Here is a 72,089-nt window from a genome sequence, read left to right as displayed (position 1 = left end):
TTCCCAGTTCAGTACAAACATTTTCGTCATGTATTTTCAGGATCTGAATTGATAAGTGATACTGGAGCAAACGTCTATACTTCACGTCTCTTTATGCTGGGTATGAATACAGGTCTAGAACGACGGCGTTGGTCATGTCATTTAAAGTTCAAATTTGTGTACACGTAGCTGTTGATGTGTTACGAGAACAATGATATTACTGGTGATTCGCTGTTAATGTTGAGATTTCCGTAGAATGATTGTTGCCGTTAATCGCGTTTTTTACTGGTTCGTCCAATATCCAGTTTCCAGAGCCACTCGCCGTTGAGCGACGTTCAGCACGTGGATGGAAAACCTTTTCGAGAGCGAAATACTTTTTTCCAGTTGCCATACAGCTTTGTAACTCCACGTATTGTCTCAAGTATTAAATTTTGACTAAGGGTTACTGTACGATAAATGTAAAATAATCCGTTTTCTCAGAACTTTAGCATGTCACTTGTTGTAATTAAGGTTAGTTTTTGAGTGTTATGGGGTGTCTCATCGCGAAGGACGTGTTTTCTAGTATGTTTTGTATGACGATATTAGCTGACGCTTAGACTGACTGCCATAAAGACCTTTGGTCTCTAGTAGTGTCTTGCGGTATCCATTGTGTGTAGTCAAACGACTGTACCCAACGGGGTTTTGGTGTTTAGAGGACCTGCAACACAGCTATGTTATGTTGGTCGTATTCGGCAATGACACACTTTTCTTGCTGTCAAGTGTACACACGACCCGGGTTTCAGGATGAAAATCCCATCATCAGGTGCTACAAAAAAAAAAAAAAAAAAAAAGAACAAACAAAGAAAATAAGAGGGATTCTTCATGAAAAATTTTAGTAACTGTTGTGGATGTCCCGCAAATAACCCGATTATTTCCAAGATGCGTTGCTTATCGAAAATAAAGAATAAATTTTAAAATATAAAGTACATGACTAGACTATTATATATTCATAAGATGGAAATAAAATACCCCCTCCCCTCCTCCCCTCCTTATTGCATAGTGCAACTTCAGCAGAAGAAAATCGTGCCAAGTGTAAGCCTGCCGTCAGAGCTCCGGCATACCGAATGCATTACAGTGATTCCCAAAATTTTAATATCTGCAGATGAGAACGCGGATAAAAACTTACGATGTTTCGGGTAAGGGGCTTGTAGATCGTTGCATATGCGAACCTGGTATGTCTCATTCAGTTCTTGTGGAAGTTTGTTGGAAGCACACCGTAATATAAAAGTGTGGGATAGATAACGTAACATAACATGCTGGCTTATCGCTGAAAAAAATGAAACTGTGGGAGCACGTTGCCAGAGGTCTCTCATTCGTGCATAGAAAGTTGGACATCATATAACGTGAGATAAGCGTGACTATAGCCACCAACAAGGCTGGCTCCGCAACACGAGGAAGTGTAACGATCGAAAAAAAAGAAAAGAAACAGTGTGCGCCAATCAGGCAGCAGATTTATAGGGCACTCTAATGGTGTGCTTCATTACAACATGGACCAGAAAATACGTTTGGATGACTCTGCACGGGGAAAAATCTTCGGAAAATTGGAAGACAGATAGGCGTTTGGTATTGCTTACAGCATTTATGAAATTTATTCGCAATTTTCGAATACGATTGTACAACGCCTGTAGGATTTACTAGTTACAAATGGGAATTTGTGGCAGACCGGGACTCGAAACCGGATTGAGCCGTGCGTGGCTCGTGTTGGGGCCATACCTCGTTTCCATCGTGTTTTTAACGAACTACCACCTCGTTATGTTAATTTCAATTACTGGTGTCACTGACTTGCCCTCCTTGCCTGCCTGTTAGCGGCAGCAGCGGCGAATATCGATATAAGCCCTGCCGTATTATCTTTGCTGACTGCTATTACTTCAAATGGCTCTGAGCACTATGCGACTTCTGAGGTCATCAGTCGCCTAGAACTTAGAACTAATTAAACCTAACTAACCTAAGGACAACACACACATCCATGCCCGAGGCTGGATTCGAACCTGCGACCGTAGCAGTCGCTCGGTTCCAGACTGTAGCGTCTAGAACCGCACGGCCACCCCGTCCGGCTGCTATTACTTCCCACTTGTCGTGTGTTCGGGTTAGTTCGGATCTGCCAGTGAGTTGGGAGCCCCTAGCAGTGCAGTTTGGACCCGGCGGTGTTTGATTTAGGACGCGGCAGAAGTTCAGTCGTGGCGCGGCTGCAGTGAGGTCCGGACAGCCATGACTCGCCCGACGGTTAACGATACGTACCATTTGAGTGCGGACCACCTTGGTTGGTCGTCGCTCGTCTTGTCGGACGAGGTGTGTGTTGGCCGGCGATCGTTTATGGGTTGCCTGCGTGTGGTGACTCGTGATTCCTCCTTGTTATTGCACAGTCGCTGCCGTTAGTATTGTCTGGTCCTTCGTGCAAGTGTTCGTGAAACTGTGTGTAGCTTGTGGAGTCGACTGCTCAGTTATTTTATTGCTGTCTCCGTGCTGATGTGTGGCAATCGGTCGGTTGGTGTGGATCAGCCAGGAAATCTCTGCGCGGCGCAGTTGGCCGGGCCCGTTGGCGGTCTCTACGCATTGTCGGAGTGTGTGGGAGCTGTTCCGATTGCCACGGGGTTCGTGGCTCACCGACCCAGGAAATCAAAGATGAGTGGTGATTGCCGGCCGAAGTGGCCGTGCGGTTTAAGGCGCTGCAGTCTGGAACCGCAAGACCGCTACGGTCGCAGGTTCGAATCCTGCCTCGGGCATGGATGTTTGTGACGTCCTTAGGTTAGTTAGGTTTAACTAGTTCTAAGTTCTAGGGGACTAATGACCTCAGCAGTTGAGTCCCATAGTGCTCAGAGCCATTTGAACCATTTTGAACCATGAGTGGTGATTTAATTACCGAAGCCAGACTGTTCAAATTGTGCCGTTGGTTTTCATGGTTGGCTTTTGGGGATATTCCCGTGAGCAACAGCGAGTGTTAGAGTTTGGCCACCATCTGGTAGAGTTTAACTGTATTTGGTTATTCAAAGTCCAAGTGCAGCAGCGGAATCTTCTGCCTCGTAGCGTTCCGGTTACCTGCCCTGGCCACTGGCGTAAAATTCAGGCAGTGTCCTTTCCTCACCGTGTTGTCGCTGTCCAACACGTGTGTGTAGTTTTCACAGCTTATGCATATTTGGTTGTGGGCGGCTACGCCTTTAAAGTTTTGGTTTTGGAGTTCCTTGTGCACTGGCCAAGTGGGCAGCAAGTCGTCTTGTCAGTGGGAAAGTTCACTTTCTCTTAGTTGGGTTGCCGGCTGATCGGATATAGTTGGGGCGACTACCTGTCTTTCCTAAGCCACCGTTAATATTTCAAGTGCAGACCGGCCCCGGAAACTTCTGAGCGCCGCTGGCTCTACTGCCTTTTCTTGTTGGTGTTTGATTGTGTATTTTAATGGCTTATAGCCGATGGTTTGAATTTGTATGCTTTTAGTTGGGTTTTAAATAATGAGCCTTCAGCCGCTTTAAAACAGAAAGTTCCTTACTTGTCAAGTCTTGCATTGTTTGGGCCTTCAGCCTCATTTAAAATATTTTTTTGGATAAAGCTTTAGATCTTATTCCTTTGAAAATTTATTGTAATTGTGTTTTTCAATAATGGGCCTTGAGCTGCTTTAAAATTTAAGTTCTTTACTTGATAAATCTTAGATTGTTTGGGTTTTCAGCCTGTGTAAAATATTGTTTAAAGATAAAGCTTTGGGCCTTCTGCACACTAAAAATTATTTTAGTTGTTTTAAGTAATCGGGTTTCAGCCGTTCTTAAATTAATGTTCTTGTCTTTCAAGTATCAGACTGTGTGGGGCCTTCAGCCTAACTGAAGGTAAGGCCTTCTGCCTTTTTTTAAAATTAATTTTACCTGCAGTCTTAAACCATGGGCCTTCAGTCGTCTTTAAATCAAATTTGTTTGCCTTTCAAGTGTTACATTGGTTGGGCCTTCAGCCAAGTTATAGAACTTACTTACGGGAGGCTTTCTGCTTTCAAAATATTCTGTTTTGAGTCTGAATTTTAAATTAATGACTTTCAGCCGTTTTTAAATTTAGGCGGTTGTGCCCTTAAGGTATAAGGTATTGTAGCCTGTTCAGCCGATAACTAAGTTCAAAAATTTTTTGAACAACTAAATAAAGTTATATGTATTTAATTGCAACTGACAGCCCCCTTTTGGCACCTTTCCACAGTTCCAACGGCCTGTCTGTCCTGCGGACTTAAGTAGGGCGTTTCACGGACGTTCCACTTCACGCAAGCAATCGCGTTAACCAACATTATTTTTATTTTTACTGGGAACCAAGGCAGCATTCGCTTCACAGACGACCACGTCACCTCCTTTTTCTTTTTGAAGTGCCTTATCGAATTTTTTTCCCAGGGTGAAGAGTGATCAGCTTCAGGCCGATGGGTACAGATTGGGCACTATGCTTCCCCCTACCCGTCCCTAAACCGGCCCCCTCCGACTTTTTTTTTTTGAGGTACAGGAAACAGGTTAAGCAAAACATCTGTATTCGTGTTATCACAAATGCAAAGTAATGGCTTTCCTTCCGGTGGAGGTCTACTTGCGACAAGACGTCTACGGACCCTTCTACTGCCTTTCCCTCTCTCTCTTTTTCCTTTCTTTTTAACAAGACGTACAAAAGTCCTTATTAACAAGGTGAGGGAGCATTAAAAATATGTGCACCCGTAACCAAGTAAGCTGAGAGGTGTGATGCCGTAGATTAAGACGGAAGGAGGATCGGGGAATGGTAAGACTTCCAGGCGTCCCCCTGCTCGACAGATGTGGAGTGGGGGCAAAATAGTCAGCCTTCAATATGCGAGGCCTGGCCACAGTGTCCCCACCACCACCACCACCACCAAGCAAAAACGCAAAAAAGGAGGGCGGATGCCAAGGAGAAGGGCCCAGTAGTGTTGGGTAATGTCCAGCTTGGTCTGGCATAGAGCACGCCTGTCCGTGAATCTTACCCGCTGAGGCGTACTATACAGAAATACAGCACGTGGTATCTCCGACGTCAGAAGGGGTGGGATGGGGTGCTGGGGGGGGGGGGGGGGGGGGGGAGGGTAGGGGGGAATGCCGACTACGTGAGCCACCAGCCAGGTGAGCGGGGTTGACGTAATGATCAGGGATAGGTAACTGGTGAAGGACTTGCTGTAGCGTATTCAGTACTCAGTTTCATTGTGGGCGGTTCGTAAGTACTGCCAGAAGCAAAGGCATCATTTGTCGCCACCAGTATCCCGGTAAGTGATCGTCTGCCGTTTGAGGCATAAAATGGCGCGATTTTTGGTGGTAGGGAAATTAGTGTACTCAGGATGCCTAAAAACCCAGTGGTTAATCGAGTCCGTTTGAACACGGAGGTGGCAGGCAACAAACTGTCGACCCGGTTTCCAGACGCCACTGGTGGCAGCAGAAGTCAGGTGGTGCCATCGTCGTCACTGAAGTGGTAAACTGTACAAAGTGGAGCTTCTCACAATACGATTGCGTGAAGACGTTGATATGTGGCGAATTTTTAATATGTGACATGGAACCATATTGCACAGACGTTGGAGGGAGGGAAAGGCAGTAGATATGATTCCAAATCGTGGACTAGCGCGCCCATGGTTATTTCCAATTCAGCATCATTGCGAGACATACAGTAGTGGGATATAGAAATCTTTGGTTCGAGGATATCGAGTGGTCGGTGAGTGAGTGTGAGAATACATGAAGGTGACGACGATTTCAGAATGAGAATTTCACTCTACAGTGGAGTGTGCGCTGATATCGCGGGCAAGTGCTCTACCAACTGAGTTACCCAAGTACGACTCACACCCCGTCCTCACTGCTTTAATTCCGCCAGTACCTCATCTTCCGCCTTCAAAACTTCACAGAAGCTCTCCAGCGAACCTTGGAGAATTAGCACACCTGGATGAAAGGATATTGCGAAGACATGACTTGGCCACGGCCTGGGGGATATTTCCAGAATGAGATATCTGCAGCGGAGTGTGCGTTTACATGAAACTTCCCGGCAGATTAAAACTGTGTGTCGGACCGAGACTCGAACTCAGGAACCTTGCCTTTCGAGGGCAAGTTCTCTACCAAATGAACTACCCAAGTACGACTCACACCCCATCCTCTGCCAGGATGTTTCATATTGTAAGTAGGCTGTTTAGGTTTTTTTATTGGTAACGCGACCTCTGTATGAAAATCACTGACTGTGCTGTGTGCAGTCTGTGGGTGCTTTGCATTGTTGTAATACTCGCCATTGTAGTGTTAGGCAGCTGGCTGTGAACAGCGCGTAGCGTTGCGCAGTTGGAGGTGAGCCGCCAGCAGTGGTGGATGTGGGGAGAGAGATGGCGGAGTTTGGAAATTTGTAAGAATGGATGTTATGAACTCCTATATATATTATGACTTTTGATGACTATTAAGGTAAATACATTGCTTGTTCTCTGTCAAAATCTTTCATTTCCTAACTATGCCTATCAGTAGTTAGTGCCTTCCGTAGTTTGAATCTTTTATTTAGCTGGCAGTAGTGGCGCTCGCTGGTTTGCAGTAGTTCGAGTAACAAAGATTTTTGGTGAGGTAAGTGATTTGTGAAAGGTATAGGTTAATGTTAGTCAGGGCCATTCTTTTGTAGGGATTTTTGAAAGTCAGATTGCGTTGCGCTAAAAATATTGTGTGTCAAGTTAAGCACAGTCAGGTATAATTTTTCAAAGGGGACGTTTCATATGTCGACCCTTAGCCGAGGATACCTCACTGGAATCTTCTGATTTTTTCTTGTAGTTTGTGTAATTAGTGTAGCTTTTGTTTATTGCTAGCGTATAATTGTAGAGAAAATCTCCTTTGTAGTTGTAGTTTTTCATTCTTGTACAGCAAAACAGTTGTGGCATACATGTAGATTTGCACCAAGTATTTCGCAGCTGCGCTTGAAATTAACGAGATATTATTTTCAATGCTATGTTAATGTGTTTTCTTATTTTTGCTCTTCAAATTGTGCTTTTCTCTGTTATCGTGTGAAATATTGTGATTAAAATGGCGTGTGAAAAACGTAGCACTAGGCTCCAAAGTAAACTGAGAAATAATAGTGACGACGAACGTAGCTTATCAGCACCACTGTGTAATGAATTAACTAACGTTCAAAGTAGTAGTTTCGTAATTGTGCATAGGGAAATGGAGCGGGCTGCAAACAATGGTGTAGACAGTGAAACAATTACTGAACAGGGAAGCATTATCGATCGATCGGTCGGCAACAGCTTGCCTCAGGAATCCGAAACGACAGGACACAATTTTGCAAATACTATAGATTCAGGTTTTGCGTCTTCACCGTTTTCTCAAATAAGTCAAGACACATTTTCTGCTTTTCAAACTGCGAATATTGCCGGTTCAAATGCATTGCCGAATAGCACTGAGGAACATGTTTCAGACACCAGTGCATTGTTATTACAATTAATGCAACAAATGGGACAAAAGCTTCAAAAGTTAGACATAATGGAACAAAATCTTCAAAAGTTAGACACAATGGAACAAAATCAGAGACTGCCCCGCCACATGGCCACTTACATGAATCAGTGATCCGCCGCTGCCGTAGAGGCACCGGACGATAGCAATGAAGGGGAGCGGAAAACCCATTCGGCCCATGACGGAGAATAGGAAACGATGCCGTACCTTGACGAATGGACTGTCAAAATCAATGGCAACGAGCGGGGAGCAATATAATCGCACTGGCAGCAGCGTGCTACACGCCACCGCCAGTGCGACTACATCGCGACATTCCCCAGTGGCCATTCGGATTTGTCTGTCCCAGGGACAGAATACAAGGATGTATCTTGTAGTCGTCAGGAGTCGTGCAAAAATTTTATAGTCGGTGTTAAGCAGCGTTAGGGGCGGTGATATGAGGGCGTCACTCCCTGTATCAGTTTGTGGATGGGTATAATAATGCCCTGATAAAGACTGACGGTACAGCGTTGTCCGTCGACAACAGCTCGTAAAACATTGTCGTCCACTGCGAATAATTAGCGCAAGGAAGGCGCGATAAAATTCTGTTTTTAATTCGTCGTCGCCGGGTTACTCCTTCAAAGCACTTTCGTTGATTACATCGTGGACCTCCTCTTACGTAACCACCTCCGTCAGCTCCTTCGCTTCGTCCTCGGCGAAGTTGCATGTGATTTGTGGTAACACAACCACCACAGCACAGGTGTAAGCAGACTTCGCCAGGAGCACTGTACAGCTGTGGTCTACAAAGACACTGACGATTTAAGCCTGACAAGTGACACACTGGGCGAGACAGCTTTAGATTTCGGTGCTGAGTCGTTGTCGTCGTCGTTTCCAATCGAAAGCGATATGATACGTGATGGGTTGTTACTGTTCCGCCGAATCTTCACGTATCGACCTCAGCACCACCTCCTGCAGTCTACGTTGTGCCAGTGTAACGATTTGTGCTTTAATCATGCTGCGTTGTCTCTGTGTTTCAGGGATGGGCTACTGTGCATATAGGTCGAAGAGAACGGCACATAACTACTCGGTAGCCTGGCGGTGCGACGCAGCTACGTACTTCCTTGCCTTACTACAGCAACTTACTTCGAAAGGCAGGTTTGGCACGTCCCAGTCACAAAGTCAGTGTTGTACAGTACTTACGAAAGCAACGTTCACAGGTCTCGGTAATGTGTTGAACACATTCGGGATCGTGGAGGCGGGACGTATTTAACTTCCACTGTGCACGACTGTGCCAGACCACTTGTTGAATAACGAGAATATTGTAAATGTAGGCACAGTGGTCCGAAAAGGCCAAGAGCCAAAGTTTTGCACCTTGGAGAGCGGGTGTGAGCTCCCGAGAGACGTAAATCCTGTCAAGGCGTCTCGTGGATTGACTCGTCTGGTAAGTATGTTCAGGTGCTTCCCGTGCCGAACTTCCCAATTGTCACGGAACAGCAAATCATTGACGACAAGGCGCGTTCTTGTCAGGTGATCGGTAGCGTTCTCGCTTCCACGCCCGGGTTCCCGGGTTCGATTCCCGGCGGGGTCAGGGATTTTCTCTGCCTCGTGATGACTGGGTGTTGTGTGATGTCCTTAGGTTAGTTAGGTTTAAGTAGTTCTAAGTTCCAGGGGACTGATGACCATAGATGTTCAGTCCCATAGTGCTCAGAGCCATTTGAACCATTTTTTGTCAGGTGTTGTAGTGGGGCGTTTAATCCTTAGGTTGCAGAACACAATTAAAATCAACCCCAAGCAAATAACGGACACAGTGTCCAAGAACTAAAAGGACGATTTCTTCTGAGTAGAAGCGTTATCTTTCCTGTCCACGGCTGGCTGCTGTGACCGAGCGGTTCTAGGCGCTTCAGTCCGGAACCACGCTGCTGCTATGGTAGCAGGTTCCAATCCTGCCTCGGGCATGGATGTGTGTGATGTCCTTAGGTTAGTTAGGTTTAAGTAGTTCTAAGTCTAGGTGACTGAAGACCTCAGATGTTAAGTCCCACAGTGCTTAGAGCCGTTTGAAGCATCCTGTCTGCGAGTGTAGCCTGACGGCGAGCAAAATGTTAACGATATGCGTTCCCATGACTGATCGCCATCCTCAGGAGGATAGAAGGTACTTTACGTCAGCTAACGGGATGCCCTTATGGGCATCATAACAGAATGGTAAGTGGTACAGCCAGCGACGTCCGGAAGTATGTCCAAGTTTACTTCCTGTAATACTGCGATATGGACGTCCGATGCCCCTATCACCTCTCGCAGCTGTTGAATTTTTACTAGGAAGCGAGTGTTCTAAGTGTTAATCGGTGCCGCGTGGAGTGGCTGCGCAGTTTGAGGCGCCATGTTCTTGGCATAAGTTAGTTTAAGTAGTGTGTAAGCCTAGGGACCGATGACTTCAGCAGTTTTGTCCCTTAGAAATTCAGACACATTTGAACATTTTGTTGATCGGTGCTGTTCGGCACGTTTGCAGCCGAGCCCGCCGTGGAGGGGAATTCCGTCTGCGTGAGGAGAGGAGGGGCGAGGCAGTGGCGAGCTGTGGCGTACGCTACCTGACGGCGTTGGCGACGTTGTAAACAGGTCTCCGTCTGGGATAACTCCGTTTGCAGCGTTTGGTTCGCATCATCGTCGACGTCATATTTCACGCCGTCGAGGGCGCTGCAGTTGTGGCATCCATACGGTCCACCTGGTCTGTAGGAGCGCAGGGCGTCTCGTGGCATTCGTAACGGTACACCTGGGCGAACCGGTGGAGTAGGTACTGGCGCAGTCAGATCCGGCGTCACGTTATCGTCATTCTTGTCGTAGTGCAGGTTCTCCGAGCCGTCGTGGGGCCGGATGACATCTGAAGCTTCAAGTGGTGGTGATGGAGGTGGGTCGGGGGTCGTCTCCTTCCGAGACCGCACGACACCTCGTCCTACAACGTTTGGTGAACGTAGTTTACACGTCCGTCCCATCCCTCTGTGTTGGAAGGTAGGGAGGTGTTGCTGCGGTCAGGGATGAAGCTCATCGCCGTGACGATGAATGATGTAATGTCCATATTATCGGATGGGAGGAGATCGGCAATCGTCACTGTTGGTGGCGGCACCAGAGTCGTGCGGAGTTGTGAGATTGATGCGTAGACACCGGCGTTATCCGTGGTAGCTCGTAAGGACAATGGTACGTGATCCGGGCCCGCCCGGTTAGCCGTGCGGTCTAACGCAGGCTTTTCTGGATTGGGAAGGAGCGCCTGGTCCCCTGCACGAATCCGCCTGGCGCACTTGTGTCGAGGTCCCGTGAGCCGGCCAGTCTGTGGATGGTTTTTAGGCGGTTTTCCATCTGCCTCGGCGAATGCAGGTTGGTTCCCCTTATTCCGCGTCAGCTACACTATGTCGGCGATTGATGCACAGACAAGTTCTCCACGTACGCGTACACCACCATTATCCTACCAAGCAAACATAAGGGTTACACTCGTGTGGTGTGAGACGTTACGTGGGGGGGTGGGGGGAGGGGGGAGGGAGGGGGGGGGCGGGCCACCGGTGGCCGAACCGCACAATAACCCTGAATGAGTGGTTCTCTGTGGGGCGTCGGAGGGGTGAAGTGAAATGCGGCAGTCGTCGTTGAGCTGTAGACCACTGAGGCTGCAGCGGGGACGGAGCCTCTCCGTCGTTTCTAGGTCCCCGGTTAACATACAATACAATACGTCATCCGGCCGACAAGGACAGGCAGCAGGAGAAGAGAGCGCCGATGCGTAGGTGCTGGAGGTGCCACAGTAGCGGCAGGAATTGAATGGCGCGCCAATGAAGACGATCAGACATGAGGTGACCTTTCTTCTCCGCACCAGGGACGGGTCTTCGGTTGGCCGAACGACTGTGCGACACCCGATAACCGAAATATGTATGATGGCACGCGGCAACGGAGATAGATGGTGATGTGTCGTTCACCGTTAAGAACGGGGTACGCTTGGAACTGCGCCCAGCGTTCGGCAGTATGACTTTAAAAGGGCGACAGCGGCGGAAAGCCGCGATAATATCCTCCGCCGAGAGCTCTGATAGTAGTTCGAGAACATGGCCAGGCCTTCGTGGTGGAGAGTGATCGCGACGTCACTGCCGTCGGCGTGGCAAACGCTCAGTTCATGTATAGCGCCACGAAGTATTTGTCCGCACGCCGCGTCAGTTAATGACTTATCGTTTACTGTATTACTTAAGATACATGAATGGATGCCAAAAACCTGGAAAGCTGGCGTCTTAGCTTCGTCACGTAGGAAGCGTTCCACTTGCAAAGCCTTTGGTCTCGTATAAGCATTACGGAACGTAAATCGTATTGTGAATTTTAGAAAACAGTCGGCCATGGCTCTAGTACACGTAAGCGACGCATAAGTGACAGCCGCTGAATATAAACGACAGCGTGCGCGCGCGCTACGCAGTACGTCTGCACTGCACGGATGCGAAAGCGGTACTGCCTCGGCCATTCGAAAACGTCTCCTGGACCGACACAAAATTTTATACATCCTGGTGTTTACGTCTCATAGTGGCCGCATACAAATCGTACGACGAGAAGAGCCATCGTTTTGCTCGTCAGATCGCCTTGCATTGGCATGAAATACAGCAGGGAAGTGTCTTATTTTACAGTCTGCATAGCTCGATACAGTGTTCCTTCGGAAATGTATGCGTGTCCGAAGGAGCGTTGCATCGAATATACAGGCACTGCCTTACTGGCTTACGCTAAGTGAAAACTGAGACGTGTATAGCTCGTCTAGCGCAGCGCACGACGCATTTTTGTGGATCAACAGGTTCATGTGTGACCGCTCGGACAGGGACGCGACGATATGGCGACGCGACACGCGCCAGGTCCCGCGGCGTTGTGATTGTGGCACAGTTCTCGCGCCGCGGAGAGCTAGAAAACAGTCCTGCCATATGCGACCTCAAGAAACTTGCGTATGGGAAGTGGCAGTGTTGACCATCCGAAAAATATTGCCTTATTACTGAAATTTATGTGACTGAGTAGTGTTCCGTTTGTCACCATTTACGCTCTCGATCTGTTTTCATTAGTTCATTATATTTTTCAGTTATTTACTTGTATATAGTTCTGCTGTTTTATTTCGTTACTTTTCTTTATCATGGACAATGTGCAGTTCAGTGAGTGGTGAGCCATTAGCCACTGTGATTATATCTTCTGACTCCAAAATGTCTTTAAATCGTAACATGAGACAGACAAAAAAAATTATTCAAATGGCTCTAAGCACTATGGGACTTAACATCTAAGGTCATCAGTCCCCTAGACTTAGAACTACGTAAACCTAACTAACTTAAGGACATCACACACATCCATGCCCGAGGCAGGATTCGAACCTGCGACCGCAGCAGCAGCGCCGTTTCGGACTGAAGCGCCTAGAACCGCTCGGTCACAGCGGCCGGCTAGGAGATAGACGATACATCCTGAGGTTAGTGAAGATGACGCAATATTATAAAATTATGTGATCAAGAAGCAAGGCAGGAAATTTCATATATTACAGAGCGAAAGGCGGTGGTCTACGAGTTGCTTATGCTGATATTTTTATACTGTCTGTTACAACAATTCGAGAAGTTGGAATTTCCATATGTATATCTCCTTTGTGCTCCTGCTAAAAAGCGTCCAAGATCTGAAATATATGACATTCACTGTGAAAGACATGAATATGGAACGAACCTTCATATTGTATGCTTGCAAACATCACTGTATGCTAGAAACAGTCGAGAAACCTCCATAAATGACAATCTTTTAGTTCCTGCGTTGCGTAGAGAATAAGCATTTCAGTGTTTGCATACAAGGCATCAGCATCGATAAATTAATTACACAAGAGGTTACACAAATGAAGTAAGCGTTCGGTATTATTCCGAAAGTCTGACTATCCTGGAAGAGTCTGAAAATATGATGTATTTAATTTGCTGAAATGAATTCCTTACAAAGGTAGGCCCTACAATAATGACAATGTTTTTTCGAACGACATGAACTCATCCCCTCACAAGGCACACGTGGCTAGCTCCCGCAGTCCTGTCGCGCACATTATTCTCAGCTGCTGACAGTACACTGTTAACCATGTTGTGCGATTGATCAATTGTTTACGTTTTTCACTAACAACTGTTCTATTCGTGGATCACACACTGTCAGTTTGGCAACCCATATGTGAGTAACCACCGTCTGGCACGTGCCCGTCGCCCCTCCTGATGGGCACTGTCGTCATTACTTAAATACTGCTAAGATGAAGACGAGGAATGAAACCCTTTGGTAAATTTCCACTCCAGTCGTTCAGTGTTGAGAATATGATAAGTTACGGGAATTCAATCAAAATTACAACAGAATTGGCGATTTATTTGTGTGTGAATTTTAACCTTTTCTCATACGAAAAAGTATCAGTATTTACGAGTAACGGCTACGTTTTTCTTGTTGCCAGGTATAATTGTGCTTCTTTGACAAAACAGAGCACAATTTGCACAAACTCACCTTGCATCAGCTGCCGGCCGCGGTGGTCTCGCGGTTCTAGGCGCGCAGTCCGGAACCGCGCGACTGCTACGGTCGCAGGTTCGAATCCTGCCTCGGGCATGGATGTGTGTGATGTCCTTAGGTTAGTTAGGTTTAAGTAGTTCTAAGTTCTAGGGGACTGATGACCACAGCTGTTAAGTCACATAGTGCTCAGAGCGATTTGAACCATTTGAACCTTACATCAGCTATTGTAACCGAATTCTTAAACGTAGCGTCTCATTACACACGCAGTTGGTGACAAATAACTTACTGAAAATCTCATTCTGTCGGTTTCAAGTTACAGAAGAGAAGAAATTTCATGTTTATTTTCACATTAGGAAATTCTCATTGCAATATCTATCGATGACTCTTAAAAAAGTACATGCACTGGAGAAAAAAAAATAGATAAAAATAAAAGCTTCAGCTTCTGATATATCACCATAGATAAGAATGTTGCTATGGTAACAGTTTGACAAAATTCCCTCCTACTTGTGTGCTGTCATTCGCCAAAATCTTGTTTATATGTCTCTAGTGGTTTAGGAGATATGACGAATGTTATGAATATTTAAATCTGGCGGACGTGCGATCGGGCGTGAGCCCGCAACGTACGTCCTTTTTGTCGAGGTCGGAGGTAGATTGAAACCTCCTCTCAAGTCTAAAGAAAATTTCAACATGTTAGCTAAATTTCATACGCAGAAACATATGGTGAAATACGCAGCTAAAGCAAAATTATAGCGACCCATATTTTTCGTTGCAAACTTTTCGAGTTTTGGGTATATCACAATAAGTATGACCATTAGCGAGATGAGGGCACTTCACCACGAAACTAACATATAACGTTGTAAGTAATGCTAAAATAAAATACTTTTATTGGATGGTTTCGGTAAAATCGTTTGAGAAAGATTACAGGGTACGCACGCTTCGATTGTCAGCGCAGGGCGTTGGCAGCCGGCGCGTGCGAAGTATTTCTACGCGTCACAATATGCGCAGGACCAGCGACAAGTGCTGAACGTGCGCGTTGCACTGTTGTCGTGTGGCACGTCACACGTGCTACACAGGTCTCACTTTGCGCTTTTCCTTACGAGGGGCGTTTGAAAAGTCCTTGAAAAAACAAAAACTACGTACATGTTTGGGATAAACCTCTTTTATATTTCGACATGGTCTCCTTTTAGACTTATACATTTAGTCCAATGCTGTTCTAATTTGTTGATCCCTTCCGAATAATAGCAATTGTCCAAGTCTAAAAAATAGCTATTACCAGTTGCTACAACTACCTCCACGTTTGAATAAAATCTTTATCCCGCCAGTTATTTCTTCAAATTGAGGAACAAATAGTTGTCCGAGGGAGACAAGTCTGGGGTTCAAATGGCTCTGAGTACTATGGGACTTAACATCTGAGGTCATCAGTCCCCTAGAACTTAGAACTACTTAAACCTAACTAACCTAAGGACATCACAAACATCCATGCCCGAGGCAGGATTCGAACCTGCGACCGTAGCAGTCGAGCGGTTCCAGATTGAAGCGCCTAGAACCGCTTGGCCATTCCAGTCGGCCCAAGTCTGGGGAATAGGGGGGATATGAAACGAGTTGGAATCCTATATCCATTAATTTTGTGACCACAACTGCTCAGGTGTGTGCTGGTGCACTGGCGTGATGGAAAAGGACTTTTTTGCGGTCCAATCGCCGGTGTTTCTCTCGCAGCTCGGTTTTCAAACGGTCCAATAACGATGAATAAGATGCACCTGTAATAGTTTTACCGTTTTCCAGATAGTCGATCCCAGAAAATGGTCGCCATAGGCTTTCCGGCCGAAGGAATGGTCTTCGCCTTTTTTGGTGCAGATTCTCCCTTGGTAACCCATTGTTTAGACTATTGATTGGTTTCAGGAGTGTGTTTCACCCACAGTGACGAAACGACGCTTAAAGTCCTGCGGATTCTTCCCGAACAGCTGCAAACCATCCATGCAACTCTTCACACGATTCCGTTTTTGGTGAAGCGTGAGCAATCGTGGAACCCATCTTGCGGATAGCTTTCTCATGTCCAAATATTTATGCAAAATATTATGTATCTGTTCATTCGAGATGCCCACTGCACTAGGAATCTCACGCACCTTAACTCTTCCGTCATCGATCACCATATCATGGATTTTATCAATGATTTCTGGAGTCCTAAACTCCACAGGGCGTCCAGAACGTTCAGCATCACTTGTGCCCATATGGCCATTCAACATTTTGAAACAACTTATAAACTGTTCTAATCAAAGTTACAGAGTCACCGTAATGTTTATCAAGCTTCTCTTTAGTCTCCTGAGGCGTTTTGCCTTTCATAAAGAAATGTTGAATCACAACACGATATCCCTTTTCGTCCATTTTTTGACAATCTCTCGACTTCCTTGATTCACAAAAATGCCAATCACAAAGAAATAGACCAATATCGCTGAAACTTGGTGTGCCAGTAGTGCCATCTCTCGGACTTTGCACGGACTTTTCAAACGCCCCTCGTACAACACTGAAGTGCCTGGGGAGCGTTCCAAACCACATGCAATGCTCCCCGAAGAAGAGGAGGTGGTCGACCACGGCAACTATAGCAGCAGATAACTGCTACATTATGCAGTAGGCAAGAAGGGAGTAACGTCAAACATCGGGTGCAACTGAAACACTTGTAATAGGATTGCAACGCTCGCAATCTCACGTTCCGCAGTGGCTCAGCGACCAGTAAGTTGTGTCCTGTTGATATCCACATATCGGCTGCACTGTCTGTTATCGTGGCAAGAGCACAGGGACTGGAGGAGCAAGGAGTGGGGACGCGTGATCTCGGATGAGAGCAAATTCAGTCTGAGTAGTGATACTGAACGTACGCTCAAATCGTGAGACGTTGTAACGTGATGCACTAGGCAGCATTGTCGGAAAATGAGCGTTTTGGTGGTCCGTCTGTTATGCCGTGAAGAAGCATAATGTTTCAAGGGCGTACTGACTTCGAAGTTTTTGAATACAATACAGTTTTCGGGCAAAGTTTTTGTTACACAGTACTCCTTCTCAATGACCGCAATTCACCTTGACTTCGCTTTTATGAATGACAATGCTCTAGCGATTCGAACAGCGCAGGTGGAGGACTTAATTCTCATCGAGCACGTTTGGGATGCGGTGGGGAGAGGTTCTGCAGAACGTCCATACGAGTCGACTATTCACTCCGCAGCTCGTGGTCTAGTGGCTAGCGTTGCTGCCTGTGGATTACGGGGTCCCGGTTTCCATTACCGGCCGGATTGGGGATTTGTTCTGCACTGGGTTGGCGTGTTTGTGTTGTCCTTATCATTTAATCATCATCATTCATGACAATGTGGAATCGGAATGTGAATATATTGGAGTGTGTGAAATCTGGGACTTCGTACGAGCGCCCCACAAACCAAACATCATCATCATCATCATCATCATCATCATCATCATCAACACCTGTTCAGACGTTGCCAACCGAGTTTATGGAGGAATGGAACGCATTACCACATGAACTGCTTACCAACCATTTGGCTAGGGTGGAGGCATGCACTGCCGTCGGTGCTGATCACACATCTAGTTAAGAACCATGTCCTGCCTTTTTTAATATCCAAGAGAACATTATAAATCGCGGTGATTTCAGTGTAATTACTGTCCTTGAATGAAATGTTTTCGTTTGTGTCGATCGTAGTCGCTGAATTAATGCAGCGTTTCTACTGATGTAACTAAATTTTATCGTAAAGTTGTAACATGACGGACCGTGTACGCAAGTATCTGTACGCTGGTCTTTACGTCTCACCTGTCATGGCTGCTGCAGCCAGTGATATACCAGGAGACCAGCCAGTGCGAGCATTTATCATCTGTGCTTTGTTGAATGGTTTGAATCAGAGAACGGGGAACGCAATATAGTACAGATAAAACGTTGGCAAGAACATTTTTCTTCGAAGAGCGAGCATCCGGAATCGAAACCCAATGTGTAACACAGTCTAGTCTATCATTTTATTTCAGTTAGATCTACAATACCGAACATAGTAAGATATTTATTCTCGAAACATATTTAGACATTACAATCTGTCGTTACTTGTTTTCTGTTCCGGGCTTGATTGCCATAGTAACAGAACATGGACCGATATGAAGTGAAACGATCGTGTGGCATTGTTGGCCGGAAGGCCCCGTCAGGGGACGTTCGGCAGCCGAGTGCAAGTCTTATTTCAGTCGACGCCACATTGGGCGACTTGCGTGTCGGTGATGAGGATGAAATGATGATGAGGACAACACAGCATCCAGTCTGCGAGCGGAGAAATTCTAAAATCCCGCTGGGAATCGAACCCGGGCCCGCTGCATGACAGGGACCGAAAATCCTGTGATGTGGTGGGTCTTTCTTTCACTTTTAAGTCACTCGCATGTATTTCATATCAACATGTTTCAGTAAATAAAACAGTGGAATTTAGCTGTAAACATTTAACATTGCGTATTCAGTGTAATATTGAAAAGAACACAGAAATTATCGTAAGTAATACCTGCCTTAGCATCACAAGACAGAGGAGTACGTTGTAACAGCAATAAAAAAATATAAAAAAGCTCAGCTGCATGTCTGTCATATGTCCTTGCGATCACAATTTCTTTGCAATGCATTTTTGCAGATGTCTTCTCTACTCGTTTGCTTTATTGCGACTATACTATTTTCTTTATTTTCGATAAATATAAATAAATGTAAAAAATTGATTTCTCTGGCTGTTATTAGTGTGATCGTACCTTTGCAAAGAAGTTTTTGGATGCTTTATTTAACTCCTTTTCTTTGCGTGCCTTATAACATGTTTCTGGCTTTTGATATAGTTTTGATCTTCAGCCATTTACCCCACTGTGAAAATATACACAGAATATTGCGTGTTGAACATTTCTTTGCCTTATTTTGTTCATCATGTGGACAGCTTCTGTGACAAGACTTTCTATTTTCCTATCAGAAACATCTCTACTGAAGCCATAAATTCATTTTTCCTGATAGAGCTACTTTACCTGCATTTTGTATCGACGTTTCTATGAGGGAATACGCGCATGGGACGCACGAGGGATTTTTTTCATTCACAGTTGTATGACATGTAATTCTGTTAAGTTCTTTGGCGACCTCTCTTTCTGATACTTTATTAATGTATCTGTGTGCTCTTTAACCTTTTCTGTTAATTAATCAAAGGTCACATTTATTACATAATTATCGAACTGTGGATATGTTTTCAAGAGCGCAGCGCTGACAAGAATTTCTTTAAAAAATACGAGTGTTTCATATCTTTTTGAACGCACACCACTTAAAACATTCCTTTGTACGTCATCAGCAGTATGTGCCACGCTCATGAGAGAAATTTTTATATGATTTGAGATTACATTTTTTAGCGAATCGTGTTTTGATGTAGTTGTTTATTAAGAGTAGTAGCATCGGTCATGTCTTTATAGTCCATCTCTGTTCCCGCTGTCGGAATACTTTTTGATTCTTGAACCCAATACCCAGCGTAGCGTCCTGCAGGGCTTCTATTGTATTTTAAGTCCTCGCAAATTCCATCTATTGTTCTAATTATTCCTAAGTACACAGTTTTGAACTGATGAACGTCTGCAAGCGATATCTGCCTAGGACGACATGTGAACGTCGAATAATGTTCGGTGATGAACTGAATTGCTTCTCTATTATCTAGAGAAGTAACAAAACTGAAAACAGAGAAAGTGCCTTTCCGATACATGAAATAAATATAATGAATCGGAATTGCACAAACATTACTGTACTGTTTGCATGGGTACCTTGGCAACAACATAATTGCAGACGCGCATTCGGGAGGACGACGGTTCAAACCCGCGTCCGGCCATCCTGATATATGTTTTCTGTGATTTCCTTAAATCACTTCAGGCAAGTTCCCTGATGGTTCCTTTGACCTCGCTGTTTGGTCCCCTCCCCTCAAATCAACCAAACAACCAATTACAGACGATATGAATTTTTCAGTCACCGACATGACTGCAAAGCTGACCACATAACCGAAAAAGCACCGTTTCTATCTGGGCCAAACAGGCTGTCTTTACGTAACTCTCATCACGTGTATTTCTGAGTACTGAGTTCAGAAATAATGAGCTTTCATTGGCACCACCGTCCAATGTTTCCGACCAGTGTCTATAGTGTTAGCATATTCTGCTGTCTTTCAGTTAACCATTAGACGAAATATTCAGCTACGATTCCGCCTCTCCATTCGATGTGCAATTGCTACAGCGACAGATGAAATGTTCAACACTAACTACTCCATAACACAAAGCGAGGTCAGAATCGGTATAAGTAAGGTGCGCGTTTACTAGGTAGGCAGAAGAAATTTTTCGCACAAGCCAGTGTTTTACACATCTTGACTAGTTGCAAGTCAATTCAAATTACGTTGCCCTACAATTCAAAGCATCGGGTTATGGTGTTGTATCCGCTCGCGAAAAGAAGAGAGTTCTTCATAACAGTCTTGCCTTACCATCTAGTTTACATTACCGCTAAAAGATAAGAAGAGTTCACCTAGAAATTTTGCTTGTAAAATTTTGGAAACGTGCAATGAATGCCAATTGTGACTCCAAAACTAACCACAGACCTCCGACATAAGTTAACTATGGCACTTAAAAATTTTCAGATACATATAACAAAATTAGACCACTTAGAGGGACTTACTTTGATTTTAAACCTTACAGCGACCTACCCACCAGATTTTTTCCTAGGTTTAGCTCGTTCATGTGTACTCCAGAAGCTTTCCGGTGCTCTTACAGATGTACTACGCTCCGAAATAATTAGCCTATATCATGAAACATAATTCTAACAGCATTTCATACGTAAGTTTCGTTGTTGAAACCTTACATCATGCTGACAATGTACGTCTTCCAAGACATTAAATTAACAGTACCATTAGGATCTACTTGATATTTAGTGTCTGGAACTGTTTAACGACCTACTCACCGGATGTTTCACCAACAAAAAATATACTTCATTCTCTGTTTATACCAGTGTGTTCTGTGGTACATTATCTTCGTCCAGAGACTGAGTATATAACTTCCTTAAGACATTCTAACAGGTGACCACGTCCCATTAAACTTTCACATACGTACGTCCATTATGCGATGAGTAAGATGATTAAGACAGCATCGCATGTTGAAATTACGGTCACTTAAACACAACCAATTTTAGTAGCGAAATTTAAAGGCGCAAGAGCCTACCTAATTAGTCGACGATTCTCATATTTTACACAATTTTTAATTGTTTTTTTCTTGGGGTACTTTCATTGCAGTGTTGAAATCAAGTCTGTTTGTACTTCTCTTGTTGTAGATGGGGCCTCGCAAACACTGCACACGTGCAAACAGATGAGTTCAAATAATGTTAACAAATGAACTAATCAGTCACGTCTTCCACTTCATAGTTACAGTTTGGCACCTTCAGTGCAGACGATAAGGAAATGCTAAAATACGAAAGCATCAATAGTCGCACAAACATCATTTGAAACAATCTGTAGCGGACTTAACCACAATGGTCTCAAAAAAATATGTGCGCCTGCCTTTCCATTTCGTGCAAATTCTTCTATGCCATTTAAAGTTTCGTAAAAAGGAAGAATTTTAACAATAAAACGACTTCAAAATGGCCCAAAAATAATTATAAGAGGTTGTTTGTGTCCACATTGCTTGATTTACGGTACAAGAGTAAAAATAAATTGAATGTATCACCTAATACGCCTATCCGTAACCACACTGGTCTACACTCAAGTTAGAAAGAATGTGAATTATGTTCTTTGCAAGGTCGTGAGTGCTGAATATGAAAACGAAATTGTCATTATCGGGCCCATTTTGATGATGACATGTTAACTTTGATCAAAATCCTTGAAAAAATGGCATTCAGGCTGTTCAAATCGGGCCTAAATTAAGGGTTGGGTTGTTTGCGGGAAGAGACCAAACAGCTAGGTCATCGGTCTCATTGGATGAGGGAAGGACTGGGAAGGAAGTCGGCCATGCCCTTTCAAAGGAACCATCCGCTTAAATTAAGGATAGTGCAAATTTAATTGTTGAAAAAGAATAGAAATATGTCAAGATGTTAGCGCACATGACCCCATATTCATATAACTAACTACAAAAAAAAACCGGTTTGGTAACATTACCGATAAGGCATGTTTGAATTTTGTTGCCATTTGCACCTCAGCACTGAGACCTCTGACTGTTACTGGAAGTAACATCATGGTCTAAGTTCATGAGAATAAACGGTTTGTGTTTTGTCTTAATCCAGAAGAAGACATACTCGTGCCTGTGTAAATAGCGCAAGTGTTATTTCTTGTGTCAGTGGAGCGTTACCTCAGAAATCACAAAATCCGAAACGCCATACTTTTGTAAGCAAGTGTTTCGAGCACTGATTTGTCTTGCCAGTAACATTCACCTCATATCTACCTCGTTAGTAAATTTCATCTCCTTGGTTTCATACTCTACTAATGTTTCTTTCAAACGCTCAGCTGTACTGCTACCTCATCAGGAAATGACATCTCTTTCTTTGTAATAATATATTTCAAAGGGATTGAGGAAGAAATAATTCAAACAAAAATACTCTGCACACAATCTGTACTTTACAAAATTTAACATTCCAAAGAATGTTAGAAGCACACTTAGTTGACTACACATTTACAAACATTCTAGCTATAACAACGAATTTTCAGAGTTTAAAATTTACAATGATTTTACATTACCTGCTTTTAAATTTTTCACACATACACAATAAAATTACATTTAATGATTATACAGCTTTTAATGTTTTACATATAATATACTTTACATTTAACATTTTACGTTTCTCACTCATTTAATGTTTTTATATCCTTTGTAGTGTGGAAACATAGTAGATATAAAAAAATTACATTCTAAATAATAGTTACATACACACTTGACTGACTGCACATATTGGCATACATCGTTCAGCATAGCCAATTACATACAACCTTAGCTACAGTGAGAGATATTCAGAATGTAAACTGCAACGCAGTTGCTGTGTTAACTGTTTTTAAATTCTATACACATACATAATAAAGTTACATTTAATATTGTTACTTTTTTCACACATATAGTCTAGCTGTAAAAACATTACATTCCAAAGGAAGTTAAGTGCACACTTGGTTGACTGTGCACATTTAAACCTGTTTTCTGCATTACCAGATATTCACTACAATCGGTTTCATTTTATATTTTTCACATGCGCATCCACTAAAATCATCCTTGCCATATCAGGGCTTTCCGTTCACCAAGTTCTGAAAGTTTTGCGATGTTAAATGTAATCTTTGAACATCTAGCAGATATATATATATATATATATATATATATATATATATATATATATATATATATATATATATATATAGTTTTGCTCCCTTGCTCCCAGTTCTATGAATTCAATAATAATCTTTCTTGTCAATTCACCTTCCAGTAAAGTCATTTTCTTTTTGTTGTTACACTCATGTCTCGCAATGAGAGTTAAAAAGTTAAAGGTGTAACAACAACAACTCTGTGCTGTTGTACATATAAATAATATTTTTTTTCCATCTGATTTTTCGTTAAACTTGAGTAATTGATGTTCTGATTTCATTTGTTTTCTTGTTTCATGTCATTGTGTTAAGAAAACTGTAAACAAGTTTCAATGTTAATATTAATGTTTATGTCAAATGTCAAGCAGTATTGTAACAGAATTCAAATGCAACAAATGTTGAAACAGTTGCAAGATGTTTAAAATTGAAACTGTGCGTCTGGTCCATACGCAGGCAATGTGTTAGGATATGTATAATGCAAAACCTCGGGTGAATACCCGGCCGGTAAGGGAACGGTAAAAGGTGGATGGCAGGCGAGCGCGGGAAAATGCACGCGGGAACTGTACGGGACAACGGGCTCAGCAGTAGTAGTTGGAGTTTGGCATTGGTCTGAGCAACACGTTCTGGAGCGAGGAGGCTCTCCTGGAAGATGTAGTTTCATGGAGCCTCGGGTATGCCGTTCCAACGCCCATACAGCATGGCAAAATTCCATAGACACTAAATGGAAAAGTATTGCGACGCTATGAAGAAATAAAGTGCCGATACGTCAAGAGCCATAGCTGTGGTTGTATGTGTGCTTTGTGCCTCGCCATCTCGCCGCCTGCCAACCGCCGCATCGATACAAACAGGTTGAAAGTTTTAGTACTGTATTCGTATGGACCAGTGTTACTTTTGTTCCATACTGTACAATAACAACTTAAATTTTACCAGAACTTTCCTATCATTTAATTATCCTCACAACTAACCTAGACAGGGTCCTTTCCAAATGTTGTGCAATCCGAGTGTCCCGAAATGAAAAATTAAAATGTGTCTTAATAATAATAACTTGCAGACCTAACTATGTTAGAATGGTGTTTAAAGAACTGTTTTGTTAATGAACCAGTAAATGAATAACGAAGGTCTGATAAAGTTGGAAGATAACTTTAATATTGATTTAGTAATGAAGTTTAATTATTTCGAGACAGATATAAAGGTATTTAAATGAGCAGTAAATGCGATAAAAAGAGTAGTAACTCATATATTGGAAATCTTGAGCGCATAACGGTGTCAGTAATTAATTTTTTTTAATACAGTGATCACAACAGTTTCAGGTCCCCCCCCCCCCTTTTTTTTTTATTCATTTGAATTTTGAAGTGCTCTAAATTGGTTTGACTAGCAAAAGTTAGAGTCAATATATATATGTCAAAAGTTATCAGTGTTTTATCTTTATCAAAACTGACATTTTGTGTGTGGCCCCAAAGTGCTATTTCTAGGGTAACCTATGCCCGATTTTAATCAGATCAATAGACAGTACGAAGTTTGGAAGTATACATTATAGTGTAGTGTAATGTATTCATGGTTTTTCCATATCAGTACAGAAAGTGAAACTATCAGTTCAATAGATTTTCTGGTTCTAAAATTTACTATAGTATGCAGTGTTACTACGAGTTGTTTTACATGAATGTACATCAACTTGTACAGAGAAGAAACTCAGTTAATGCCTAATTAGGCTGGCGACCGTATTATTAACAAATTGGTAGCATCTTCTGTGTCGCTTGTTGTCCGTCCTGACGTGTAGTTGTATTTCGGACTTGTTTGACGTATCATTGTTATCACAGAGTGGGTGTAAGTCTGATTTGCCTCCATTCAGATACACGCGGTCAATGTCTATACAAAAATCCTGTCTCGTAAGGTAAACCCCACTCACTTACCATAGTACGGGCTTTAATGAGTATTGTGTGCCCCGCGCCCGCGTTACAAAGGTTTCTCAAACGTGAGACGGGAATTTAACTATTTTCAAATGGTGCAAATTGGTACAAAGGAACAGCCGAGACATGGAGGCAAACCACATTGAGGATGGATGACTTTACTAACATGTGCACAATGTGGTGCATAACAGGAAAGTTCCCTGCTTGTATACAACAATTCGCTTTACATACATCCGCCCTCGTCTAGTTCATTTACAGATCTGCATGGTATTAGGCCAGTGGGTAGCCTGTTAGACGTCATGTTCGGAAACGATAACCGATAAGACTTGAGTGGTTTTAACTGCATACGTCTGAGAAATGACTGGAATAAACACCTCAGAGGGGTTCGGGCACTTCACTGAAGAGTACTTAACGAGAGGACGCTACATATGTCCGACTGTTCGCTTGATTTTGCAGGAATATGTAGAAATCACAACATAAATGATTAGGAGACGAGGTGGTGGTTTCAATCAGTGATGGAGCCAACACCACAGATGGATTTAGTAACCCCTTATCGATCAAATATATTTACAATAAAAGAACTTACATCTGGTTAACTTGAGCTCCTCATTGCAAAAAGCGATATCGCAGGAAGAAGATAAAGGAGCACCACTCCTTCATTTATTCTCGGGGCTTTCCATTCACCAAGTTCTGGAAGGTTTGCGATGTTCAATGTAATCTTTGAACATCTAGCAGATACGTTTATCGCAAACTGGGTTTTTAAAAATGTGTAGTCTTTTTCTTATTACACATCACGACCTTATCAATTATAAGAGTAAAAATTAGAGCAAAAAAGAAATTATGATATGAAACAATTTTTTTATCAACCCCTTGAAAACTTGTAGTTATTGTGTCAACAGGATGGACTACTAGCATTCATCTGCAGTGAGGGTGGGAGAGTTAACCTTCAGAGTATCACATCTGATTAACAATTAGTAAGGAAATACAGATTGTAAGATAAGAAATTAATTAGCGTATCACATCTGTATAACAATTAGCATGGGAGTACAGATTGTAACGTAAGAAATAAATTGAAACCTTTAACTTACGATTTGTTAAGAAAACTTCACAAATGTGATAAATTATTGTAAGAAATTCAGGATGAATCCTTAGGTGATAATAGTAGAATTAATTTTTATGTTACAGCGTTTGAATAGTACCCAATAGTTAGCATGATGTTATTGGCTTATTTATTGTTTTGAGTTCTCTGTCGCTGAGAGCTGGGAGCGGCTCGTGGAGAAAAAGAACCAAGGATAAAAAAAACTTCCGAACCGGGGGACATTACCATGTATTCTACACATCTAATGCTCTGACTCAGTTGTATACTTAGTACAGTTACAGTCGTGCCTGTCGTATATAGAGAATCTCAGATTTTAAACACTTTTCACTATTTACACAAATAATGGGTCTGTGAATGGGGAGTTCAAAGTCATAATTCTTTTCTACACATAAAGTGATTAATGAGGTGATAAAATCCTTATGTTTGTTTAACGTTGAATTTCTTTGTGGAAGCTTAATTATCGAGACAAATGTTGCACATTGTAATAAAATGACTTTGAGCGAAGGTTGGTGCATCGTTGTGTGTCGGCGAGCGACTGAAACGGACGTCGAATATTGCCAGGCGACCGCAGGAGGGCGGTTCGGTGACAGCTGTGGTACGTGGCGTCACCAGGGACTGCGACTGCGGACAGCTGTCGGTGGCTGCTCAGAGCAGCTGGCTTTATGTTCTTCAAACCGCTCGTGAAGGGGACTCATGAAACAGGCGTAGGGGCAGTATCTGTTTTACGTTAACACTTGATTCGCCAAGCTGTCCTGTGACAAAATTGGTTACTATATCCAGTTTACAAAGAGACTATAAATTATGCACATACATTTACCTACACTTGTATGAACCGAATACGTTAGGGACTTACATTTTTCACTAGCCTTAAGTTGGTAAATCTGATTGCTGGATAGAACACACAACATATTTACGAACTAGACTTCTCTCCTCAGATATTTAACACACGGAACATCTCGCTGCCTAGAAGTCTCCTGTGTGTTCGTCACTGGCTACAAGCAAATGTTAGTGTAGCGTCATCGTGTGTGATTCGCATTAAACGCAGTTAGATATAACTTAGTTTACGAGATACACGTCGACAACAGTCTCTGAAGTGGCAGCAGTGACATACGTTGTCTGAGATGGAAGTTGGTTCATGACCGCAGCTTCCATCAGTCTTATGTCGTGAATCACAGTAGGAAGCTGCGATTTGCAGTGTAACACAACACCTTTTTTAACAGTCAAAGAACATACATACAACAAAAGTGTTTTTCAGCATGTTATGTCATACAAAAAGTATTATTAGTCAGAAACATAAATGTCCCGAGACTACAATTCCTCGCATCCTACTCACACTGGTCAACCAGCAGGTGTGTGACCAGCTGAACAGGACGTGCTATCTGTCCTTCTGTTGTGCGCAGTGTTATTCTGCTTATATTATTTTCTCTTCCCTGCACACAACTTCCTATTTTCGCTCTCTTCCACATGTGTCTTGGTCGACCATCCTCTTGAATCAAAGCCAGATCACCAGGCTGGAAGTCAATCATCTTGCAGATGTGCCAGTAACTTGGTGGAAGCTCCTAAGCTCCATAAGATACTCCATGGTCCATCTTTTCCGAAAGCCGTCTGGTAATTTTTGCTGTAATTTAAATTATTTGGTCAGATTGTGTGTGACGGTAAGTTCTGGTCTAGTGGGCACATTTAACAGGCCTTTACCAACCAGAAAGTGTGCTGGTATCGGAAGTTCTGCCTCAAAGCCATCAAAAATGTGTTGGTGTTCATATTGGAACAGACCCCTAAATGTACTGCACGTGTTTTTACTCATGTGGAGAGAGTGGCCTTTTACGTGGTCATGCCTGTCTCGACGTAAAGAGAGCCAGCAAGTCTATGCCGGTGACAGTAAAATGCTTAGATGATCTCACTCGATCTGTGGGACGGGGAGCTTCAATTTGTTGTACTCCTAAAGCCTTCATGAGCTTGCAAGCTAAACATGTATGCAGGACTTTTTTAATGGTTTGGCTATTCTTAAGTATCCAAAATTCTTGCCTAACACGAAGATCAATGCGTGTTTAAAATATGAGGAGTATCGTGAATCGATGTGAACCATCAGGAAGTAATGGATGTCGTTTCTCACTGGTGATGTCTGCAAACTGTAGTCTACCTTCCAGACGAATGAGTCCACCATCAATGAATGGATGAAAGCGTCCAATTTTAGGGTCTTAAGGGATCGGTTTACCGTTCTGGAGTGCGTGGAATTCCAAAGTGAAGCACTGACGTCGGATTATTTTGATCCAGTAAGCGCGTGCATTTGCGAGCTCGATTGCCGTCAACTCTACAGCAAGGTGATCTTTGTGACGAATGTTACGTATGCAGAGAAGGATCGAGCCGGTTGTACTTATTAGTCTCCAGTAAGAGCTGAATTTGGAAATGTCTACCATGCTGCCATGATGTGCTTTAATTCCTTCTTTCTTACGGGAGTCCATGAAACATTTGGAGTACCAGATGGCCAGCATTCTTCTGGATGTGCAAGCCATGGCGGTCCTTCCCAAACCGAGCAGATTGTATTTGATTGCCAAGACCTCCCCGTGTTAGGTGACCCCCTGGGATATCATTTCCAGGACAATGTCTCCACTGACTAGGGGACGTATATGTACGAATTTCTGTCACTCTATTACAGATGAAGGTCTTCATCAGTTGGCGTTACTGCGTATCCAGCCTATGATCACCGCAGCGTCTGTCCGCAACACTGCTTGAGCATTGTCGTACCCTGTAGCTGTGCAGAAATGTCTTACTGATCGTACTCCCACAAGTGCACCTAGAAACTCGAGATGTGGCAGTGTTGACCTTTTGACAAGTACAAGTATCTTCTTGCTAAGGACAAGCGAATCATTGTGTTGCCGTGCAAAACACTGCGGATATACAGAGTTGCGCCATACACTCGTTCGGAAGCATCGCAAAATCTGTAAATCTGAACGAAGCGATATTTTGAAGTTGATATCCATCGCGGGATACCACTGCAAGACAGTGGAGGTAAACTGGATACCCAACTATTTCACTGTGTCGCCATATTGTTGAGTAGCAATTCATTCCAGTGACTTCCCCTACAACACATTTCTTGGAGTAACAGTTTTGCCATGATTAACACGGGAGATAATAATCCTAGTGGATTGTGAAATTTAGCTGCGGTCTTTAACAGTTTCCTTTTTGTAGTAGGTTCATCAAATAATTTTTCTGTGACATCATCCGTGTTAATGTAGAAGCTGTCCGTTTCTGTGCTGCAGTACACGCCCAACACTTCAATAGATGTAGTAATCTCTCGTCCTTCAGTTCTCCACATCTCCTGTAACTGATCTGACTAGTGGCCCCTTTTGCTAATTGAAAGTTTAATAACTTCACAAAGGCTGTTAGTTCGTAATGCATAGCGATAGCTTCATTGTCGTCATCTGCAGCAGACGCGAAATCATACATAAAAACATTGTTGGCTAGCATCTGTATGGTGACGGGAAATCCAGTCTCATGTCTAGAGGCTTGTTCTTTCATCATTGCCGAAACCAGGAGTGGACTGCATGTGAGGTCGAATTGAACTCTAGTGAAAAGGTAAGTCGCTACTTCGTTCGTCGTTTGGAAGTTTCAGTGGCTATCTTAAAAAACTTTCTGCCATAGAAATCATGTTAAGTCCCTCTCATCTTCGCGAAAGATAAGTTGCAGAAACTCTTGACATAATCTATAATAACAGCCACGGCGCGTATTTCAAACCCTATCAGAACAGCAAGCACCTCTGCCAGAAGATGATTCCGTCTCTAAACTGCTGTTGACAGAGGGTACGTTGATCTCTTGAGAAGACAAATCAAAACCAGTCTTACACTTTGTTTTACCAAGTTTCTCTTTCCTAACTCGATGATGTGGAAGGTTAAGATATGGTGTTACTTGGGTCTTCAGAAGGAGTGAGTTCTACATGGTTCTTCGTAATGTACTCCAACATAATAGGATGGTAAGTGTCCTTTAAGGAATCGTTGCAAAGAGGTCTGTTTTGTAAAATTCGAAATCGACTTTCTGTGTTCAGTCGGTTAGTAGAATATAAAATAATGTATCCTAGGAAGACGAATGACTCTTCGATGTTCCTGCACAAAATAAGATGCCTGAAATTCTTAGAGAGTAGAATCTTTATTAGTCTTTACCGCATCATGATGCGCAGTTGTGCCAATAGTATCTAGATCCCAGAATCATCTCAGTTGGTCATCTGTTGGCATTTGAGTCTGAAATACAAAGTGAACAATAGCTAAATTCGCAGAGGCGGCAATTCTGCAGCCACTGAGGACCCAACCGAATATGATGGGAATCAGAAAAACGGATTCAGAAATACGGATCGGTATATCATCAATGACAATCTTCCAGTAATGATCACCACCAGTTAAAACCTCGATGGGCATATCTTCTTGGGAATCTGTATGTGGATCACCTAACTGTGGTGTGGAGACATGTGCTATATTCTTAATATTTTGAGGAACTCCGTGCTAAGGCGTGAAGCAGTGGTCACTTTCATATGCCTTTATGTACGTCGTAGAATTAGTTTACACAGCTCTAATTTCGAAACTTACAAGGCTACGTCATCACGAGGATCTAATATGAGATTCCAACGGTCAAACACTAAGTTGCCGCTGGTCCAAGGCAGGCAATTTCAAATCTTCTTTTAATGACTTTGCAATGAACGATGCTTTGCTTCGATTGTCTAGCACACATCGAGTGACTTTACTTAGTCCTGTTGGTCCTACAATGCGCACCTGAGCAGTTTGCAACAAGATAAAGCTGGGTGTAGTTGCAAATCTATTTTACTATCAGAAATGACGTTACTCTGTGCCGCTTTCTTACACGTTGTAGCTTCGACGCATATCGGCTTGTGATGTGGTTTTTCTACTGATAGCACAAAATTCCCTACCCTTATTCTCTTAATCTGACATTTTATGTCCTCTGTTTAGGCACAGAAAACATCGTTAGTACTTTTCCCTTTCTGTTTTCCTGCAGTGAGGTGAGTAACTTTATTACATTCTTGGGCCCAGTTGCCACGTTCTTCGCAAAAGACGCTAAACGGGCCGTAATTTTTATTATCCTTGGGTAATGTTTGTTTCTGATTAGCGCGGACATAAAGCTGTTCAGCTGTGTGAGTGTAAGCCAACGTTTTACTGTCACAGCGGATCTTCTACGAAGCAAGCGCTGCATCTGTTTCCGTACCTATAAATTCCATAAACTAAAAAATGTCCCCTTTTGAAAGACCGTTTTGGTTGACATGAATGAGCCAGCGAAGGCAGATATCACAAGGAAACGTTCTGAGAATATTTTGTGCTAGCATGCGACCATAAGCATTTACGTCTTCACCGAGCGCGCGCAAAGCTTGGATTCGGCGGTTGCACTCGATACATGTAGAATCACGGGACTCTAGATTCGGAAATTGAATGGGTTTAATAGACTCTAAATAATCCAGGTGAGCTTGTATAATCCTGTTTTTATCACCATAGTCTGTTGTGAGGATTCTCTTGGTTTTCTCATTGTGTCAGTGATCACAGCAATACCATCAGCCAAACACTTTTATTCACCTTCTGTCTGAGCAGTCACGCAGAAATATGTGTTTATGAATGCTGGATATCGTAGGATCTTCATCAATCGATGGCTTGAATTGTTCACAAAAACGAGCCCAGTTATCAAAATTTCCACAAAACGTCTCATGTTTTATAGTGAGCAATCAGATATTAGGTAGAGAACAACTGAAGTGACTATCGTAGCAGGTTGGTAGTGTGAGCCACGGAATTCGTAGATTTCCCCTCTGTTCCTCGTGACGTGCGTACTACAGCGGGCTTGGATGTGTCTATGTATTCATCACATTTGAACATATTAGCAGCGTTATCAGTGTCATAGAGAAGATCGTGTATTTTTTTTATCAAAATCTGTTAGTGTACACGATAGTTCCTGCAAACGATCTTCGGAATACTCATAATCTTCTATGGTGGTTTTGTCATTAAAGTCATGTGCTTCGTTCAAAATACGTGTAATGTTAGCTCTTCCTCTCACCCGTAGTCTTTTCAAGCATTGTAACTGGTGGTTGCTATTATGAGCATTTTCCGTGTCAGACATCGCGAAGTGATTGCAATCGTCTAAGCGGATCAAGACAGTACGCAGTTTTGTAAACAACTAACGGGTGGCAGCACCAGTCATAAACAATCTATAGACATAACTGATATCTGATAATCCGCTAACGCGCCAATTGAACAGTTACAGTAGCAGTATAGAGGAGCAGTAATGTAATCAGTTGCGTTTACAAATGGCACTACAAAATATGTGGCGCGGTAATTCTGTGTATGCAGGCGTTTGTTGTCGGAGAGTTTGTTTCGTGTTCTGACAGATCGCTGCAGTAAACCCCTCGTGGTCTTCCCGGGTAACGTGCGTCCAAAATTCGTAGTTCATAACAGAAATTGTGGAAATCAGTTCCCCGATTTCCGCACGATTTTCTTATATCGTGAATCACAGCAGTAAGCAGCGATTTTCAATGTAACACAACACTTTATTTAGCAGTCACAGAACATACATATAACAAAAGAGTATTAATATGTATGTGTTACAAAGAGTATTACTAATCAGAGATATAAATGTCGCGATGACTTTAGTTCCCAACAAACAGTATAATGTGTTCTTGCGAGTGAGAGCGTTTATCACCAAATGTAGGCTATACAGAAGACGAAGAGCGCCCTTGGATTCATAGCTCGTTACCAAGTGTCTTCCAGTGCATCAGAGGTGAGTACGTAGGCAGTGTGCACTTTCAAATGTCCTTTTAAATGTCTACCTGTGTGCACAGCGTAACTTCTTTGTTTGCATAAGCGTCCCGCAAGTTACTTTATCTGTTCAAACTTGAGTGAAAGAACACTAGGATAACACTCAAAAGTCCGACTCCAGTAACTTTATGTGAGAGCTCATGCAAAATCTCTTTCATTGGTAGTGCCCCGGATTGTAAATCTTTATTTATAGCACTGGGTCAAGAAATACTGACAATAGTTATTTACGTTACACATAATGCAGTATTTCTTTATACGACTGTTTTGTTTTGTTTAATCCGTTACGGCCATAATTCTCGTAACTCATCGGCCTGATACTTACAAGTAATTTAAACTTTTTTTATTTTTCTTTTATTACATGGAGCAATACAGGTATTAATTCCAATATTTTACTTGGGATATCCTTGTTATATCTTGGCAGGGGATAAATTCTCATGAACCCTACCTTGGATCGGATATGACAAAAAAAAACGCTATTGCGAAGGGGATCAAGGACTTGAAATTAGGGTAAAACACTCATTGAACTCGTACTACATCGAGTAATATGGCGTATATTAAAAAATTTAAAATTTTCGTATACAAGTGCAAATAAAAGTATCATTTTTTTGTCTTATTCTCTATGTAAGAGACTGTGTGGCATACTTCTTTCTTACAACATGTTACAATATTTCTTGCAAACGGGAGCTTGGCTTAAAACTAGCGTGAGTGGTTTCTTATTCTTTCTGTGTAACAAGTCGTTCAGACGAGTTGGTTTCTATGTATTTTTTAGTCCCTCTGTTCCAACATGTGCGGAAGATACGTAACCTGTACTATACATACACACCTAAAGCCTCGTGGTTTGCTACTAATAGTGTTTTGGATTTAAGGTAGTCATTACTGATCACGTCACTACACGATGCCAAATTGGCGTTCCTAGTTATCGCTAGTATCGAAGAAGCAGGAAAACTGTTTTCTTTAGGAGCTTAGAAACGAATGTCTCTTCCCATTTAGCATTTTTACAACTATTTACGAATGATCCCTTTCATGTTAAACAGGCTGTCCATCCTTCAGCCAAACGTCCGTAACTTTAAAGGTACGTGGTAAATTAGGATTTTATCTAGTCAATCATGAAATATTTACATTCTCTTTGGCTTGTTCTTGATCTCCTAGTACCATTCAATGCTATGTACAATAGAGTGGGATATCTTGAACATTTAGTGTTTATGTATTTGCAGCGAGCCATGTTTATCATATTTTAACACTAGAAAAATATTTTCACAAGTGCGTCTTGACCGCTTCTATGTGATCAAGACGGACTTGTGAAATTAAAAGTGCTAAAAACAAAATGATCGCGGACTCATATACAGACTTCATGTCTTCAGTTGCCTAGAAAAATATTTACAAATAACCGCTCTGTCTCAGTACAAAATCACTAATGAACATATTTCTTTAAATCTCAGTGATGGTATAATCTATTAATCTTGTTGGAATCCGGGTATGCTATGAGATAGGATCCCTCAAGTGGTATCCTTATAATGTCATAAGACCCTGTGTATAGCAACTGCCACTTCTTGCTTTTCTTTTGAAGAAGTGAGGGCTTGGGATGAGTTCTCACCAGTATTTTCCCTCCCATCTGAAACTTCTTAATTCTTAACAGTTTTGTTTTAAAATCCTAATTGAACTTCCTTAGATGCGCAGAGACTGTCAGGAAAATGAGGGCGTGGCGTATTATTTTCTTCTCTCGATATATCACACCCTGCTATATGTGGGAGAGGGTTTATCTACTCATTCTCCTTATCCTCTAACATTACTTCAGTTGGCCTGTGATGGGTGGATGCACGGGGTAAGGTGTTCACTATTTGTTCAAACATGGTTACGAACTCTACCCATCTAGTCTATTGGTGGGAAATGTGCGCCCTAATGAATCAGCTGAACTCTCTGATAACTCTTCTGTCGGACTGTATTCAGGATAAAATTTCAAAATTACAATTTGCCTGATTTGTTGCTCTTGAAGAAACCATTTCCATGTTTTACATGTAAGATTCTGGGCATTTCCAGACAGTAGGTCCTGTTGTTTGCCAAACCTCAGACATAGTCCCACCACATCTGACAACCGGAGTTCCTGTAGCAGTTTTTGTAACATATGATCTGAGATATTTAGATAACTAATCATATTCAGCTATAGGGTATATAGTACACCCACGAGCCTGAGGTAACAGTTCTGCGGTGGATAAAGACAGGATTTCCCCTGGTTTTGAAGTCAAGGTTGGATGCATGTACCATATAAGATGGTTGCGATATACATACCACGCATTTGAATCAGGTTTTTGTCTATGGAATAGAAGACTGTCACGTATCTTGTAACATTATACTACTTTGTGACGTGGTTTTTGTGCTATTAATTGTTTAACTTTGCTCCAGCGACGATTAATGTCTTGTAAAACGTTCACATCTCCACACATTTCCACATAATACTGCTGGTGCAATGGATTTTTTGGTAACAGATCTGTTCAGTCAGATCTGAATGTCCAGGTAATCCCTGCAGAAGTCTGGACAGAGTGTTTGCGATTAAATTGTCTTTACCTTGGATATGAACGATATCTTAAACATATTCCTGTAAATGGAGTGACCAACTAGCAAGTCTCAGTTAGGCAATTTACATGTGAAGAAAAACCTTAATGCTTGATGATCAGAATGGACATTAATGTGCTTGTCCTGTCTGTAGAAACTGAACTTCTTAAACGACCAAACCTTAGCCTAGATGTCAAATTTTGTTGCAGAATACGAACTTTCAAATTCAGTGAGAATTCAGCTAGCAAATCTAATGACCTTTACTCCAGATTTTCCATCTTTGTCTATTGTATGGAATAGACAAGCTCCCAATCCAAAGGGAGAGGCGTTATTGCCTACGTAGAAATCTCTCTGCATGTCAGGAACGTATAAAATTTTTGAGGTGACTAAAGCTTGCTTTACGTTGGCAAAACCTTCCTGGCACCTTTCGCCTGAACCAGTTCACGTTCTTACACAAGAGCTTTTCTACTGTTCAATAACTGATTGGGAATGAACCTTCTCAATTAGGCAGCAAGTCCTAGAAATTATTTCAATTGTTTTTTCACTGTCTGAGGAGGAACATTTTCAATAGCTTTGATCTTTCCAGAATCTGATAAAATTCCCTGGTGTGAGATAATGTGATCTAAGAATCTGACCTTGCCCTTTGCAAATTCTGACTTTTCAAAATTAGCAGTGTCTTCACGATTCGATAACTTCCTTAACACTTTCTCAAGCAGTTTGATGATTTCCTTCCAAGCAGCAGTTGCTACCAGCAGGTCATCTACATATAATGTGACTTTATATAATAGTTCAAGTGCTTCAACAATGCTCCATGCCATTAAAAAGAACCCATCGCTCACCATCCTGAAGACAATACTTTGAAATAAGATGACTTCCCTCTGAAAATAAAGGCACTGTACTTGCACGATACCTTTATTAAGCTCACCTACCAATATGAAGAGCACAGATCTATCGTGGATATGTACTACACTCTACAGAATTTTTGTGGTCTTCTAGTATGTCTGGCCTGATTCTTACCAGAACTATCATTTTACTAATGGATCTTGAATCCGAGATGAGGTGCACGCCTTCTCCAGACTTTGGTGCCGCAAACAATGGATTGCTGTAAGGAGACAAATATATTTCTACTACGCCCCACTGCAATATCTTCTGCGTTTCACAGTTTATGGCCTCCCTTCTAGCCAATGGATCAGAACAGCATGCGTGGCAATACATGTTGTGGAAACCACCTCCGTATGATTCTGATACTTTAGCATAACACGCCAATAAGTTTTGTAACTCGAGTCTCTGGAACTCTGAAAAACATTCATATTCTTCCACTTTCGTGTATATGTGAGTAGGGTCACAAATTTGACGAAATAAGTTCAGCATTAACATTTTCAGTGTGATTACGTACAACCTCTGGGATCGCATGATTCTTACCTTAACACTCTGACAAAATTTATCTTAACATGTATTCGCTTTAACTAAACTTAAGACTATCTTTCGACTGTTGACTATTAAATGCCTCTCACCGCTCGGAAGGTCGATCTTTGCGTTCCTTCCTAGTGAGAACTCCATGCCCAATACGAAATTGACTCTTAACCCCGTCACCACGAGAAACGTGCAACTAACGGCTCCGTTCTCGAATTTAACATCTGTTTGTATTTTCTTATCTGCCCTCTGGCATCTGACACCAATAGCACCCTATACAAAACCATTAAGTACTGGTAGAGGGGGTGTTTTAATAGTGTCGGTAATCCTTCGAAACAAATTATTAGCGACAACGTTCATACTGGCACCTGTGTCAAAGATAACGATGCCTCCCACAAACACATTAAACGCGACCGGACAAGTTCTTTTGCAGGTCCCCTACACGACTCAGGGTTGTCACACAGCTCTTTCCTAATTTCTGTGTCATCATTGTATCGCATCACATATAGCTGCCTGGTGGAGATATTGGCCACTTCCCATTCCACGACTTTCATCGGGAAGCTCGATAAAGTCGCATCCAGTTGACGCTTCATTCATTGTCGAGGCGTAGTCACCTGTCACCTCAAGAATACAAACAATATGATTCGCAGATCGCGGCCAATTCGAGAAGATTCCGTGTTGTTTGCGTGTGTGTTGTCAAAATTAGGGTTTTCGAGCGTTAGCAAATTTGGTGGAGGCCTTGCATTGTTCACTTGTCTGTTATCGTACCTAGAACTTAGAGGCGGATGTTAATTTCCGTTAATTTCGGTGCCACTGGTTACCGAAATTCTAATGCCACTACTTCTATGGGGTCTCAGTACGGTTAATATAGTATCTCACATTAAAACTGCTCTGGTTCCTCGGACACCAGTAAAAAGGCGTCAAGTTTTGTGTGTGTCCATGACTGTTTTGATACGGTGGGAAGGGCTGCGGCGCCGAATCTGTTACCGCGCCCGTGATTGTTGACATGCAAGCCGGATTTGACAGGCTGTGCGCCGCCATTGCCGTTTGCAGATTTAAATTCTTCATGGATTAAGTCGATCAAATCAGAGAAAGAGAGGAACAATTCTAGAGTATCATCTGCTATCGTGATTATCTTCTCAAATATGTCAATGGGCAATTTTGCCTATGAAATCCGCAGGACATCTTTGTGTTTGACAATATTGTCCCAGTATCTTGTCTTGTTAATGTAACACCTGAAGTGCCTTCTCAAGGTACCATGTTTTAGATAATAATCTTTGGGGCTAAAACCCTTCTTCCGATGACGTTCGTGAATAGCTCCAGACCAAAACTAAGCAAGGGAAGCCTTCTCAAACTCGTTACATGTGGTACATTTCTCGGCAGCATTAGTCGCCCACAGCACCCTTTTGCTCACAATGTATGCTATGAGAAACTGAATTTTCTGCCTTTCATGCTAAGATCGTAGCAGGACATTTTTAAAGGCCTTTATAAAGACAGACGAATATACACTGACAGAAAAAAATCGGAACACCAAAAAATAATTAATACTGAGTAACGAAACGAAATTTCGGGAGTAGATTTGTCTAGGTAACAATTTTAAGCGATTAACATTGCAAGATTACAGGTTAATACAAGCGTGAGACAAGCCATTGCAAATGTGAAACGCTGGTACATTAATAACCACTGTAAAAGCCAGAATGTTGAATGCAAGCATGAAAACGTGGATGCACTGTGTTGTGCAGGTGCCGGATGTCAGTTTGTGGAATAGAGTTCCGTGCCAGTTGTACTTGGGCAGTCAATACAGGGGTGGTTAATGCTGCTTCTGGATGATGCTGGAGTTGTCCGTTAATGTCCCATATGTGCTCGATTGGAGACAGATAGAGTAGACCAGGGCAACATAACACTCTGTAGACCATGTTGCGTTACAACAGCGGCACTTGGGCGAATGTTATCCTGTTGAAAATCACCACCTGGAATGTTGTTCATGTATAGCAGTAGGACAGGACGAATCACCAGACTGAAGTACAGATTTGCAGTCAGGGTACGTGGGATACCAAGGGAGTGCTCCTTGTGTGATACGAAATCGCACCCTACGCTATAGCTCCAGATGTAGGTGCAATATTTCTAGCAAACAGACAAATTGGTTGAAGGACAAATTGGTTGGAGGCCGTCAACTGGCCTCATAATTACACACGGCCATCACCACCACTGAGACTGAACCAGCGTTCATCAGAAAACACGACAAACCTCCACCCTGCCGTCCAGTGAAACCCCGCTTTGCATCTCTGAAGTAAATGCCAGTGGTTTGGGGTCAGCAGAACGCACGCTATAGGTGTCTAGCTTGGAGCTGTCCTTGAAGTAGCAATTTTTAACAGATCGCTGAGTCTCTGTGGTGCTGTTTCAGATGCAGTATGATGTGCCAGAGCCATAAACCGAACTCTTCCCTCTCGGTAGTCGCACGTGGCAGTCCGGAGACGGGTCTTCTTGCAGCTGTAAATTCTTGTGATCACCACTGCCATACGTTATGTACAGTAGCTACATTCCTGCTGAGTCTTCCTGCAGTAGCTCGGAAGGTACACCCATCTCCTCGTAGCCTTATTACGTGACCTTGTTCAAACTCTGTGAGGTGTTGGTAACGGCATCTTTGTCGCCTTAAAGGCCTTCTTGACTAACATCAACTCACCATGCCCAATCTCAAAGCTAATTAACACTCACGGCGGTCACAGCATGTGTTTAAACAAGTCTTATTTGTGCTTTCACAGTGGCGCTACTAGCGACACTCTTATGTGACTGGCGAGAAATCTAAATCGACGTCATCTTTCAGATGTAGAAACACGCCTACCAACTTTCGTTTATGTCGCAAAACTCTTTCTTGGTGCTGGAATTTTTTCTTCAATGCATCTGATTGTGGTGACGCTTCAGTTAAGCTATTTTCTAAGAGAGTCGCCGCTAAGGTGGGTGCTGCCTCCACCGATTCATTCATACACTGGGATAACTACTAACCGGACCTGCTTCATTATGGTAAGTTCGGTAATTAGGATTACCCGACTATGTATTTCATGAGAGCAAGCTGCTACTGGCACTTCGCCATGCGCTGGTGCCTTACTTGCTGTAATCTCGCTGTACAAGTTAGTGACTTCACGGGACAAGTGATCACGCCACTCGGGGACGTAATGATTCAGCTCGAGGTTTATATCTGCGAACTAATTCTAAACGGTTTCACCCACAGCACCCTATTGGAGTGTTGGTTTAGAGTTAAGTCGCTGAACTGTATCTCTCCAATCGGTTTTTAACATTCCATTAACATGTTTGTCCTTTTCTTTGGTCTTGTAGGTCTAAGAGCTCACATATAACTTACTAAGGGTTCAAAAATGGTTCAACTGGCTCTAAGCACTATGGGACTTAGCATCTGAGACCATCAGTCCCCTAGACTTAGAACTGCTTAGACCTGACTAACCTAAGGACGTCACACACATCCATGCCCGAGGCAGCATTCGAACCTGCGACCGTAGCAGCAGCGCGGTTCGGACTGAATCGCCTAGAACCGCTCGGCCACAGCGTCCGGCCCTCAGCATTAGTTACTAAATTCTCCGTTCTTTGAAACAGCTCTTGTATCGTGTTTTTTGTTGTTTACTGCGCTGTCTGCATTGTATGTAATCATTCGTTAACCTCTTTACTGCTTCCTGAATGCCTTCATAAGTTTTCTTTAGTTCTGAGATTTCGGTAGAAATACTTGACAAATCGGCATCAGTGTGGGCGGCTAACACCTTATCTCGCTCGACAACATTGGTATTAATTTGCACGGCAAACTGCTTGCACGCTCGTCCATTCGCGTGTCAATTTCCTGGTCATGTTCGGCAAGAGTGGTATTAATTTGCGCGCAAATTCGCGTGAGCGTTTCCTGGTCACGCTTACTCGTTATTACTGCAATTTTCTTAAATAACATTGTGACACTCATATCGGGAATTTCCTCACTATATTTCAGGAATTATGGAATTCAACTCCTCTGTTGCCGTTTCTGCATTACCATCAACATCGACATCAGAGTCAACCTTTATTTGATTTTTTTAGACCCACTGGTAATTCTTTTCCTGTGTTTCAATGTTATTTGAAACCAATTTATGTTGTGATACTATACACAAATGATATAACTACGCGCAACAAAACTTATCTCTAAGTGCTGTTAAACAAGATGGACACAACATTTTAAAACAGCAAAAACTCATCTACAGTCCATTTTATATGTAAGGTGCCCAAAAACTGCCGCCTTGGTCACGATATTTTACAACAATGCAGTTAACAGCATTTATTGTATTTTAAAATAGAAGTTACAATAATTCAATTTGAGTTATGAATTGCTCAATGAGATATCTGGAAAAGAAATAAATAGTGATGCGCGAAATGCAAGTAGTGGACGAGGGTGTCCATTACTTTAGTTTTTCTTTTTTTTCCCTTGATTTATTATAGCTTTCTTATACCACAGAATAAAATTTCTTCTTTAAATACTTTCATCTCATTTTCTTAATGCAGGTTTCATTCTACATCTCTCCCTTCGGATGTTGGAGGTAATTGGTCCAGAGTAAATTTTCAAACATGAAACAGAAAAGATGCAAGATGTCATGACAAACAGTAACAGAAATTTGCAGACAATGTTTGTGGCACAACGTTTTGGGCACCAGACGAGGTGTTGGATTCCTTTCTCACAATGAGTTAGAGGTTTCTCAAACGTGCGGCGAGAATTTAATAATTTGTAAATGATGCAGCTTGGTACAACAGAACAACCGTGCAATGGAGGCCACCCATCTACATCTATGTAGATACTCTGCAAATCACACGTAAATGCCTGGCTGAGGGATGGATAACTTTACGAGATGTGCACATTGTGGTGCGTCACAGGAAAGTTCCCCGCTTTTATATAACAATTTACCTACTAAAAATCTACCTTTCTCTAGTTCATTTCTAGATCTGCATGGTATTAGATCAGTGTGTAGACTGGCAATTGTCATTGTTCGGAAATGTAAACCGATCAGACTCGCGTAATTTTAATTTCGGAATATTATACACAGCCGAGAAACATTCGGAATAAATGTTTCGGGGAGGGGGGGGGGGGAGGGGGAGGGAGCGGGGGTGAGCACTTGATTGAAAAATAATTAACAATTAATGAAAGGGCACTACTTATGTCCGATCATTCGTGTCCGAGCAATCCGCTGCCATCCTCGCTTATTATGTGACAAGGTACTGGATTGAATAAATGACGGAGCCAACACAATAGACAAATCCTAGCAACCTTTATCGGTCAGATATATTCCAATGAATAAACTTGTATGCTCTCAGCTTGAGCTCCTCATGACAAAAAGCGAGATCAAAGGACGAAGATAAAAGTACAATGCTCCTTCATTTATTCTCAGTGGATTTTCACTCACTACCTCTACAACTTCTGGAAGTTTTGCTATGTTAAATGCAATCTTTGAACCTTTAGCGAATCGATTATCACAAATCGGGTTTTTACAAATGAGTCACCTTTTTCTTACATCTACATAGATACTCTGAAAATCAAACTTAAGTGTTCAGGAGAGGGTTCTTCGAACCACCTTCACAATAATTCCCTATTATTCCACTTTCGAACAGCTCGCAGAAAATACGAACGCCTTTATCTTTACGTGCGAGCTCTGATTTCCCTTAAATTATTGTAATTGGTCGTTTCTCGCTATGTACATCGAAGTCAACAAAATATTTTCGCATTCAGAGGAGAAAGTTGGAAATTGATATTTCGTGAGAAGATTCCACTGCAACGAAAAACGTTTTAATGGTGTCCTTGCGCAATTTCGGCATATACAATACTACACATCACCAACTTATCAGTTATGAGAGCCTCGGACATGGATGTGTGTGATGTCTTTAGGTTACTTAGGTTTAACTAGTTCCAAGTTCTAGGAGACTGATGACTTCAGATGTTAAGTCCCATAGAGCTCAGAACCATTTGAACTATTTTGAAAAATTGGAACAAAAAGAGAAATAATAATATGAACCACTTTAACACGTTATGTTTGTATTAATGGCTTTTGTTACTAATATCTTCTGCAGCAATCATTCGTTGTTTGCGTAAGTGACAAACGGTAACTTTATTTGTTTGTGTAAGACCTGCATTTTGTGAACTCTTTCTTCGCTTTCCGCATGACACTGTTAATTGGTTTAAACTGCGTTCAGTAAGTCATGTGTGCATCTAACTTCTCTTTGAAATGCAAGTAACATAGACAATACTTACAAACTGTGATGAACTTATAATGAGCAGTTATGCTATAAAGACCTTATCTTGAAAGGTTTATATTTAGTGCAGGTGGTATATATTGTAACAGCAGTCTGCAACATCAATAGTTTTACGTGTTTCTTACGGTGTTACTTTATGACATATAGCGACACAACTCGAAATTCTATCGTATCCTGCTTGTCTTCCACGGTTATCTGCAGGATGCCACTGACGTTTACAAAGATGTCTTTACTCTGTTTTTTGAATATCAGTATATGCTACAGCTATGCAGAAAATGTTATGTGGCCAAAGATTCTTTTTTTTTTTTTTTTTTTGATGTAGAATATATATAATGCAATTTCTGCATTCTGGTTTACAATCCGGATAGTATTGGACGCTCGAAACAGGCACTGGATGTTTACTGGTGCACATTTATTTGTTAAGACTTAGGTGAAATGCGTACAGTCTCGCAGAAAACTTTTATTTTCATTAATATTAACAAGCAGTTAAACTGTTACGTTTAAAGGTTGACCGGTACCATTCTCCTTAAAAGTCTCTAATTTCCTCAATATCGTATCAATAACATTAGTCGAGTATCTTTTGTCAGTAATTTCAGATTGATAGGCATTTTTTTTCTTCACCTGATGTTAATAGAGAAAGCTGCAGAACAGCGAAAAATTTGTTTTAATAGGTTGGTTAGTTAACGAACTCAGTTCTCAGTAACATGAAAACAGGCGTTCAAGAAATGTCTGGGGTCCTTAAACCCAACATTATTAGCCATCACATCTGTAAATATTCGACTTCGCAAGTCCAGAGTCAACAACAATATATTCACGATCACTGCTTGCACCTAATTCAATTTTCTTTGTTGTTGGTTCAACCATTATTGCCAACTGAACTCTAATATAATAATATTACTGGGTAATACTCAAAGACGGCGATGACGTTATCCACAAATGTGCAGCTTACTGAGAGACTTGCCCATTACCGTTCTTCTTCTTCTTCGTGTATTGGGTACTAGCGGCTAAGTCAGATTACTGGACACTTGGACGGTTTTATTTCCCTGAGAGGTCACAGTCACTGCTCTGTCAAGAGACAGCAAAATCTACAACAAGAAATGAGAAAAAAGTTTATTAGAAAAGATAATTTAGCTGCATTTATACTTAAGGCAGGGCCTTAAAAGCCTAAAACTGTCAGAAAGAAAGAGTAACATTTATAACTTGCAAGGAACGGTGTAAAAATTGAGATGTCAGTTGTATTAAGTTGGTTCATAAATTCGTAGCGTTTTTCCATAACTTTAATAAACACAAGAGTTGCACATAACAGAGACTTAAGTCATCAATATTACGCCCTCCTCCACTATCTACAACAGTCTCTCAACGTTGCGGATAACTCTTCGATTCCGTGACTGTAGAAATCAACGTGGTTTCGAGGCGAAGAACTCCTAAAGCCATGTTCGGAGCCCATTTTGGCTCAAATAGTTCAAATGGCTCTGAGCACTATGCGACTTAACTGCTGAGGTCATCAGACCCCTAGAACTTAGAACTACTTTAACCTAACTAACCTGAGGACATCACACACATCCATGCCCGAGGTAGGATTCGAACCTGCGACCATAGCGGTCGCGCGGTTCCAGACTGTAGCGCCTAGAACCGCTCCGCCACTCCGGCCGGCGGAGCCCATTTTGATCCGTAAAGCAGTTCATTGAAGGTTGTTCGATAGATATCGGGAAAGGTGAAAATCTGAGGGCACAAGATCAAGTGAATAAGGTGTGTTCGGAATGACTTCGCAACCTAACTCCTATACAGTATTTTTTGTCACTGTAGCAGAATGCCGCCGGTCGTTATCGTGGAACAGCATCATATCACGCAGTCTTCCTATCCGTTGATCTTGGATTACGTCTACAAGACGTCTCAGCAATACTTTTTACACTTCGGTGAAGCAATTGCTACCGCACAACACCGTCGCTGTTTCACCAGATGCAAAACATTACCTTTTGTGGATGCAGGCAGGTCTTTGTACTGGTAGTTGCTTTTTTGCGTTCAGCCATTCCTTTCTTCTTCTCATGATAGAATAAAGACACCATATCTCGTCACTAGTAACGATATAGGATAGGAATTGTCGGTGTTGTTCAAGTGCCAATTGATGATGAGTAAGAAGACATGCACATGTGGCCGCCAGCTAAATTTTGTGATTTTCGCATTGAGCATGACGTACCAATACAGCCGAATTTTGAACCTTCTCCATTGCATGCAAATGTCACACGATGGTGGAGTGATCACAAGTCATCACATTTGGCAGTTGTCGAGTACACTGACGCGCATTATTGTGGGTTAATGCGTTTCAACTATCTTCATCAAACTTAGCATGCCTTCCTGAATAATCATCCTCAAAAGGAGAAAACTGCTTTTTTGGTGCTCTGTCCAATGGCCTTATCCTCTTATACTGCGGAAATACTTCTGGCTCCCTCCGCTGCTTATCACCTCTCTACTGAACTCAAACAGAAGAATGTTTTGGAAATGTTCCTATTTCTCCACTTGATACTCCATTTTCTAGCGTCCTCGGCTACATTCACTATCTCCAAATGACAAAATGCCAATATGTAAGCTCAGATTGCAACAGTGAACTACAAATAAAAATTGGCACTCGATAAATAAACCCATAACAACTGGACTAACAACATGCGAAACAAAAACGCTACGAACTTATGCACCAACATAATACCAGCAGGACAAAAGAGACAATGCGCGGAGGCATTGTAAACGACCTGCACAGGCAGCAACATTGCAGGAAGAATCAGTTGGCAGATAACGTAAGATTTCTGATATTAATATCCACGTCAGAATTAAGTTTCTTTGCAGACTGCTGCACATATCGCATTTTATTCACAACTGGGTTTAGGACAGCAATAGCTGCAATTCTCCAACCATGGTTCCGGTCAGGTACGGTACCAGATTTTTCTCCGAAATTTCATAGCCAAACGATCAGAGGGAAATGAACAAATGGGGTATCAAACCGAACAATCTGAGGTCTAGTTTCATAATACAATAACTGGTTGAAAGAAATCAGGGTAATTGAGACAAAAATTAGAGAACTGTGGAAAAGTTCTGTTCAAATTTACGTAGACAAAGGGAAAGCGGAAATTGGACAAATACGGTATCAAATCAACCACCGCAAAACATAATCTTTTCCAAAAATAAATGTCAACTGCTTGAACATCAAGAGGATACTTAGGAAAAATTTAATTAGTGATTTGAGTGAAAATTTCACAATGTAATTTTGTCTTCATTTTCATAGCCATGCGAAGAATGGGAAATGGACAGACAGAGATTGAAATTGATGAGCGTGAGCTCTAGTTTTCCAAAATCATATGAAATTGCTTGAAAGTGATAAGCGCAATTAACAAAAAATTATTTATGATAAGGTAAATTGAAATATTTTACGAGCAACTGATGTTACGTATGTAAATGAAGTATGAAAAAGTTCCTCTCTTCAGGATCTAGCAATTTTGTGCCTAAAAAGTAGCTTCAGTGTGACAGTTAACTGGAAAAAATGATATACTTCAGAACAAGTACTAAATGTATGACATATCCAGATCAAAAGACGCTGTTGCAAGTCTAGCTGATTAACGCATGAAGAGTTACGTTGGTATAATATATAATTATCAGGACGGTTTCCTTCTAATCAAGTACTAAATTCAGGGCATTTCGGGAAGACACTAGATAAATCAATGAAGTACCAAAAAGATCATCCTTTCTGAACAAAACTTTAAATTAAATAAATTGAAAGGAACTATTAAATTTTTCGTGAAATGATTTGGCTAAAAGTAAGAAATAAAGTAAATTAGAGAATCATTTGACGAGCCTTTGAATGACTCTGTAAATTATATACAGCAAGTGAAGTGTTGGTTCAGAATTTTAAACTGAATGTTTAACTTAGAATTTTAGAGAGGACTTCCTGCGAAAGGAAAGCATATGCTGCTTACAAACACTTCCTGTTCATATTAAATTCTAAATTAATTCAATGCATAACTCAACGCGTAGCTTCATCAACACATGCGTATACACATCTTATACTTACACGGACAAATAGCGTCACAGGTTTGTGGGACATGAAAGTAAGGTAATGATTTAACGTCGCATTGACGACGAGGTTGGAGCAGCAGCTACTGTTCATGTAGCGTATGAAAGGCAGTGGTTGCCTTAATCGACTTATGAAACCTAGAATAGTATCCAGAAAATTATAACCACTTTCTTAATTACGTGTGGTCCACATTTCGAATCCAATACACTTCGAGTTTGGGTGCCATGGATACGACAGGTCTTTGATATGTTTCCGGAATTATGTGACACCAGTTACGGAGATGCAGGTGACACAATTCTCGTAAATCACGGGCCGATGGTTTGTGGTTACGTAGCAAGCCTCTGTTAGCATACCAGACCCGTTCCATACGGTTCAGATTAAGCAAATTTGGTAGCCAAAACGTAAGCAGAAATTCGCTTTCATACTCCTATAATCTCTGTCGCATGACTATGACCCTGGCTTGTAGAGAGTTATCCTGCCGGAATCATCCATCGTTGTCGGGGAAGACATCAAGCATGAAGGGGTGCAGTTGCTAAGTTACAATACTCACGTAGCTACGCCTGTCGTGGTGCCAATGATTACTGTGAGATCCCCATGGAGGCCCAGATGAATGTTCCCAATAGTCTAATACTGCACCCACCGATCTGCGTCACAGCACGCTTGTTTCGTGCACTTGGTCTAATAAGAAGTGATCCATTCCACCAGGCAACACGTTTCCATTTATCCGCTGTTCAGTCTCGATAATGCTGTTCCTACTGTATTATTAAGTGTCGATGTCTTTGGGTCAACATGGCAACACAGAGGGATCGTGTGCTGCAGGACCCCACGTTGAATAATGTGCGCTGAATGGTGTACTGTAAAATACTTGTGCCTACGCTAGTATTGTACACTCTCGGCAGATCTGTCACAGCGAGTAGCCTAGTACGTTTGACAGAGCGCGCAAACCTCCGATCTCCACTTGCTGTGATAAGGCATGGAATCCCAACAGCTCGTCGCCTACTCGAGGTTCCTCCGTCTTTCAACAAGACCAACATGCGAACAGCGGATCAGCTTCCTTGGTTCGTAGATACCCTTTCACAGGTGGCAGACCATAACAGATCGTAATTTGTCAAAGTCGCTTAGGTCAGCAGATATCGCCATTTGCAGGCCGTACAGTTGTTAGAATAAGTCTCTGTTCAAGTAGTAAAGGATACACGAATCAGTCGCTAGTAAAAATTTAAAATTTTGATTTCGGTCATTGTGCGGCCAACTCCAGTGCTAAAAGACTTGTAAGAAACAAATTAAAATAAGATAATATGCATAGTTTATTATATATACACTTCTATAAACTTTAAATGTGAGTCAGTGGTAAAATACATACCACTAAATGCAAATTAAAACATTAAAACCAGTTATATGTACACAGAGCTGTAACTGCACTATTCATGTCGAAGATTGGATTTACACTCACAGACCGCTGTTTACAGTTAACAACACAGTTGGCATCAGTGCACGTCTTACCACTCTGCAGCGCCGCCTTTGCACATGTTGGCCAATGAAAGCCTGTAATAGCTTTATTTTACAAATTGGCTGTTTTATCAATTTATTATTGTTATTATTATTATTATTATTATTATTATTATTATTATTATTATCATCATCATCGTTAATTCCCCATTTAGTAGAGCGTTAAAACACAATCAATTTTCATGGTACTTTTTTTCTCTCTTTCTTTTCTCTTCCGAGAAAACTTTCATATATTCACTGTGTTTTTTCTTCCTTTCTTCTGTCCACTTCTTTCCTGGTTTCTTCTCCTTTGATATTTCCTCGAATTTCTGTTTCCTGATTTTCTCTATGTATTTTTTCCTGTTATTTCTTCCGTGGAGTTTTTTGAGGTCTTCCATGATTTCCTTTGCTCGGTTAGTTTTCATCGTATTACTCATCAATTTAATCAGCCTATTTTCGTTTGTCTTATTAATGTGCCCATAGAATTTAGCCCTTCTTTTTCTGATGGTGTCTGTAGTAGTCACTGCCTGTTTGTAAAGTTCTTTTGTCGGTCTTTTTATCGGGATCCACTGACTCTGAACTGGCCCATAGAGCTTTCTCAGAATTTTCCTGTCTTGCTTTTCCATTTCTTTGATTTTCGTCCTTCCCCTGATTATTGTCGTTTCTGAGGCATACAAGGCTTCTGGTAAGACTATTGTTTTGTAATGTCTTAATTTAGCATTAATGGTAATACTTCTTTTACTGTAATGGTTCCATGTAAGTTTGTAAGCTTTTTGCAGCTTTGCAACTCTTTCTTCATAGGCCGTCGAATTTAGTCCTGTTTTCTGTATAATCTTTCCCAGGTATATGAAACTTTCGACTTGTGCTACCTTTCCATTCTTTGTTACCAATGGGTTTCTGTCTGGGATTTTGTGTCCATGTACTGATTTATTTATTTATTTTTGTTCATACGAAATTTATAGTCCTGTTCTGGCTGCGACTTCATGTAGTGTCTTTAGGGCATCTTTGGCTTCTTTTCTGTTATTTGTTATGATGCCTATATCATCGGCAAAGGCCAGACATTTTATGTTGATGGTTCTATTTTTGTGTCTCCCCATCTTTACCCCACTAACTCCTTTGTCTCATGTCCTGATTATTTTCTCTAAAACTGCGTTAAATAAAAAAAGGTGGCAAACCATCTCAATGTCTCACTCTTGTCTCGAAGGTTTCACAGATCTCTCCCATAAACTTCACTTGATATTTTGTATTTGTGAATGTTTCCTGGATTAGTTTTCTGGTCTTGTTGTCTACCTTCATTTCTTCTTGTGTATTGAAAGGTATTTGTCTATGGAATCGTAGGCTTCCTTGAAATTAACAAATGTTACTGTGGTGTTTATGGACTTTCTAGTTGTTAATATTGTTCTCAGGCACCAGATTTGTTCACTGTACGATCTTCCCTTCCTGAACCCTGCTTGGTTCTCTCCGATATGTGGATCTCTCTGAGGATCTAGGTGATTTAAGAAAGCTTTGAATAGAATTTTTTGTCATAGATACTAACGAAATTCCTCTATAGTTATTAGGGTCTGTTTCGTCTCCTTTCTTGTGGAGGGGGTGTATTAGGGCTAACTTCCATTCCTCTGGCACCATATTTCTTCGTTTGTTGGGGGTTCGGAGTCCAGGTTAGGTTCTGGTTTTGTAAACTGTAATCTCCGTTTTGGTTCATCGCAGTTGAGTAATATGTCAAAGTATTGAGGTAATATTTCACAGTCTTTCATCTATTCGTCTACAGTGTTCCATCATGTCTTTTGAAGCATAAGCTTGGAGGATGATATCCTGTCATATTTTCTCCGAATATTCTGTGAAAATTCATTGTGTTGTTTCTAGTGAAGTCCTCTTCTATTTCCTTCAAGCTGCTGTTTTCGTAACCTCTTTTTTCTCCGACGATTATTTTTTAAGTGTTTTTGCTGTATACTGTTTAATTCATCCCATTTTTCTTGTATTCTATGGCTGTTAAATTTTTTTTCCAGGCTTGTATTCTGTCTTCTATGGCTCTGTCGCATGTCATGTTCCACCATCGATGTTTCCTTTTTCTTGGTGGTTGCCTAATTTTATCAGTTCTCTCATTTTTTCTGACAGTTCTGTCCAGTTGTTGCTGTTGATTTTCGTAATTTCTTCTTGTATTTCTTTCTTGTTTAGTTGCAGGTGCTCTGGATCTCTTCATAATGGTCTGTTGGTTCTTCTGATTTGTCTGTTATGTATAAATTTTGCTTTGATTTCGAGAAGGTGATGATCAGACTCAAAAACTCCTTTCCTAGTTCTTACGTTCATTATTTCCTTAGGGTTTTTCACGGATATTGCTACGTGGGCTATCTGAAATTCTCCTGGAGCGTTGTTGGGGTATTTCCAGATTACTAGTTTTCTGTGTGGTTTCTGGAATTGTGTTGACATGATTTTCAACTCAAAATTCCTGCAGAAATTTATCAAGTTGTCTCCATTTTTGTTTGTTCTCTTGTGGGCCGTGTGTTTCCCTGTCCTGTCTCGGAATTTTCTTTCCTTGCCTAACTGGATATTGAACTTCCTTAGTAAAACTTTTACGTGATTCTTGGGAATTTTGCTGGTAGTCTCTTCCAGATCTTTCCTCTATCATCTCTGGGTTCCTCTTGTTATAATTATTTGTGGGGGCATGTGCACTAATTAGTGTATACGCTTTGTTTCCATGTCGTATCGTGAGTGTTGAAATTTTTTTCTGATTTTGAGGTGAAATCTAGCACAGAGCCCAGTATCGATTTACGTACTACAAATACTGTTCCGAAGAGTTTGAGGTTACTTCCTGGAATGGTTATGGCTGGTTTCCCCTTGTATACTCTGTAATTTTCGAATCAAAGTGGTTCTCATCTGCGAATCGTGTTCCTGTATTGCCATAATTATGATGTTAAATTTATTCATGGTGTTCGTTAATTGTTTCAATTTACCTGGCTTCAGTAGCGTGTTTGTGTTGAGTGTTCCCATGTAAAATATTGTCTTTGTCTTGCGGGTTTTTGAGAAGCTTCTCTTCATGACATACCTGATCCCCTGGAACCCGATGACCAGCTCTATTACCCGGTCTTACTGACTGGGGCCCAGGGTAGTGGAGTCTTTCCCATTGTTCCGTCATGATTATTGGTTTCTGTTGAGGTTTTAGTGGTGAAATCACGAAGGATCTCACATAATTTCGACTGCAGCTTTGAGTTGCAAAAGATTCAATCACAACCGAGCTCACAGAGTCAACAGACGCTAACCAGAGTACCGGTGGCTGCCACGCAGAAGCGTCTGGATTTTGGGGCTTCACCTGCAAACCTAGGCTTTTGCCCTCCCAGGGTGCTACCACCTGGAGCCATATGGACCCAGACTTTTTACGAGGTGTTACTCCTCCCCCTCCTCCTTCGTCATCACTTGCGATATGAGGCCCCGGGCTTGGGACAGGTAGTGGTGTTTTTTATCATTTTATATATTATTTCATATTTTTAAACCCCTTGGGCGCAAAAAATAATGTCTTTATAACTACAAACACTGACTAATATTTTATATGTATATATACATGATAATAACTGTTAACTAACCAGTAGCATTGGTTACTGGTGCACACTTTACATTTGAACGAATTGTAAACAATACAAAATATATTGTACGAGAGACCTAAACAATTTTTTCATTAATACAGTACCACATTGCAAGTAATGATGAAGGAATTGAAATGACAAAAATGATGTCATAAGTTATCGTTCCATCAGCAGTATGTCAAAAGGATACAAAATCTTTCAGCTTTATAATGTTATCTCTCATAGGGTCACAAAAGGATGCATTATATTTTACACGGTTTTGTGTTAAAACTAATAATCTTTCAACTATATCATGTAATAATCTGAGAAATACATTATATTTGTCCCCATAAACGTGTAGTATCATGTGATCTAGAAGGAGTGTAATGATAAACAAAAAATTGTTACTGTCAGATCAGTGCTTTACTGAATCCTCCTCCACCATAGGCCTTCTCTTTAAAAGAGGAGCCCTGATATGTCACTACTGCCACAGTGCCGAACCTTCAAAACCCCATCCTCACTCCTACCACTGTCAAATGTGTCTTTACTACAATGATGACCTAACTGAAGATTGTAAAATCTCAACCACTTATCCACACAGCAAAGACTCAAATTTCCTTCAGTAGTGTCCTAACATTCCTTCCCCTTCTACCTGAAAGTCATGACTCCTACCTAATCTATTCCGCAAATTACAAAGCCAAGCCTCAACCAAGCTAACTTGAACTTATTATCTCAAACCGACCAACTGATACCCCCACTGATCCCAATAGTTCCCTCCACCAAACCATTACTGCTGAAGACTTCATCAAATTCATGACAATCGTCCTCTAAAACATTCATCCATTCCAACATCCATGCACTCTTCAAAAAATCTCGCTTGCTCCATCTAGTCCTCACCCACACACTCCAATTTTATTCCTTATAATGGCACAACAGGACTAAAAACTCCTTTACCATAAAATCTGCTACCTATACATCAACAAACACATTTTAATGCTCACCCTGTCCCAACACAATGTCTACACCTTCATCCTTAATGAAACATTCCTCTAATCCTGTCACATCTCCCCCTATATCCTCCACCACATGGACAATCCACTTCCTTTGTTGCAGTTGACCATCACAAGAACATCCCTACTCAGCCTCAAAACCTTAAACAGTATTCCCACTGAGCACCTTATCCTTAGCCTTTTCTTCAAAATCTAAACTATTACCCACATCAACATCTACATCCGACCTAATCACCTCACCTCAATAACTTCTTCACTCACATTGACTATACCTTTCCACCTATGTTATTGCCACTGACCTCAATATCCATAGAAGGTCATCTGCAGAACTCCAGCAGTGGCGTCAGTTTACTCCTTGTACAGTGTCATTGCTGCCTTCCCATACCTGTCCTGAAAGCAACATAACTGCAGATGTCGTTCTAGTATCCTGCAAGCTCCTTAGACATCTCATTGCAGAAGTCTTCAATCTGATTAGAGCCAACAACCTACCTGTGCCCCTCACCATCTTCTACACACAACCTCGTTACAGTGCGCCCCATCCCAGTTTCCATCCAAGAGTCATTCAAAACTACTCCTGCACCAACTGGAATATCCACTGGGGAACCATAGAAACACAGACTGGGAGCCAACCTTTGATCTTCCAGCTACCTGAAGATATCTGTAATGCCACACTCTTCTTGCAGCAGGCCTTGTCAGATGCTACATCCACACATATTCCTATCAAGACGATATTTCCTCGCTGTCCTACCTTTGCCCCACAAACTCTGCGCCTTCTCCAAGAATACCATCTCTTTTACCATTATTTCTTGCAGACTAATGACTTGGATACACTCACACACCACCATCAAATACAGAGGCGCATCAGTAATATACTCAGTGTTATACGTCAGTATTGGAACCAGACAGCCACCAGACTCAACACTACTTCTCCATTAACTCTTTCAAGTTCTGAAAAGCATTCCACCGATTCACTGGCATTAACCCTATACGTAAATATCCGCTCCTCCACATCAACCATTCCTTACCTGACAATCAGAGCAAAGCTGGCCACTTTGCATGCTAGCATTCTGACATCTTCTCTATCCCCAATGACCACCATTTTGCTTACTCCTTGTTCCATACCATCCATGAACGCAAGGAAATACCACTCTCCGACATCTGGCTTCCAGCATACAGTACTTGCAAAACACATCACAAACAGAATTAAATGCACCAATCGCAGCACATGACATGAAATAAGTACTCCACAAAAAACGCATAACTTCCATTGGTCATGACTGCATCACGTAACGACGCCTCAAATAATGACGCATCGTCTTTCTATTCCCCTTTGCAAACCTTTACACCACCATCCTCTCCACAGGTTACTGCAGTCAACTGCGAAGAACCTCCAAAATTCTACTTTACCTCAAACCACACAAAACTCCTGCTCACACCTCCCCCTACATCCCCACCTGCCTGACATCAATGTTTAGCAAGGTCCTCAAATAGATCCTCTCTTGCCACATTCATAAACACCTGACCAAACACCACCTTCTGCCTGTTAACCTGTGTGGCTTCTGTTACAGTTTCTGATGACAGCACCTGCACTTTATCCATCTCCTATATCAGCAGCCTAACTCGCATAAATCAGATATTTGTGTCTCTCTCGATCTCAAGAAAGCATACTACCATGTCTGCCATTCCAGGGAATTGCAGTCATATGCACTTCCGATCAACTATATTATCTCATTGCCTCCTTCCTCCCTAATCGGGAATCCTTTGACATTATCAGCAATACTAATTCGCGTACCTACCATCCTACTGCAGGAGTCCACTCCAGGTTCCATCCTGTCTCTTCTCCTTTATATCTGTTACACTGCTGATATGCCCAAACCATCCCCACAAGTCCATCTCCTCCATTTTCTGATGACTCTACTTTCCTCGACCTCTGCCCTGCATTCCAGCAATACCAACGCTTCCTCCAAATTCACCTCAGTCATTTCATTTCCTGGTGTATCAAATCTAGATTAACCCCTCCAAAAGCCAGTCAATAGTTATAGCACAAACCTATCATACCTTCCGTCTCCATGACTTTTACCTTACCATTTACATCAGTTGCATCCAGTTAACTAACACACTAAAATTACTTGGACTAGCCCTCAACAGGTAACTAACATGCAAACCTCATGTACTAACAACCCAACAGAAAGCCCACAATAGACTAAAGCTACCAAAACTAATAATAGGCCGAATGGGAAGATTACACTTTTCAACAATTCTCCTCACCTAGGGGCCTGATATGACCCATACTCTTCTATGCAACTGTTGCACGGATAGCCACCCCCACTGTAGTTCTATACGTCTCTTCAAATCTCTGAGCGCCATGCGCTTCGTCTCGTTTTCCACATCTGTTTACTTTCCATTCACATGGATCCTCTACCATCTCATCAAATTCCCACCACTCTCGCCCACATCGAACGTCTCCACATCTTCTATAATACCCGCAAACTAGATTAAAGGAGCTCCATTGTATCCCCTCTGACCAACAACTCTGGTATGCTGTTGTGCCTTTACAAACACATCCCACCGTCCCTGCTCCTATACACACTCCATACCCTATCGCAACGAAACTTTAGCCAACTCCCTCTCCTAGAGAATGGCATCTGCCCCAATATATCACCCTCCTACCAACTTCAGCTCTTCCTATCTATCCCAATTCATATCATGGTCCCTCTATCCTTTCCCCTTCTCTCCTTTTCCCCTTCTCTCCTTCTCCCTCTATATGCATCCCCATCCCTTTTCCACTGTTAGCACAACCCTTTGCACACAACACACCACTCCTCCCCCTCTGTCTTTCTCATTGTCTGTATTTCCACCATCCACCAAAACTCATATCTATCATCGCCATAGTTTTCTACCTAACAGACTATCTTTTTACCCCTCCTCCCCCCCCCCCCCGCCCTTCAGCCCAATGGAACATATTCTCTCTTCCCACAGTACTTCGAACCCACTGCACGTCCTTCAGAATTTAAGTGAAAGTGCAGCGCTTCATAGCTTCTTCATACAACAACCTAACAAGGCTGTAACTGTCTTTCTAAATTGTATGTAATTTTCGTCCTTTTAGCTGGCTATCCTTAATCTGTTTAATTTAAAACCGAAAAACAATCCTCATGTATTTTGTCATGTTTATTATATTTTTTTGAATCCTCTTTGCTGACAGCACACCTCCCCCACCTATTTGCGGCGAGGGAGTCGGCCGGTGTGGCCGAGTGGTTTTAGGCCCTACAGTCTGGAACCGCGTGACCGCTACGGTCTCCGGTTCGAATCCTGCCTCGGGCTCGGATGTGTGTGATGTCCTTAAGTTAGTTACGTTTAAGTAGTTCTAAGTTCTAGGGGACTGATCACCCCATAGTGCTCAGAGCCATTTGAACCATTTTTTTGCGGCGAGAGTATAAAATAACAATAAAGGAAGAAACAGAAAATCAGATCAATGAGTCTGTTGGAACAGTTCCATGCCAGCCGAATCCCAATGGTTTTTAAACAATTCCCAAAACTGGAAGCTTCTCATGGCCACCTGCTCAGTAACCAATGTCCTGTGAGACGCAGCCACATGATAAAAAAATTTCATTTCTCTCAGGCACGTCCTTCTCGCATTTATGGAGCACCCTTACATGATAGAAGAAACTGCTGCACTAAGACCACTTTCGAGAAGGTGGGAGGCGAACTTACATTTTTCTGACATGTTCGCTAAACCTGACTTCAACCCATCTGCCAGACAGTTGCAGCCGGTATATTCATCTGTATAGGCACCTGACCCATGGATTTTTTGCGTGCTATCTTTTAAAATTCTACCCAAGTTCCCCATGGCAGAAAACGCCAGATTTCCTCTCTTGTTTTCTAAAATCTGATGCCACCATGTCACTAATTTAGTATAATATGATAAACAAACATATTTATTGCTGTTATTATCAACTACTTTGAAATTATTTTTCTGCATTTTGTTCACTATGTTGTTATGCATGTTGCCGCCGAAATTAAGCGAGCAGTTATTAATCTTGGCAATATACGTTGAAAGGTGGCTACATTGAGCCACAGCGCCAGAGAGTTTTGTTTCGCCGCCTCCACTGGCAGTGATTATTGAGAAGTAGCGGAGGGCAGTGCTTGTTGAGAACTCGTAGTAGTCAGTGCTTGCCGAGATGTGGCAGTAGTCAGTTCTTGTTGAGATGTGGTACTAGCGAGTCGGTGTGGAGATATATTGTAATGATTAGAGTGCTTTTCGTCAATATATGAAGGTAAAAGAAAAAAATGTTTCCTTTTCTTTTTATTATCTCAATGTCTTAAATAATGCATCATTACAGGTTCAGTCAACAAAGCATCTGGCTTGTGTTCTTGTATTAGAGTGTAATTCTGCTTTCCTTACGCAATTATAGTATTTCTATTTTTTAATTACTTCAGTATAGATGATATTTAAAATTTCTTGTCTTAGTGAAGAAGAACCGTTCCAGATGTGTACGTTGAATCACACTTTCACACACAGAACAGCTACACTTGTGCTTTGTTGGCTTCGTAGGTTTTATAGTTGCTGGGGACTTAATTAATTAATTGTATTAACGAAAATTTTCATTTCATTCTTTGTTGTTGTTCCATGCAGTCAGATTGCGGACAAAAACTAGTCAGGGCCAACCGTTTACGAGACTTCGTAATCGGACATACAGCTACTAAAAGTATTTGGATTATATTTAATTAAGCCCCCATGCACGTGGCGACCGCTGCTTCGGATCGTCGCTTGGAAATCTTCTGATTGTAAAAATAGTAGACAGTAGTATTGTTGTAGTACTTTGTAGTTTAGTAATTGTAGTCTATTTTGCATGTGTAGATTTGGTAATTGGCATTCTTCTAATGGCATTTTTCAAAATTTAAATTTGTTGTCTTGTCTACGGGTTTGACAATTTAGTGCAATTATTTCAATTGTTCGTTAATCGTGTTTGAGGGAAACATTTCGTGTGAATGGTATTGTTGGAGATAAGGAGGCATTGTGTGTAATTTTCGTACAGTGGCGAGTTATGTATGTTTTGTAAATGATTACGCAATCGATGAAAAAGGCAAAAATGATGGATAGTCAGAATGACGAAATTGTTGACATGGCGAACTCGCCAACACAGGGGAACAGTATGATGAATAATGAAGTGGAAAACAATTTAATAAGTCGGGAAAATAGTCCGGAACCATTTCAAAATTTTTCTCAATCAGAAAATTCACAGAATACGAGATTAACGATAGAAGATTCTGAAATAGTATCGAACACAGATAGCTTTATGGCTATGCAGAAGGAAGTTAGTTTTGCGGGAAATGTTAGGGGCGAAAAGAATTTCGAACCGGCTAATATGGAGCAGTTGATGGGTGCTAAATTACATTTGGGATCACAGATGGGAACTTTACGATCTGAATTAAAAACAGATAGGGGAACAATGGAAACACGGTTAGACTCACTGGGATCACAAATAGGAACAATTAAAACAGAGATAGGAACAATTAAAACAGAGATGGGAACTTTGGGATCTGAATTAAAAACTGATATGGGAACAATGGAAACACGGTTGGACTCACGAATAGGAACAATCAGAGCTGAGATGGGAACACTGGAATCACGGTTAGACTCACGAATAGGGACATGTTTCAAAAATATGAAAGATGAGTTAAAGAAAGAAATCAGAGAAGAAGTACAACCGATTTGGAATTCTCACAATAATAGATTAATTGCAGTAGAGATTAGACAAAGGGAACAGGATAGAGAACAGGAAGAAAGATATCGCGTGATAGTACAAAAATTTTCAGAGTTGAATTTACAACGTGCACACGATAAGGAAGAAATATTTGAGAGAATCGAGGAATCCGTACCAAATGACAGAATAAATAATCTAACACAACAATATGAACAGTTAACTACCAAATGTGTCAATACTGAAACCCGAGTCGCGACACTTACGGAAGACGTAAATAAACAGAAAGAAAAAATAGGTGACTTATCGGAAAGAGTTGAGGAGATTTCTGATAAATTGATAAATCTTAGTTTACATGGGGACAGAGATTCGGATGATACAGCTCCATTACCATTTGCAGAAACCGAAGAGTACCAGAACATAGATAAGCATGTTGAAAATCAGGGAAAATTTAATGAACGCGTGAAAAGGGAATTTGAGGCATTAAAAAAGCAAGTCAAACAAACTGAAGGCGAAGTCGTAGGAAAAGACAGCAAAAGAAATTTAGAATCACAGATACCAGAGGGGTTTGAAGAAAATAATTTGTTTCATTTACGGGATGCAACAAGAGAGCGCCAGGCGCGCGAACTTGACAATAATCAACATTGGGACTGGGACAGACGCGGTAGGTCTTTGTCGCCACGAGGCGAAAACTTTGACTATAAACACTTTTTGACTGTTCGGAAATTTAAGATCTTTCGTAATTCTAAGAATGACATACATCCATGTTCATGGCTAGATCAATTTATGTACGCACTTCCACCAAATTGGCCACTAAGTCACAAACTGCAATTTATGCGTGGATATTTAGAAAACGAACCGGCGACGCGCATGCGTGCACTTATTAGAGATTGTAATAATCTAAATGATTTCTATCATGCATTTCTATAGGCATATTGGTCCGAAAACACGCAAGACAGGGTCAAACATAGTCTGATTATGCAGCGTAATTTTAAACAGTCTGAGTTCCGCACGCCGGCAGAATACTTTGAAGATATGATTCGAAAGAATCAGTTCCTGTCCAACCCTTACAGCCCGACTGAATTAATTCGCATTTGTTTAACTAAGCTGCCACAATCCATAAGACAAATTGCTTTAGCCGGAAGATGTAAAGACGACATTGAGACTTTTAAGACTTTGCTTCAAGAACTTGAGTATGACAACGACGACGGGACTTCTTGTAATTTTTTCAGTAACACTAATTACAATAGATTTTCAGAGAAAAGGGATAGTGATCGGAACGGGCGTTATATGGGTAATTTTGAGAATGACAGACGTAGCAGACAGGACAATAGATACCAGCCTTATGACAATAACAGACGTTCTAACAGAAATAACACAGACAATTATAACAACGGTAATTCGTACCGGAATGATCAATCATACGGAAACAGTAATCGGTATCATCAAGACAGAAATTATTCATACAGTAATAGAAATTCTTACTACAGAAATAACCAGGGTAGTAGATACAACAATAATTTCAGAAGTGACAGTCGAAATTACACAAGAAGTAGTCATGCAGACAGACAGGAAAATAGATATTTTAATAACAGACACAACCAAGAATTTGCATCTAACAGACAGGAAGGACCTAATTGGCATCCTCCACGTGACAGAACTTCAGAGAGACAAGTGCAAAATCGTAGAAATTGATCCGCGAAATGACGCGAATAATCAAAGACGTGACGCAAACAATCGACAATGACTTGCAGCTTCGGCTTCTGGCACCAATATAGACGGTTCAGAAAGTAATGACACTACGACTTTACACTACGTACGCCTGGAAGACATGAGAGACATTTTGTTAGACGAAAAGGAAAATAATGTAGACGCATTTTTACATCCTGTTATTGAAGTATGTGTGGGTAAGGATAAGTTCACTGCAGTTTTAGATTCTGGGAGCCCATTGAAAGTCATTAATGAATCAGTTTTTCGTATATGTGTAAGAGCTACTGCTTGTCCTGTGTTACCTGTTTCTAAAACTACAATTCGAGGCGCTATTTCTGGAAAAAGTGTGGAAGTAAAACAACAGACCCACTTAAATTTCATTTGTCAAGGATACGAATTTTCTGCTAATTTTATTATTGTTCCATTACTCAGTACACAAATTATATTAGGTATGGAGTTTCTTAACACACATAAGGCAATTTTGAACTTTATAAAGAAGGAAGTGTGAATTTGACTGTTGCCGGAATGCCGAAATGTTTGAAATTTTTCGAGTGTTTAACAAGATCTGAGTCAGATACAAAATGTTTAAGGTTTCTTACTTCTGATGTTTTCGTTGAGCATTATGACGACAGTGTGTTTATTCATGACAATGACAATAGATACAGAGACGCGATGGATGATATAATTAATAGCGAAGAATTAATTAATGAAAAGGTTAAGAAAGCTGAAGTGCCAGATGACGTTGCAAGAGAAGAGCTGCACCACATTTTGACTTCACATGCTACAATGTTTAGTCATCTCACAGGAACTATACAAGGCTTACAATATTTATTTAAAGTAAAAGAACACACACCATTTCGCGGGAAAACGTACGCTATTCCTTTGGCTTACAGAGACAAGGTTAAGAATGAACTTCAGTACATGTTAGATCAGGGCATTATTGAGCCAGCAGTCAGTCCTTATACCAGCCCATTACATGTCGTTCTTAAAAAGGATAGGTCAATTCGTTTGGTTCTGGATTCCAGACAGATAAATAATATCATCATTCCTGAAACTGACCGTCCACAAAATTTAGATGAACTTCTTCAACATTTCCATGGAATTAAAGTTTTATCCACGATTGATATGCGCGCAAGTTTTTGGCAAATAGAACTCCACCCTGATTGTAGAAAATATACTGCCTTTTTAGCCTTTGGTAACTGTTACCAGTTTCGGAAATTACCGTTTGGACTTACTGTATCTTCAGCAGCATTCATTCGTAGCTTAAACGAAATTTTACCTGTTTATCTTCGTGACAATACTACTTCATATGTTGATGATATTCTTATTGCTAAACATTCTTGGAGTGAGCACAACAAAATTTTGGATTCATTATTACGTATTTTTGCAAGAGTTGGCATTACAGTGAACTTCGAAAAATCTGAATTTGGTCGTTCTCAGGTGAAATTTCTCGGTCACATTATTTCTACAGAAGGTATTCTTCCTGATCCAGAGAAACTAGATGCTATTCGTAATTATGCTGTTCCTACCACAAAACGTGAGGTTCGTAGTTTCCTTGGTGTCTGTAATTTTCTTAGACGGTTTGTTAGATTGGACAATTTGGCCACACCTCGTTTATGTAAACTATCTGGAAAGAAATCTAATTGGTGTTGGGATGAGGAAGCTCAATCAGAATTTGAACAACTTCCTGATGCTTTAGTTGCTGCTCCACTTCTTTCACATCCGGATTTATCTAAAGATTTTTGTTTGGCTACGGACTCATAATACAAGGGCCTAGGTGCACATTTATTTCAAGAGATAGAAGAAAACGGCGTTGTAGTACAGAAGACTATTGCATTTGGAAGTCGTGTTCTCTCTAAATTAGAAAAGAATTATTCGATTACGGAACTCGAAGCTTTGGTTGTTGTTTGGGCTTTTACAAAATTTCGGACATTTTTGTTTGGCAGACATACTAAGGTTTTCACCGATCATCGAGCTCTGGAATTTCTTTATGTCAACAAAATTAACTCACGGCCGATTGTCACGATGGGCGTTGTACCTACAGGAGTTTGATTTTAGTATTGTTTACATACAGGGTTCTTCAAATATTGTTGCTGATGCTTTATCACGTGCACCTATGGGTTTGAAACAAAGTGCTGAAGAGGACTGCAAGGAAAACGATTATAGTTTGATGTATGTTCAAGGTGTTGCGTTTGAGAACTTTATTTCGTCTTCGCTCCAGGACATCGCTAAGGAGCAAAATAAGGATCCAATCTCGAAGGACATTAAGGAGAAGTGGAGGAGAAAGGAAAGCGTAGCGGTTAGACAGCATTATTTAGTTCGCAATGACATTCTTTTTAAACGAAAATCGGTCGACAACTCGGTTTGGTTAGTTTGTATTCCTGATGAGTGGGTTCATAAGCTGATTTGGTATACGCATTTCAGTTATGCACACTTTGGTCCCAGAAAATGCTTTCATAAATTACGGGAAAATTGCTGCTTCAGTAATATGGAAAAACGTATTCGATCTGTTCTGGCCAAATGCAAATTATGTCAAAAGGCTAAGCCGCCAACAATTTCTCACAGAGCACCGTTGTTTCCTATCATTCCAGCGAAATTAAAGGACATGCCTGCAGTCGATTTGTTCGGTCCAGTGGTTCGTTCTACTAATGGTTTTGCGTACATTTTCGTAGCAGTGGAGTTGACATCAAAATATGTGTGTTTTACACCTTTACGCAAAGCAACAGCTCGTTCAGTATCTAATGCTTTCATCAAACATTTTCTTAAAGAAGTGGGTCATGTTGATAAGGTGATATCAGATAATGGATCACAGTTTCGTTCTAAAATTTGGCTTCGTACTCTACGGCGTCGTAAAATTAAACCAATTTTCATTTCACTTTTTCACCCTCAATCTAACGCTTCAGAGAGATGGATGAAGGAAATCAATAAATTGTGTCGACTGTATTGTCATCAGAATCACAGAACGTGGGATCAGTATCTTCAAATTTTTCAAAACATTCTGAATGAACTCCCTAATGATTAAACTTCTTTACCGCCTATATTGATTAAAAAATAAAGCACTGACAAATCGCATATCTGAAATCGTTCCTTTTCCGCCTTCACGGAAACTGCGGCATTCTGAAGTTGTCAACCTGGCTCTACAAAATATTGCATCTGCAGCTGCTAGAAGAGAGAAATCAGCTAAGCGTCCTGGTCGTCTAAAAATCTTGTCAGTTGGTCAAAAGGTGTTAATTAAGTCTCATCGTTTGTCTCACAAAGGAAAAGGCTTGTGTCGCAAATTTTTTCTGCTTTATAACGGTCCATATAGAATTCGCAAATTATTCATGATAACACTGTTGAAGTAGAAACTCTTAAATCACGACGCTCTAAGGGAATACATCATATATCTAACGTTAAAATTTTTGTGGAATGACATACTTTCGAGAAACCAACAGTTATACGTAAACATGCAGAGAATACAAGGATACCGCGCTGTGTTTTGGCGGCGGCATATACTCAAAGCAACAGTCAAGTCTGCGCGCCGCACAAGGCAGTCGTTGACGGCAAACAATTGCTTCCTACGTCACGCGTCTACAGCTGATCGAGCGCTCAGTGCGAATGCACTGACAGCCGTAAACAAATACACAGTTTAATTTCTCCGATTAAATTCAGTATAAAGCTATAGTGACTTGATGAATTATGTTATTAACGTTCAGTATTTTTCAGGATACGGTTGTATAAAATATTTAAGAACTTCAGGTAAATTCTGTGTGTCTCCGACGTTAAGAGGACTTGCTATCGAGAAAATTTCAGAAAGAATGTAATTTCCAAGAAGAAACTAATAAACTAAAAAGGTAACTATTAATTGAGTTTATTTTTTCAGGTAACATATTTCCACTTAGGTACGTACTTTAGACGTAATTTGCTGCTCGCGATTACGTGATTCATTCTTTGTGCTAATTTCATGTTCTATGAATTTACTTGTGAAGCGACGTGCTTGCGTACATTTGCTGATTTTTGTCAATGTTTTATTAATGAACAGGGTTGTTATTTGTATATATTATGCATCGCTTGGCTGCAATGCTTTTTCACTGATGTCATATTTTTTTTATTATGTGTCTGATGTGCTTATTTATTTAAATTATAATTGTCACCTGATTAGTTGTGCTGATATGTATGTAAGTTATACTTTGTGATTTATCTGCTTGCGCCTTCATGTTTACTTATTAAGATGACATATGAACATTTATTTGCTTATGCTGATATGATGCTAATGACCTGTTTATTACGTAAGATATATGTTTGCTGCTATGCGAATGGATTGCATATTTATACATTTCTGTTTGTTGTCATAACTACTCTTTAATTTGGTATATAGAAATGCTGATATACTGTGTACAAACATAGAGTTTAGGTCACACTATTGTATTAATTATAGATGGTTCGCTTGGCAGAGCCTCGTTGTAAGAATTTTGCTGCATCCACTTGTTGACATTCTGTTCTCTACTGGTATATTTACTCGCTATTGCATGTTTTGCTTACGCTCAGTGCCTTATATTTTTAAGACAGGAAAATGAAATGCTATAATTCGACATAAACGACATTAGTACAAGAAACTTCATAGAAGTCACATGAGCTGGAGGTTTTATGAAAGCTGTATAAATTTATGCTAATAGGAAGGAAGCTAACGACATGACATACCAAAACTAGGTTTAGACCATTGACAGTTATTACACTGCATTTTTCGTGAGCAATTGGAATAGGAAGTGACACTTGACACAAGAAATACGCCACATGTTTGCTTCTGTTTGCCATAATTCTTGAAGTGGTGTACACACTGTGAAATATTATGATCATTCACACTCCGTAATCGTACTTAATTACTGAGAGTTATTCGAACTAAAGTCTGTTAGAGGTCATGTATGCATTTCTTTTATTTAATGATGGACAGAAGATTTGGGTCAGATGATTACACAGAGGTTGTGTGTTGACAGTGTGTCTTCGGATTGTATGGGATGATGAGGTTTGCATTAGGATTTTATCTGTACTTGTTCGAGGAGACTGACTAGAGGAAAGAGTTGTTATGGAAGTGAAATGATATTGGCGATAAGGTTTATCTGTGTCGACGTATTGAAGAGGTATTATTGAGGTATTGAGATTATATGAAGTTGATGATTATTGGAGTTTTTGTGGACAAGAGGTAAGGTAAATGATATTGATGATAAGATTTATATGTATCGACGTAAGAGGTATTATTGAAGTATTGAAATTATGTGATGCTGATGATTATTGGAGTTTTGGTGGATAAGAGGTAAAGTAAGTTAGGTGCATATTTTCTTTTTTTTTTTTTTGCTGGTCTATATGGAACAAGGAGGATGAAGATAGCAGACTACAGCACTCAAGTAGAAGGAAGATTGTCTACACACACTTTGTTAAATCAATAAGCAGTACATATTTTTTTTTTTTTTTTGGAGAGAGGAAATAATTGCATATCTTGGCTCACTGACAGTTGTTCAGCAACCGTACATTTTGATCTGGCTTGGCAAACATTGGTCTTGACATGATGACTATGACGTTGACTTAACTATTGTTGACTGTTATACATTGTTGCCACTACTACTTGATACACATGATGAACATCAAATTTTGACAGAATTGCATTTACACAGTTAACACTATTCAATTACACAGTAGTACTTAATGTGGATGAAAGATGAGTGAGTGTGTTTTGTGTGTTTTCCTTTCCTAATCCTACCCACCTATCTCCTAAATATTATTTTATTTGTTTGTAGTGGCTTGCACTGACATCCATAAATATTATAGGTTTACTGATATTTGAGTATTTGTAATAGTTAATATGACAATTATCTGATATCATTTGTGTGTTTATTAGAATTTGTATGTTTAGTGCAAGAGTATTGAGAATAATTTTGTAAAAGCATTTGTATGTGCATTCAAACTATTGTTCATGCCTGAACTGTCTGATTAGTGATGGTGAATATTATGGACTGTTACCTGCACTTTTTCAACATAATGGGTGCCACTTAGAAATGATTAATTTCTGCTGATGAACTGTGTGATTAGTATAGTGAATATTATGGACTGTTACTTGTACTTTTTCTACATGATTGGTGCCACTAGGACATGTTTAATTTCTGCTTATAAACTCTGATGAACAGTGTGATCAGTGATAGTGAATATTATGGACTGCTCTCTGGACCTGCACATCATTGCTAGGTGCAACTGATGGACTGCTTCTGCTTAAATGAAGTCCCTTGTTGGTGTCTGCATCTGTTCAACATTGCTGGGTGCCACTAATGGAACTGCTTCTGCTGAGAAATGTCACTTGTTGCTGTCTGCACCTGCTCAACTTTACTGGGTGCCACTGATGAACTGCTTCTACTGAAATAATGTCACTTGTTGCTGTCTGCAGCTGCTCAACATTGCTGGGTGCCACTGATGGACTGCTTCTACTGAGATAATGTCACTTGTTGGTGTCTGCACCTGCTCAACATTACTGGGTGCCACTGATGGACTGCTTCTACTGAAATGATGTCACTTGTTGGTGTCTGCACCTGTTCAACATTACTGGGTGCCACAGATGGAACTGTTTCTGCTGAGTGATGTCATTTGTTGCTGTCTGCACCTGTTCAACATTGCTAGGTGCCACTAATGAACTGCTTCTACTGAGATAATGTCACTTGTTGGTGTCTGCACCTCTTCAACATTGCTGGGTGCCACTAATGGAACTGCTTCTACTGAAATAATGTCACTTGTTGCTGTGTGTACCTGCTCAACATTACTGGGTGCCACTGATGGACTGCTTCTACTGAAATGATGTCACTTGTTGGGGTCTGTACCTGTTCAACATTGCTGGGTGCCACTAATGGAACTGCTTCTGCTGAGAAATGTGACTTGTTGCTGTGTGTACCTGTTCAACATTGCTGGGTGCCACTGATGGACTGCTTTTACTGACATAATGTCACTTGTTGGGGTCTGCACCTGTTCAACATTGCTGGGTGCCACTAATGGAACTGTTTCTGCTGAGAAATGTGACTTGTTGCTGTGTGTACCTGTTCAACATTGCTGGGTGCCACAGATGGAACTGCTTCTACTGAAATAATGTCACTTGTTGGTTTGTGCACCTGTTCAACATTGCTGGGTGCCACTGATGAACTGCTTCTACTGAAATAATGTCACTTGTTGCTGTCTGCACCTGCTCAACATTGCTGGGTGCCACTGATGGACTGCTTCTACTGAAATGATGTTGCTTCTTGCTGTCTGCACCTGTTCAACATTACTGCTTCTACTGAGATAATGTCACTTGTTGGTGTCTGCACCTGCTCAACTTTACTGGGTGCCACTGATGGACTTCTTGTACTGAAATAATCTCACTTGTTGGTTTCTGCACCTGTTCAACATTGCTGGGTGCCACTGACGGACTGCTTCTACTGAAATGATGTTACTTGTTGCTGTCTGTACCTGCTCAACATTACTGGGTGCCACAGATGGAACTGCTTTTACTAAAATGATGTCACTTGTTGGTGTTTGCACCTGTTGACCATTGCTGGGTGCTGCTGCTGGAACTATCAACTATTTGTTTTTTTTTTTTTTGAATAATTAAAAGTATTTTGTGTGAACATTTGTATAAGCTGATTTTTTGTGTATTGTGTAAACTATTATGTAAAGCCACATGTATGAAAGAATTTGTATTGCCTACTGTATTTTATATATTAGGTTATTGAAAGGTCAGTGCAAAGCCAAAATTTTATCTAATTATGTGATATTTACGTGTTAATATTATCTTTTACTTTTGTCTGTTTTTTTTTTTTTTGACGAATTTGGTGGTATTTTCACCACCAATGCTGGCAAAAATACCATCAAATTCTAGCCCGTGGAGGAAGGGCATATGAAAGGTGGCTACACTGAGCCACAGCGGCAGAGAGTTTTGTTTCGCCGCCTCCACTGGCAGTGATTATTGAGAAGTAGCGGAGGGCAGTGCTTGTTGAGAACTCGTAGTAGTCAGTGCTTGCTGAGATGTCGTAGTGAAGAGTGCTTGTCGAGATGTGGCAGTAGTCAGTTCTTGTTGAGATGTGGTACTAGCGAGTCGGTGTGGAGATATATTGTAATGATTAGAGTGCTTTTCGTCAATATATGAAGGTAAAAGAAAAAATTTTTCCTTTTCTTTTTATTATCTCAATGTCTTAAATAATGCATCATTACAGGTTCAGTCAACAAAGCATCTGGCTTGTGTTCTTGTATTAGAGTGTAATTCTGCTTTCCTTACGCAATTATAGTATTTATATGTTTTAATTACTTCAGTATAGATGATATTTAAAATTTCTTGTCTTAGTGAAGAAGAACTGTGCCAGATGTGTACGTTGAATCACACTTTCACACACAGAACAGCTACACTTGTGCTTTGTTGGCTTCGTAGGTTTTATAGTTGCTGGGGACTTAATTAATTAATTGTATTAACGAAAATTTTCATTTCATTCTTTGTTGTTGTTCCATGCAGTCAGATTGCGGACAAAAACTAGTCAGGGCCAGCCGTTTACGAGACTTCGTAATCGGACATACAGCTACTAAAAATATTTGCATTATATTTAATTAAGCCCCCATGCAACGTAGGTTGGAACTTAAATAGTGGAAACTATTTATTCACAACCAATACAAAAGAGTTACATGTTTGTACCTGTTACAAGAAACAGCTACATGTTTGCACCGGTTACTGTCCTTCAAAGTAGTCACCACCGTTGTGTAGAACGCATTGACAGCGATGTGGAAGGCTTAGTATACTGTTAGCAGAACCTCTTCTGTTGATGGTGCGGTCTACTGTTTGTCGAACCTCTGCAACAGTTCTATAGCGAATGCCACGAAATGGTTCCTTCATCTTTGGAGTCAAGTGAAAGTCGTGCAAAATTATGGGTGGGTTGCACAGAAAGTGTCACCTCTTCTTTCGCAAAGCTGGTCGCAGGTGATGTTCCAAAAACGACAAGCTTTGCGAAAGAAGTGGCGACAGTTTCTGCGCAACCCACCCATGAAAGACAATGCGTGGGCGCATACAGCGCAAGCTGTGGCTGCTCTGTTCGGTCGATGGGACTGAGAAGTACTGCATCATCCACCATACTCCCCGCATTTAAGTCCTTGTGACTTTGATTTGATTCTGGAGATGAAGGAACCACTTCGTGGCATTCGCTTTAGAACTGTCCCAGAGATTTGACAGGCAGTGGACCGCTCCAATCGTACTATCAACGGAACAAGCTTTGCTAACGGTATACTAAGCCTTCCACAACGCTGGAAACGGGTTCTACACAACGCTGGTGACTACTTTGAAGGACAGTAACAGGTGCAAACATGTAACTCTTTTGTATTGGTTGTCAATAAATAGTTTCTACTATTTAAGTTCCAACCTCCGTATATTGCCAAGATTAATAACCTCTCGCGTAATTCCGGCGACAACATGCATAACAACATAGTGAACAAAATGCAGAGAAAATAATTTCAAAGTAGATGATAATAACAGGAATAAACATGTTTGTTTATCATATGATACTAAATTAGTGACAGGGTGGCATCAGATTTTAGAAAATAGGAAAGGAAATGTGGCGTTTTCTGCCATGGGGAACTTGGGTAGAATTTTAAAAGATAGCACACAAAACATCCATGGGTCAGGCGCCTATACAGCTGAATGTACCGGCTGCAACTGTCTGGCAGATGGCTTGAAGTCAGGTTTAGCGAACATGTCAGAAAAATATAAGTTCGCCTCCCACCTTCTCGAAAGTGGTCTTAGTGCAGCAGTCTTTTTAAAAGGGGATATTTTAATCTGAGCTATGATATGGTTCTACAGTCCCTACGCAAATCAAATTAGAATCGCTACATGAAAAGAGGGTGTCTTAATTATTTCCTTCGCCGCAGCTGATCATAAAGAGGTCTTAATTGCGTCGTATTCTCTCACTGATTGGTCGGTCTCCAGTGTTGTTATCACTTAAAACTGGAGGTCCTACATTTTTAATGGATCTGACCAAGGGAAAAACAACAAACAAACGCAACGGAGACGTTAAGATTCGGCACGACCATGCAGTAACGAAGCTATATACTGCCATTCAGCACAGATTTCCTTTGATAGGTTATGGTTAACATACCAATACTATCTGAAAGAAAAATGAGGGGGAATACTCTTAAATCACAGTTAACTTGCCTTCAGATGTGTGATTATTTATCACAACGACTGATTTCAGATTGAATATATGAAACACACAGACATATTTATAACACCCCAGTTATTTACGCGTACACTACATAGGGGTGAATTTCGTCAATTTTGCATGCTATTCCAGTTCGGAAAGCCTCAATATACACTTGGGATAATGATCTAATGCATTGGTGCATAAGATTGTAACGTTTTGCTTTTGCATGTTGCTGTTCCGGTTGCTATGTGTTTGTTTATCGATTGGCTTCTTTTGTTTGTACTCCACTGTTGCTATTTGAGTTTACTTATTGTCATTTTGTCATTTAACAATAGTGAATTGAGCTGTCGACTCTAGAAAATGGAGTGCGAAGTGGAGAAATCGGAACATTTCCGACGTACTCTTTTGTTTGAGTTCAGTAGAGGGGTGACAGCAGCTGAGGCAGCCAGAAACATTTACGCCGTGTACGAGGACAATACCAATTGACAGAGCACGGCAAGAAAATGGCTTCTCGTTTTAAGGAGGATCGTTTTGACATTAATGACACTCCGCGTTCAGAAAGACCTTAGGGATTTGATGAAGAACGTTTAAAGGTATTAATCCGTAATGAACCATGTCAGTGTACTTGAGAACTTGCAAATGTGATTAACTGTGATCATTCCACCATCGTGCTACATTTGCATGCAGTGTGAAAGGTTGAAAAGTCGGGTGTATGGGTACCGCATGTTCCAAGCCAAAATCACGAAAATCAGCGGGTGGTCATATGTGCATGTATGCTCGCTCGTCGTCAGTTGACTCGTGAACAATACCGACCATTCCTATCCTGTGTCGTTACTGATCCCGAGAAATCATGTCTTTATGCCAACATAAAGAAAAGAAACGAATGCTTGAGCACAAACAAAGTAGGAAATACCCACACAAAGACCTGCGCCCATCCTCGTAATATAATTACACGCATCTGGCGAGGCAGCGACGGCATATTGTTCTACGAATCGCTTCGCCGAGGTATAACCATCACTGCTGACATTTATTGTCAACAACTGAGACGTCTTCCAGATGCAGTCCGAGAACAACGACAACGGAATTAGCGTGAAGAGACGTTACTCCACGATAACAGCCGCCCACATTCT

Source organism: Schistocerca americana, chromosome 7 (genome assembly GCF_021461395.2).
Source record: "Schistocerca americana isolate TAMUIC-IGC-003095 chromosome 7, iqSchAmer2.1, whole genome shotgun sequence".
Taxonomy (NCBI): Eukaryota; Metazoa; Arthropoda; class Insecta; order Orthoptera; family Acrididae; genus Schistocerca; species Schistocerca americana.
Note: the sequence above shows the minus strand (reverse complement) of the source record.